Source organism: Nelumbo lutea, chromosome 1 (genome assembly GCF_056320005.1).
Source record: "Nelumbo lutea isolate HS-2025 chromosome 1, American lotus-T2T, whole genome shotgun sequence".
Classification (NCBI taxonomy): Eukaryota; Viridiplantae; Streptophyta; class Magnoliopsida; order Proteales; family Nelumbonaceae; genus Nelumbo; species Nelumbo lutea.
The window spans coordinates 216,205,467-216,277,555 of record NC_142684.1 but is presented as its reverse complement, the minus strand read 5'-3'; the positions used below and the strand labels follow the sequence as shown (position 1 = coordinate 216,277,555).

At 37.6% G+C, this 72,089-nt stretch overlaps 3 protein-coding genes across 9 annotated transcripts in view; 2 read left to right on the top strand and 1 right to left on the bottom strand.

Moving 5' to 3' along the window:
- Positions 1-4,420, top strand: part of LOC148880970 (E3 ubiquitin-protein ligase SINAT5-like) — a 22,366-nt gene extending 17,946 nt beyond the window's left edge. Inside the window, exons 2-3 of the mRNA XM_088963127.1 lie at positions 3,082-3,468; positions 3,761-4,420. Of these exons, the coding sequence (XP_088819253.1) occupies positions 3,082-3,468; positions 3,761-4,123 (750 nt within the window). The 3' untranslated portion in view covers positions 4,124-4,420. The remainder of the gene's footprint in view (positions 1-3,081; positions 3,469-3,760) is intronic.
- A 3,727-nt stretch (positions 4,421-8,147) lies between these two features.
- Positions 8,148-15,388, top strand: LOC148880969 (uncharacterized). 2 transcript variants are annotated; one of them, XM_088963124.1, is made up of 6 exons: positions 8,148-11,244; positions 11,502-12,148; positions 13,038-13,247; positions 14,066-14,280; positions 14,516-14,615; positions 15,201-15,388. In XM_088963124.1, exons 1-5 carry the CDS (start codon positions 8,751-8,753, stop codon positions 14,556-14,558), a joined length of 3,609 nt encoding a protein of 1,202 aa, XP_088819250.1. In that variant the 5' UTR covers positions 8,148-8,750; the 3' UTR covers positions 14,559-14,615; positions 15,201-15,388. The 2 variants fall into 2 exon arrangements, with proteins under 2 accessions (XP_088819250.1, XP_088819251.1); XM_088963125.1 differs by having other exon boundaries at positions 8,497-11,244; positions 14,519-14,615.
- Positions 15,389-20,628: 5,240 nt separating this feature from the next.
- LOC148880968 (RING/U-box protein) lies at positions 20,629-60,120 on the bottom strand. Of its 6 annotated transcripts, none has more exons than XM_088963120.1 (16): positions 59,986-60,120; positions 59,293-59,399; positions 53,510-53,595; positions 52,686-52,776; positions 52,405-52,451; positions 40,160-40,229; positions 39,909-40,018; positions 37,813-37,878; positions 34,138-34,721; positions 33,907-33,984; positions 33,370-33,451; positions 23,148-24,328; positions 22,897-23,078; positions 22,679-22,756; positions 21,265-22,386; positions 20,629-21,072 (listed from the first exon to the last, which is right to left on the bottom strand). In XM_088963120.1, exons 2-16 carry the CDS (start codon positions 59,359-59,361, stop codon positions 20,860-20,862), a joined length of 4,059 nt encoding a protein of 1,352 aa, XP_088819246.1. In that variant the 5' UTR covers positions 59,362-59,399; positions 59,986-60,120; the 3' UTR covers positions 20,629-20,859. The 6 variants fall into 6 exon arrangements, with proteins under 6 accessions (XP_088819246.1, XP_088819247.1, XP_088819244.1 ...); XM_088963121.1 differs by having other exon boundaries at positions 22,679-22,753; XM_088963118.1 differs by having other exon boundaries at positions 22,897-24,328.
- Between the last annotated feature and the right edge of the window lie 11,969 nt (positions 60,121-72,089).

Below are 72,089 nucleotides of genomic sequence, written 5' to 3'. Positions count from 1 at the left end.
TTTTTTTTGAATTTCCTGACATTTTTTTTTTATTTTTTAGCCTTTTTTTGCACTTTTCCACCTTGCTTCAAAATGATGTGCGCCTTAAGCACAAATTGGCCCCTGCGCCTTTTTTGTGCCTTGCACTTTTAAGACACTGGTTACAAGTTGAGGGGGCTAGAAGAGGTTGGGGCAGACCAAAAAAGGACATGAGTTGATGTAGTAGGAAATGATTTAAGGGCTCATAGTTTGACAATGGATACGACACTTTTTTTCCCTGGCTATTCTTTTTCTTTGTTCTTTTTTTTTTGATGTATAGCTTGGGCCATTGGACCATTGAACCTTTTATTTTAGTAGAATTTTACTGTTATTGGTAAGAAATGTTAATGACAAACATTATAATATAATTTTTTTAATAATTATCTCATAGACCTTGAATTGAAATGGCCTTAACAGTTGATTTCTTTTTTCATTTTTTTTTGCTGGAGAACTATGTATCCAGTACCATTTTAATCATCAGATTTTTGAAAGTTTTGACAATGGATATGGCACTAAACAGAAGAGCTTGGTGATAGAAGATTCATGTAGCCAACTCCATGTAGTTGGGACAAGGCTTAGATGATGATGATATTTAAAAAGTATTTTTTTTTACTGATCATATGATCCGTGGGTCAGGTTTGCTGTAAAAAAGAAAATCAAGGTATAATTTGACACAATGATCATTGGGAACATGAATAGCATTGAGATGCTCTTAGGTCTGGTTCTACACATATATTTAGTTTGGAGAAGGTTTATAAGCTATTTTGCAATTCCTTTATCACAAATTATTTCTTGATATGGTTGAGTTCATTTATGGCAATATCTTTTACATAATTGACAGCTCCACTTGATGTGGGAACAATTGCTTTGAACATCGTATCATGTACAATTCTCTTTGTTTTTCCATACATCTCTCTTTCTCTTTTTGTCCTTGATAAGGGTTATGACCTTGCTGATTCCATTTGAAAAAAAAGGTATATTGATGATTGCTGCACAAGCTTTTCTTTTTAATATACCGATCAGAAAAGCTATTCTATTTGATGTTAGAAATTTTTCCAAATGATTTGGATGTTTTAGATGATGGAAGATAACCTCATCTGGTTAATGTTGCTCAACGATCTGAGCATGGGCATTCATATTGTTACTGAAAACTTTCTGTTATAAATGATAATAAGAGAGACATAGGAATTCCCATTTTAAGTTGTTCAAATGGGAGGTAAATTCTAAATGGTCATTAGTTGTTCACAAGTCTCGGTGTGATACAAAAATGAGATATTTCATGAACTATTAAAAGGTTATCCTATTGACTTTTCAACAAGCCCAAGATATGGATCTTTGACCAGAGTCTCTCTTTAGGGGGTAGTCTATGACTCAGATTTTTTTCACCTTGAAGGTTTTACATTGATTATGTGGTCTTAAGTTTGGTATTAGTGTTTTATTTTCTCATAAATAAATATTACCAGAACATTTTGTAAGGAAGTTTTTCTTTTTCTTTTTTTTTTTTTTTTATTGGAAATGATAACTTCTCTTTAGGGGGTAGTCTATGACTCAGATTTTTTTCACCTTGAAGGTTTTACATTGATTATGTGGTCTTAAGTTTGGTATTAGTGTTTTATTTTCTCATAAATAAATATTACCAGAACATTTTGTAAGGAAGTTTTTCTTTTTCTTTTTTTTTTTTTTTTTATTGGAAATGATAACTTCATTAAAACATTTCAAACTATGTCAAATTACAACTGTCAACCCCTATTATGAAGTTGACCCAATTTACATGCTCATTACAACACTGCCCAAAACATGTTCTCCTTACAGTCCCTTGTTTTGCTAAGGTAGCCCGTTAGCTAACCTTCTTGTCCACTTGAAGCACACACCAATCTCCCTCATTATATTGATGATTTCCCTTATCATATGTCTATATTTCCATGCTCCCAGGCAACCTGACTGCATCCACCCCATTAACAGCTTACAGTCCCCTTCAATCTCCATTTGATGCAACCCCAATTGTTTGGTGTATCTTACGCCTTGAAGTAAAGCCATCACCTTGGCTCTTAATGAATCTCCTCCTCTTGGCCCCGAAAACATGGCAATAATTCTGCTCTCCCCATCTCTAAATACTCCCCCTATACCCGATGGGCCTGGATTAGAGTTGCCATCAAAGTTCAACTTTGTGCTTTGGAAAGTTGGTGGGGACCACAGTTCCTGTACCACAGGCTTTAGGGATGTAGTACCTGCCACCTCACCCCATCTTCTGTAGGTGTAATCAGTTGAGAAGTCCTTAAACAGCTCACTTGTTTTCAATCAATGCATAACCTTAGTTGTTATTCCTTCTACAATTTTCTCCTTGGACCTTTTAGTATTCTTAAAGATCCTATTATTTCCTTCTTCACATACTGACCAAAGAACAGCTGTTCTTGTAGCTCTCCACATGATTCTTTCATGCTTCTTTGTCTGCTTGTAAAAGTTTGGGTCAAAAAGGCTTACCACATCCGGGGGAGGGGTCCACCTGGAACCGAAGAGAGAAGAGAAGTAAGACCAAATAAAAAACACAAAAGGACAAGATATTAATAGGTGTGTTATTGTCTCAGCAGAACCCAAGCAGAGGAAGTTTTTCTTATTGTCGAGTCAAAGTTTTGCTTTGGCTGGTGCAGTGTTTGCTATGTTTGTGCTTTCTCATGTTTCTCTTTCTTGGTTTCTTCTTTGTTGTAGGCGGTTAGATGAAGTAGTTGTTGGGCCTGGGGGTGTAATTTTAACACTTGCTTTAGTTTGTATTCAGCTTAAAAACAATTGCAGGGATACTGGTTTCCATTGATTTTGATTGCTTTAGTTCCCCTCAAATTATTTAATCTTATTAGCAGTGACCAGAGTATAATGATCAAATTATTTACTCTTATTATGTGCTTGCAGTTGGTGGCCCCTTCTGAGATTTTGATTTGGCCTCGTTTCATCAGGGCATGACAATTATTTCTTCCATTCTTTCTACATTGTCAATGAAATTCTTTAAGTTATTGATAGAAAAGGGAAGTCAAAATTATTGCCAATTCTGACAGATCAGTGTCCTTGCAGTGCCACAATGGGCATACATTATGTTCCACCTGTAAAACGAGGGTACACAATCGATGCCCTACTTGCAGACAGGAGCTAGGAGATATAAGGTGTCTAGCCTTGGAGAAGGTGGCAGAGTCACTTGAACTTCCCTGCAAATATTGTTCCTTGGGCTGCCCAGAGATCTTCCCTTACTACAGCAAGCTCAAGCATGAGGCACAGTGTAACTTCCGGCCATACAACTGCCCATATGCCGGATCAGAGTGTTCTGTTGTTGGAGATATCCCTTTTCTAGTGGCCCATCTGAGGGATGACCACAAGGTTGACATGCACACTGGATGCACATTCAACCATCGCTACGTCAAATCTAATCCCCGTGAAGTTGAAAATGCCACCTGGATGCTTACAGTGAGTATAGTTCTCTTGTTACACTTTGGTTGGGTTTTAAGGATTGCAATAAAAGAACAAGTGATAAACGTAGTTTAATATGAAATCTCAAACTTTTATCGATTTTTTATATATATAAAAAAACTTTTATCCATTTTTTAGGGTGCCATATACCTGTGCATCAACTGTGAACCATTGATGGGAACTATGATGAAATTATTCTAGTTAGATGATTAAGATTTTTCTACTAAATCAACCCTTGAAAGACACTGCTTTGATGTCCTATTGGTGGCTATGTTGCTCTTTTTGTCAGGTCTTCAACTGTTTTGGTCAGTACTTCTGTCTGCATTTTGAAGCCTTCCAGCTTGGCATGGCTCCAGTTTACATGGCATTCCTTCGTTTCATGGGTGATGAGACTGAAGCTCGTAACTATAGCTATAGCCTGGAGGTGGGGGCAAATGGACGTAAACTCATATGGGAGGGTACACCACGGAGCATCCGGGATAGCCACCGGAAAGTCAGGGATAGTCATGATGGCCTAATTATCCAGCGTAACATGGCACTTTTCTTCTCTGGTGGGGACAGGAAGGAGCTAAAATTAAGGGTTACGGGGAGGATATGGAAGGAACAACAGAACTCAGATGCTGGGGTGTGCATACCCAATTTGTGTAGCTGAAGCTAATGCGTTCCACAATGTCTTGGTTGCCTGTGTTTGAGATACTCTTTTGTCGTCTGTATCGTGCTGTACGATTGCCAACTTGTTTTCCCGTAAAAATTATTACAGAAAGATGTTGGGTAGTCTGGAAGATGTACGGTCACCGGAGATTTGAGGTTCTACAGAATGGTTAATAAGCATCTTTTCTTTTCTTACCCTTGTTATCTAGGCTTTGTTTGTGGCTTTTTGTGTAACTTGTATAGTTGTACTATGGCCATGATCTTAATCACAGGATAGAGGCAGAGGCATTTTTATAAAGAGGCTTGCATCGTGTGTGGTGAATGGTGATCATAGTGTTTCCCAAGTTACTCCAACCCCATTTGATTATCACTTATTGGTTATAAGAAAGACCCCCCACCCCCCCACACCAAAAGAACTCAACAATCAATATCTTTACCTATAGAAAAGGATTAGCTTAAATTCTGACCAGAAAGAACATGGTCGTGGCCAGAATTTAAATCATATGAAGGAATCTAGGAATAGCTCCAAATCGTTGATTAAAAGAAAAAAGAAAAAGATTGAGATGGTTTGGTCACATGAATGAAAGATCATGTAAAACATTCATCAGAAGAAATGATTTACTACAGGTTGAAGAGATTAAAAGAACCAGGGGCAGAGGGCAGACTAAATGGATTTGGGTGATGGTAAATGATGGATAGGGCATTGAACAGAGTGGAATGACGAAATAGGATTCATACAGCTGATCCATAGTTGGGACAAGATTTAGATGATGGTGAAAAAGATGAACGAACCCCCGGAAAACCTCAACAATCCGAGTAGACCCATGTGCAACGTAGTGTCTTCTTCACAGAATTTTGTGGTCAGCAGATTCTGGTCCTGGACTTGTATTAGACCCAAATTTTCGGCAATGCCAAAACCGGGAGAAGAGAGACATTAGAAGAATTGAGATGAGAAATTGGTAGAACGGTTGATGGGTAAAAACAGCGAAGAGAAAGAGCTGAAGTATGGGGAAAGCAAAGTCCTTTGATTATAATATTATATCTGATTAGTAAGTTTTCTATGCTATGATTTTATGCATATTTGGATTAATGTACTATTGTGCTGATTCTGATAGAAATAGAATATACGGTCAACAACGAAAGCTATTTGTATGTGCAGTTTGTGCTGTTCATGTGTGCACTTTTATGCTCAATGTGCATATATGTGTTGATTCCATATAATAATAGTTTCTTCAAGAGTCGCCAAGGTAAGAGGCATTAATTGTTCAACTTCCATTCATGGTTGGTTTATCACTATTAATATCTAAATATGTGGACACGGTTGTAAAAACGCCAAGGCAAAACTAGGCATGAGGAGAGCCTAGCCAACGCTTTTTTTTTTTTCTTTTTCAAACTAAATACTAGGGTAATTCCTTGGGTCTTTTTAATAATGAATAATCATTTTTAACTAATAATTACTAATAATCAAAGACAGTTTTTATATTAAAATATTGAAAACCAACATATTCATAAGAATAAGAATTATAAAAAGCTTAAGAAAATATAGGGCCAGATCCTTTTCTTTCATCCAAGGAAAAATTAAAAAGGAAAGAGGTGGAAGAAGAATAAAAGTAAAATTGTCATTTCAAAAGAAAAATGAAAAACTTAAAAATTAAAGAAGAGGTGGAGCCCTTATTTCTTTTTTCAAAAATAGAACCCAAAGGTAAATGAAAAGAGGAATAAGACATGCCCAGGTTACCATCTAAGCCTTATCCCCACCATATAGGTTGGCTACATGAATATTGTTTCACCATTTTTTTTTTAATGCCAAGTTGCTCTAATGTATCATAAAATCAAGATTCTAAATATCAATGGGTGTATCAACCTTTATCTTTATTAGCTTTTTACCTCTTTTTTCAAACTGGTTTAGGGGGGTTGGTTGTATGCCTATCTATCCCCTAGAATGGGTAAGGCCTCAAAAACAATCACTGTTATCAGAGGATCACCGATATTGTATGTATCAGTCGATATGCCCTGATATGTTGTGAAATTTTAATTCTTGGATAAAATCTTCAAGTTTTTCCTTGTTGGTTTAAGTTTTAAAGCTATCAAGAATTAAGGCAATGTAGCATCCATGACTTGTGTGCTGGTTGAACCCTAATAAAATAATAAAAATTACAAAAATGGTATATAAATTATAGATCCATTGCACACTACAAATTGAATAATAATATGATAACTTCTATAAAACATTTTTCTTAAGAGACTACTAAAACAATGATATGAAGTGGAAAAAAAGAGTCCATCTATAATGATGATCAATCAACTCGTATCATACAAGCAAAAGTAATATGATGTTGGAAAGACATGATACCAAAAAGGATTTGACCAGTCATCCCTAGGGAATTTTGATGAAAATCCTATTAATTGATTACCATTTTTATGATGGTAATTGATTGGTTATAAGTTTGTTTGGTATCTTACCTTTCTGGCATCATAGTCAAACCCTATATCTTTAATTGAATTTTACTTCAATTTATTATGTGAAATACAAATGAGCTTTGTATAATAAGTTTTACGATTTAATGCTTTGAGTTTATTATCATTTTCCTTCATGTTCGCAAACATGGAGATGTAATTTGATCTCCTTCAACCTTGTTTGCATCTCGATAAATAATTTACCTAGGTAAATGCACTTATCCAAAAAAACATTTTTTGGAAAATACTTATTCGGATAATAGTACTTACCAATGCTATTTTTATTTATAAAAAAAATGATATTATTGAAGGGACAATATTATCCCATCACTTATTAGTGATTTTCAACGTGCATAGATAAATAATTTACCTAAGGCTCCGTTTGGTTTGTGGGATGGAGATGAGAAAAAGGGAACATTCCAAACATATTCATTTTTCTTTAATTTTTTTTTGAGGGAAATAGAGGGATGGGATGACAAAAATATGGGATGTCAGATCCCAAAATTGTGGATTTGGGGTTGCACCAAAACTATGCGACCTTGGTGGAAAAATTTGAGAAACCACTCTTACCATCAACGACGAACAGAGGAGGGAACCAGTGACGACAAGTAGAGGAGGGAGAGTACCAGTGCCTTCCCTGTTACCATCGACGATTTGCTACTTCCCCTTCCCCATTTGAACCCAGAGCAGAGCAGTGACATCGACACCTCCTCTCAGCCACTCCCTTCCTCCCTCTCTCCTCTTTTCTTCTCTTTCTTCTTCTTCTTCCGTCTTTTGCTTTTCACCCAAAAAAAGCACTGTTCATCGTCTTCTCGACAACAAACACAGAAAATACTAGCGGCGGTGAATAGGATAACTTAGCCTCTAATATCTCTCCGCTCATTGTCTTTGCTTTCTGCTAGCGAACTACTATCTTCTGTGGTACTGCTCGCTTTCCAATGGTGTTAGTGGCACTGTTCATCGTCTTCGCTTTCCACCGGCGAACTACTGTTTGTCTTCCTCTTGGTGAAATAGAGTACCCCACAATGGCTATACTCCATCATTCCTACCGTCTACGACAACCATTTCATTGGTTTTGATTAGTTTCTCTGATCATCCACTGTTTATGATTCCCTCATTTTCCCCCCCTCTCTCTCTTTGATCATCGTTGTAGTCATGGAGCTCTCTTCTTCACCTTATATAAATCTGACGAAGAAGTAGCTTGTCATAGTGCTTTTCTCATTATTTTCCCATATATAAAACCAAACAATGGAAGTGTAAATTTTTACATTTTCCCATCCCATATTTTCATATCCCACCCAAATCTTTCCACAAACCAAATAGAGCCTAAAGTGTTAGAGAACACTACTTCTTAAATAAATAAATTATTTGGGAATTGTTCTTTTTCATGAGACTGGTTAACATCAATAGGTATTTATTTTTTTAATGGAACCTACCAACTAACCCGCCCCAAATTAATAATTCCTGGAGGCCTTCAAATGAATTTTTTCCTTTGATGTACATTCCTTGCACCGCACGGGACACTATTAGTAATAATAAACTCAAAACCGAACTGGAGGGCGGAGACACTGGTAGAGTAGAATTAGAATTTGCTCGTCATAGTGCGCCTTACACCGGCCTCACAGCCACTGCACCCTGCAGACATCTCCTATCAATAATAAATACAAGTATAGGAGATGTCCCAGGTGTGCGGCCAGGATAGGTTGTGAGGTCATGTGAGCCGCACTGTATGAAGAGCTTATCCGAACTCAGTAGAGTAGAACGAGTCCGTATGTATTCACACAAAAAACACTTAATTGTTCCAACAACTTCCAACATAATCTGAGTCCGCACATCGCGAACAATGAAGATGTAAGGACATGGGTTGGGACGGATAGTTCTTTTTCGTTAGCACTAAGCAGATGCAGATCCCATCCCGAGTAGAGAACTACATGTAAGTTGTAACGAGATGACATGTCGTTGTGGGGCGGAGATGTGAACTCACTTGTAACATACTCAAACGCATAAAAGCTTCTGGGATTTATGAGGGGTTTTATAATTACATCATCACCAATTGAATTTGTTCTTCCCATCCTATGTTCATTTCTCAATTCATCATCCTTCGCGTTTATCGTAGACAGAGAAGGCCTCCCGTCGTTCGCTAAGCTCCATTTCCTTCTGCGTTCTCTCCCATGGAGGTTCTCAATATGCCAATCCTCCAAAAACTCTCCGGAATTTCGGTTTCCTGGCCTAAGTCTTCATTTCCATGCCACTACGCCAAAGCCCAATTGAGCAGCAGAGGTTCCTTAAATTTGTTTCTTAAAATCTCATTTTCCAGCCGTTCTCACTTCTCTGTTGATGGCCGGAAGTTGCTCGTTTCCGCGCATTTTCGACGACATTTGAATCGGCGGAACTCGTTGAGAAAGAAACTCACTGACGAACAACAGGTACGCCGTAATCTTGATTCCTTCGGCCCAGATTCCAATTTTCAGAACCTCCGCGTAATTTCAGATGAGACTGAAAGCTCCCAATCTAATCGTAACTGTGGTAATTCAAGCGACAGTTGTACTGGGGCTATTATAGCCGAAAGCTCCCTATCAGATCTTAATTATGGTACTTCGGACGAGGGTAGCTTTGTCATGAGCCGAGAAAATATAGCTGACTTCAGCGCTGTAGAAAAAACGAAGTTCTTGTCTGATTCTGTTCTGTGGAGTAAATTGGAGAACTGGGTTGATCAATATAAGAATGATGTGGAGTTTTGGGGTATTGGTTCTGGTTCTGTTTTCACAATTTTTCAAGATTTGGAAGGGAATGTTGAAAGGGCTTCTGTTAACGAGGATGAAATTTTGAGGAGAAGCCGAGTTGTACACTGGGCTTTCAGACAACAAGGACTCAGCGATAACTTCGCGGATGTGAATTTCAAGATTTCGTATGCAAAGCGGTTGGCTAGAGAGATAGAGGCAGGAGAATATAAAATCCCAAAGAATAGCTCCATTGCTAAGTTTGTAGTTTCAGGTAAGGAGTCTGGTTTTATAAATGGGTTCCGTGCCGTTACCTTTCAACCCCATTTGTTTGCAAAGCTTTCGCGTGTCGGATTTGCAATGTTATGTGGCTCCTTAGTGTTTTTGGCCGTGAAGAGATTATTAGTGGGTGGTGATGATGGACCTGCATTGACGAGGGAGGAGAAGGAAATGCTGAGAAGAAAAATGAAATCAAGGATGGAGAAAGGGAAGATGGAGAAGGGTAGTGTTGAAGTTCTCCCAGACGCTTCGGAACCACTTGTGGAGTCTGCCGAGAGGCCTAGATTGGATAAACAAGAACTCATGAAGAGCATTTTGAAAGCAAGGACATCAGAAACTAAATTGGCATTATTAGATTCTTCCAAAACTCCTACTGCCAAATCTATAGGGTTTGATGATAAAATTCAGGAAATAAGAGAAATGGCTAGGCTTGCACGGGAACTCGAGCAACAAGATTCTTCCACACTAGATAGGAAAGAAAGAAATGAGCTTGTACATGAGGACATTTCCACTGATATGGAAAATGGCAATAGTCATGATGAGGTAGGTGTGCGCTTTCTAAATAGTTTTACAACTAGAGATTCAGGGAAACCTATAGACAGTAATGGAACATCTCTAGGTGGTCCTAAGGGAGTAGATTCTGGATTCTTGGGTGAAGCATCACACAAAGATGCTATGCAGAATATTGATCCACATACTTCTTTTATGACATTGAACATGGAATCTTTAGAAATACAGGAAGGCACTACATGGAATCCAATAGTTAGTGGGGGTACTACCAGCTTATCAGACACAAGGGAAGAGTTGCAATCCAATGATACTTGTGATAAATCAGTTTCTTTAAATAAGAATTTCATTGAATTGAAGTCCAAGGTCATACGGTCAGTGAAGGAAGCTAGAAAGTACCTCTCCCGAAAACACAGCAGAAGGAAGCCTGACCAAGAACACCAAATTAAAAGTCCTGAGGAAGGAAAAGATGCTTTTGCCCCTGCAATTGATCAAGGATTTAGAGGCAACACTGACCAGATAATGTACAAGGGGAAGGAAGTGCTTGGATCTTCTAAAATAGATGATATATCAAATACTAAACCTGTCAAAAATTCTTGTGAATCTCCTACTCAGGAGAAAACAGGAATCAATAGTGATGTCTTATTGTCAAGTCCAGTTAAGGTTGATACTCCTGAGGAGGTTGAAGAGGAGCATGAGAAGGATGATCTTAGAAGGCCCAGAACTACACAGGATGTTACTGGTATGAACAACAGTACAGAGGCAGGAAAGTATATAGCCAAAGAGAGTTGGATGGAGAAAAATTTTCAAGAGTTTGAGCCCATAGTTAAGAAGATTGGAATTGGTTTTAGAGAGAACTACATGGTTGCAAAAGATAAAGTACAGGAAGAGTTAATTTCAAACAATGTGATAGCAGAGCTGGGGTCTAATAAAGATGGCAATGAACTTGAATGGATGAAGGATGATCGTCTTAGAGAAATAGTTTTTCAAGTCCAAGAAAATGAATTGGCAGGGAAGGATCCATTTCATTTGATGGATGAAGAAGATAAGAATTCATTCTTCAAGGGCCTTGAAAAGAAAGTTGAGAATGAGAATGCAAAGCTGCAAATTTTGCATGAATGGATCCATTCAAGGATTGAAAATTTAGATTATGGAGCAGGTAGTTTCTTTTCTTCCCTGGGATTTTCTCCTGTTCCATGTTATCCCCAACATATTTGGGCATGCTTTGAGTGTGGCCTACCACTACCTTGCATTCAATGATCATATCCTTAAAGACCTTTTTTTTTTCTTTCTTTTCTAGTTTCTTTAGCCCAGCATATGATCATGCTAAATTTGAATGTACTCTTCGGAGGATAAACTTAAAATTTGAGGTTTCAAAGTTAGCTTGATAATCTAATTGTTTGTCTTTTATTGTAGATGGAATTAGCTTGCATGATCCACCAGAGAGAATTATACCCCGCTGGAAAGGTCCATCGGTAGATAAAAATCCTGAATTCCTTAGAAACTTTGTAGGACAACAGAAGGCATTTGCAGCTGGAAACACAAGAACCTTGCAACCTGTGAACGGGGATATCAAAGACAGGCTTCAGAGATCAGAGGAATCCAAAACAGAAAAAGACATTTCCACTTCTCCTGCAGTCAATAATTTAAAGAAGACATCCCAGGGTGTGGCTTCTAAGAATCCCAAGACAATTATAGAGTGCAGTGATGGGTCAGTTAGGTCAGGTAAAAAATCAGGGAAGGAGTATTGGCAACACACCAAGAAATGGTCCCGGGAATTTTTGGAAGCTTATAATGCTGAGACAGATCCAGAGATTAAATCTATTATGAAGGACATGGGGAAGGATTTGGATCGGTGGATCACTGAGAAAGAAATACAAGAAACAGCTGATCTTTTGACCAAAATACCCATGAAGAAAAGGAGATACATAGAAAAGAAACTTGACAAACTCAAAAAAGAGATGGAGATGTTTGGACCACAAGCTGTAGTCAGTAAGTACCGTGAATATGCAGAAGAGAAAGAAGAAGATTACCTCTGGTGGTTAGATCTTCCTTTCATACTGGTAAGCATTTAGTTCATCTCCTTTCTGCTGGTTGAGTTGGAGTTGATTCTTTGAGAAGTTGTTTGGTCTTCATATTTAGCATGTGGCTTTCTCTAACACTGTGTGATCAAGCTGCTTATATGTGTTCATTCTATATTTGTTCTTTCTTTTTTCCCAAGATATGCAGAAATTTACTTTTATACCTTAATTTAATAGGGAGCTTTATTATAGAAAATGAAACATTGCATTTATGATTTTTAACTGTATCTATTGCAAGGCTTTATGTATCAAACATTTTGGTCAATGACAAAAAACTTTATTTAGATGGTCAAAAGAAAGACAACAAGATACAATAAGAATAACATAAAGCAAAAAGATGTTCTTAGGGTTAGGGGATATGGAGATGGGTTCTACAGGTGTACTCAGGCTCAATTGGTTGGGGAAACTCTATTACAAACGAACTCCTTTCTATTAAAATGGCTTTGAATAACAAGATCTCTTGGCTTGAAAGAATAGAACTGAAGGGGATCCATCCATAGGTTGTGGTAGGCTGGATGGAAGGAATTAATGTAGGTCCATGGAGATACTTATACTTTAAGGGTTGCCAGGCAACTAGCGTCAACAAGGAACTATTTGTTCTGATGAATTTGAAGATCAACTAATATTATAGTTGATTCACTAGGTAGAAATTTGGTCCAAAGAGATGTACCATGTTGGGGCACAACCTATTTTCAGTAGTTGGCAAAGGTTGTATGGGGTAATTTTATGTACAGTCTAGGGCTATATACTTTTTTGTTCCTTGCTGTTTCATAGTTGTAATGCTTTAGGGTTCCAGAATTAATAAAACTTTACTGATAAAAAAAGAAAAATATTTTTACTTCAATTTCAGTTTATCTTTTTTCTCTTGCAGTGCATTGAATTATATACAAACGAAAATGATACCCAAGAAGTAGGATTTTATTCCCTGGAGATGGCTGCTGATCTTGAGCTGGACCCAAAGCAGTATCATGTAATAGCTTTTGAAGACCCTGGAGACTCCAAAAATTTTTGCTATATCATACAGGCTCACATGGATCTTCTTGGAAATGGCTATGCTTTTGTTGTTGCTCGACCTCCTAAGGTAAATTATTAATTTTTACAAGAGCGTTATGCTTGTATTCAGGTTGACAACAATTTAGGATTAAATTATTGTCTTTAGCATGTAAACAAGCACTTGATGTTTATCCATTGGCATAAAATCTGTCTAAGCAAGCTTGTAATAGTGAAGAAATACAAGACAGGTTGTGCAGAAAAGTCCTTCCCTGTTAACCATGTCAATCATATCCATGATAGTGGACATCATGCATTGGGTCCCAGAAAGGAGATATTTTTGGCCAAAAGTATACTTAACCAGATGACTGTATTGTAACATTCTGTATTCTTTTTTTTTTTTTTTTTATCAATAACATACTGTATTCTTTTCTGCACTATTGCCATCTTGGCATAGTTTGATACGATATGTAGGTATGTGAACATCCAGCTAATGAAAAATGGGGAAATTGCTGGGCTGTGTGATCTGTTTACCTGAATCCTTTTATCTACCAAAGTACTTGTGTCAACAGTTGGACTTTGGACAGATGAGATGAACGTGGGTCGTGGGTATGCATATGGGACACTTTATTTTAGTGTAAAATTGTTGATGTCAGGAAGATAGTACTCTGGAACATACTTGCACTTGAAATCCATAATCCATACCTGAACCTATGCAGCATAGTTTGTGATATATCCTATCACAACTTGAGTATCATGTGTTGTTCAAACAACCTCATGCTCTGGATATTGCTTATCTTTGGACTTGATGCTGTTATTATCTTTGTGCTCCGTTTTCTTTTTGGTTTATAGGGTGACCGGCATATGAGTTGACACTCTCACTTTTAAACCGTCATCAATCTTTTGTAGGATGCTTTTCGGGAAGCCAAAGCGAATGGTTTCAGTGTTACTGTAATCAGGAAAGGGGAGCTCCAACTCAATATTGACCAAACACTGGAAGAGGTGGAAGAGCAGATAACAGAGATAGGGAGCAAATTCTACCATGATAAGATCATGCGTGAACGCTCTGTGGATATGGGCTCTTTGATGAAAGGCGTTTTTGGGGCTAGCAAAACCACTAAGAGGTAACATTTAACATCTGTTGAAGTTCTGAAGTTTCTTTCTGAGGTGGTCTTTCTTTATTGCACAACTTTGAAGATTGTTGTTGATCTTAGATTTCTAGTTCATCCCAAGGTTAGCAAGTACGACATTTTTAAGGATATATATACAATCAAAGTGCATTCGGAAGTAGTTGCCAAATGTGGCATGTCGATATGTTTTTTCGGTTGAATATTTAACTCTGGGTCATTTTCTGTTCAGAAGAAAGGCGAAACTGATGCTGAAGAAGCCCACCAGGCATTGAAAAATATGATTTCATTGCATCTTAAGGATGGGAACATTGGTTTAATCTCCTTCCAAGGTAAATAGCTTCTTCATGATGAGAAACTTTTATACAATTATGTATTCCAAAGTAGAGATCCTTGTTTTGGAGGATTTACTATTCTACATAAAAGTTGTGTCTTAATAGAAAAAGCCTTACTTCAATATAAATTTTTATTACTGGAAAGTGGTCCATGGAAGGAAATAGTGGAACCGATTTTTAAGAGATTGTTTACGATGAGTTATACAAATCTGTTTCCTTTTAAGCCAGATGATTATGGTCTACATAAGCTTTCTTGCAATAAAAGTTGGTTTCTTAAAAAAAAAGTAAAAAATTTGGAAATTTGAGGGCTATTACTAATCTGACAAGACTCCAATAGAGTGAACAAAGTATTGAGCTTTCTCAATCGCAATTATCATAGGAAGCTGAATTCGCTCTATATGCTGCCTTCTAGTGTTGATGTCACGCTGGTGATTGCATTATCATGATGTGTTGTTGCACTATTTTGATTGGTCAAATATTTAAATGCGCATTTTTTTTTCTCTTAATTTTGGATGCCAAGGCTGATTCTATGAGATCTACATGGCTCAATTTTTGCTTTTCACGTTTTTTTTTTTCTTGCAGGAATCGTGATGTCATTGATAATATTGGCGATTGTCTACGACATTAAGGGGCCACATCTGGTTTTTCGTGTGAAATTGTACTCAACGCCAAAATTCGGGTCGTTTAAAATTGTATACAATGAGATATTTATTTCCTTTACTATGTAAAACTGTAAAAGTCTAAATGATAACACCATATTCAACGTGTGAGTTGGCACTCCGGATCTGAGATTACCCAAAAATTAAACATAATAACTATTGAAACGTTTCAATAGTTATTATGTTTGATTACTTATATTTTATTATATTTTAAAGATTTATTATTTAACTATTATATCATTGATTATTTCATTTGACCCAAGCCATTAATCCACTACTCAAAAAGAAAATTAGTTTGATTTATAGGGTGACATTAAATTTTGTATTATATTTTAATCAATGATAAAATTAAATTTTATGTATACTATTTATTTTTGTTCAATAAAATAAATGAATAATATTAGAGATATACCCAATGTTTTATTTTTTATAAATATATAACAGTAGATATGTGCTCAAAATTTTCTTTATTTTTTACTTTTTATGTTCTTTGTATTTTCTGTGTTTTACAAATTTTATTGTTTGACAAAGACATTTCATTTCTATGTTGGTTTTAAATTTAGCATTTCATTTTCATCATTAAGAAAAATATTTTTTACATTCCATATTTATTTTTGTTTTATATAATGAATATACAATATTAGAGATATGCTCAATTCTTTTTTGTATTATATACTTTATTTATTTTAATATTTATTATTTAATTATGACATTATTCATTAACCCATTTGACCCCAAATGGTTGGATTGCTTACCCATCATCGGAAGGGAAGAAAATGGTTTTGTTTTCAAATTACTTTTCAAAATGTTTATTTTTATATTATTAAAATTAATGTTGTGGATTTAATTAATTGAATTTAATGATGAAATAAATATATCTTAAAAATAAGATTTAATGAGAGAATATACTTTAGATAGGAGACTTAATGAGAGAGAATAGGAAAATAATTTTATTTCTAATTAGTTCTAAATTTTACATTCCATTTCCATTATTACTAAAACTATTTCTTATTTATCATATTTATTATTATTTAATATGTCGAATATATGATGTTAAAAGTGTTCTAATTTTTTTTTTTAATTTCTACATATTTTTATATTTTATCTATTTTTGAATTTTATTATTTAATTGTGGCAACATGGATTGGCCCATTTGATCCAAAATGGTTTAATTTCTTACTTCCACCTAGATGAAAACACTATTTTTAGATAGATTTTAAAAGTATATTTTTTTTTGTGTTATTAGAATTATTAATTTATTTTGTATGGATTTAATTAATAGAATTTAGGGAAATTGTCTAAAACTCACCATGAGTCCATGAGTTTTCAGCATTTCTCTTAAACTTACCACAACTTTTCAAAATGTCTAAAACTCACAATGTCACTAACTTGACATTCAACAGAGTAACTTGCCATTTTAATCTTCATAGAAAAATATAAAATATATATAAAATAAATTAATGGGTGTTAATATATTACCATTTTAATATTTAGACATGAAAAAAAAAAGAAAAGATCAAAAAATATTTTCAAATATAAAATACATAAAAACATAGAAATTACAAAAAAAAAATATAAAAAATATAGAAATTGCAAACAAAATAAAAAAAAATATTTTCAAATTATAGAAACTATAGGAATTGAAAAACAAAATTAGAAAATAAAAATTGTAGAAAAAGCATCAAATGCTATAGAAAACACAAAAAATTGTAAATAAATAACAAAAATACAGGAAAATTTATAGATTGTAAAAATAGGAAAATGTAAAAAAAACATTGGAAATTATAACAAAACATTAAAAATGAAAAAAACAACAAAATAAAAAACTGAAAAAGACCATTTTTCCTCTAACTCACCATTCAAGGGTAGTTTGGTCATAAAAATTGTTATTTATGCTGACATGGACACCTCTTTTAAGAAGCATTAGCAGTGCACTAATGGAAGGTGAGTTTTGAAAAATAAAAACTTACTGACATGGTGAGTTTTAGACATTTTGAAAAGTTGTGGTGAGTTTAAAAGAAATGTTGAAAACTCATGGTGAGTTTCAGATAATTTTCATAGAATTTAATAATGAGAAAAAAAAAGCCTTAAATATATGATTGAATGAAGGTGAATGCAAATTAATAGCTTAAATATTTGATTTAATGAGAGGGAATTGAATGCATTGAATATCTTAAAATGACCTATTTTCAATTCATTTAATATCAATAACCAATTATCATATTTGCCCTCATTTTTATCAATAAATTTAAATATAGAGAGGCAAATTTTATCCTCAGAAAATTTAAGAAATACTCATAAGGCTATTCATTATTAAATTGTTGGTGCTTAAATCATTTTTTACTACTATTCATATCATTTTTTTTAATGATAACAGAAGGGGTTATACATTTAAGATTGGGGTGGGTTTTGTTTTCTGAACAAGAACTGTTATGTCAGCAAAAGCAATGTAGCAGTGCTTTTTGTTTTAGTAAACAACCATTCACATGCGTGAACGCCCCCCCTTCACATTTTTAAAGAAATCTTGTTTTATTTTTACATTTACAGCTTGACAGCTTTTTTATGGTCATTAACCCATTGGCAAGTTCCTAATATTCTTCCAGCTCTTTACGTGACCAAGTATCATTAGGTTTTAGTTTCACAGCTTGATGCTTACGCGTCATACACCTAGAAGTCCTGTCCTGATACAATCCTAGCTAAATGGAACACTAGCGTGTTTATTTGTTTTGATTCCATAGCCCACTATATACACACAGCAGATATCCATGCCAAGATCAAAAGTTCGCAACGTATTGGCCCTTATTGATTAATACATATCGTATTGGTAATATATATCATATTGATAGATAAGCGGTATACGAAATTTTGATCTTTTGGGGGTTTTGGGTCATTTTAGAGGGCAGTGGGTTTATTTTTGAAACTGAATTGGTACTATCGGTTTCTGAAAAACCAGTAATTAAAACTGAACCAAAGCATATTTGTTATTTGGTTGATTAATTCGATTCATCAGTTTTTTTTTTATATTTATAATATATATTATAAAAAATTATATTTTAAGTCATAAATAATATATTTCTACATATAATGTATATTTATTATTAATTTATAATATATATAAATATATAAAAATATATATGTAAACCAGTCGGTTCTATTAACTGCCACATTTTATATTAGTTAACCAAAACCCAATTGGCCGGTTCAATTAACCAGAAATTTTGATTTGGTCTTAGTGGTTCGATTCGATTTTTCGGTTTTTACCCTAAAGGGTAGTAAGGCTTTAGACCGACCGCACCTGAACAGGTTTACGAAAAAGGGGTGGCCTCATGCCTGGGTCGAAACACCGATTACGCCCCATACAGCTTGTTGGGCCGTATCAATGTTTTGACCCTTGACCGGTGCTCTTGCTTTGTCACCTCAGTACTATACCTCTACAACTTTTTTTTTTTTAGCTTCATGGGGCTACACAGCGGGAGGTAGCTCATCCCCCTCTCTTAACCCCCCAAGCCCAACCTCGTGGCACCTCACTTTATGCCTCCACATTTCTAAACATTGATGATTGATCCGTATTTCTCATCCTCTTTTATATTTGATACTAAATATGTAATTATTTATGACTGTGCCACTACTAATTATTTATAATGATGTCATTAAATTTTTATATTTTTCATATTTATTAAAATTTGTCTTTTATCTCTCATTTTATTTACAATCGGGCTGTGTTGGGCCGTGTTTTTCTCCCCTGGGATACTTTAGGGGGGTCGACCTGAGCTCACAAGACCTGTATCATGCCATGGGCCGGGCTGGTCCACAACCTAAGTCTTAAGCTAGGTTGGGCCACAAACCGGACTAATCCATTTTTTTTTAAATTTTGAAAAAAATAACGAAAAAATTAACATAAATTAAAAAAAATAAAAATTAAAGAAATCTTAAAATTTTATTTTATATGAAATTTGATGTATACAATTGTTTATATATGCAATAACAAAATAAAATAATATAATAAAATTGAAAATAAAATTACATATTATATAATTATTGTATAAAAAGATCTTAAAATTTTATTTTATATGAATTTTGATGTGTACAATTGTTTATATATGCAATAATAAAATGAAATAATATAATAAAATTGAAAATAAACTTATATATTAATATATTATATAATTATTGTATATAGTATACGACTTGGGCCCATGTCATGCCACAGGCCAAATTGGCTTGTGGGCCAAGTCTTAGGCCAAGTTGGGCCACGAACTAGGCTAAGCCATGTTTTTTTTTTAAATTATGAAAAATTTAACATAAATTAAAAAATAGACAAAAAAATTAAAGATCTTAAATTTTTATTTTAGCCTGGGCCCATGCCGTGCCATGGGCCGAGCTGGCCCGTGGGCCAAGTCTTAGGCCTGGCTACAAACTACCTATTCTAGGGCTCGGTAGCCCAATAGTTCAAACTTCAGCCCAACCCATTAACAATGCTTAGTTATTTACTCTCTCACTTGATTGTCTATTATTTATCTCATTTATTTATTTATTAAACTAAAATAATTATTATTTAACTATTTACAATTATTCCACTATAAAACAAAAATACAAGGACAAAAGTCATCTCTCCCTCTTTCACTCTATTGCCCGATGACCATGATTATTTATTGTTTTATTTTAGTAAATTAAATATATTATTATCTATAAATTTTTAGAGATAATTCCCGATCACTACCATGTACTTTGGCTCGAGTGACAATTTGGTCTTCAAACTTTCAAAATGTGACAATCCAGTACTTGTCATTAAGTCTGTTAATCAGTCGTCAAGTGGCATTTGAAAAGTAAAAAATGCTCTTTGAATGCCATCTAGTTCTCTTTATCAACCATCCAAACGTTGACAAAAACTGATCAGTCCCAAATCCTAGCCTCTTCTATTCAAAAAAATTGGTAACTGTTTAGAATAATCTACTGTTGATTTTATTGTCAATGTTTAGATGGTTGATAAAGAGAATTAGATGGCATTCTTAGGACATTTTTGACTTTTCCAATGTAACTTAATGACTGATTAACGGTTAACGGCAGGTATTGGATTGTCACATTTTGAAAGTTTGAGTACTGAATTGTCGCATTTTAAAATTTGAAATCCAAATTATCACTCGAGCCAAAATACAAGGTACTGATCAGGAATTTTCCCAAATTTTTATTTATTTTAAATAATTTTTTTTTTCAATAAACTTTTAATTAAAAAAAATTACCTTTCTCAAAATTTTCTCACAAGCTACTTACCATCATGATTTGCCCCTGCAACGCAGGGCCCTTCCGCTAGTAATCCTATTAATCATTTGTTGGTTGAGGATGCAGTTCAATGCTCTTATGAAGCATACCCCGTATAATTATATACATTCAAATAAGCTTCAATTCAACCCAAGTTTCATACACCCTCATAGATCCTGGAATTTCATTAACAGCCAAAACAGGATTATAGGTTGGATGCTACCCTTCTTTTTCTCCTTTCGCCTCCTTTTCTGCAAAATAGAAGGAGGTCGAAGATAGGCTGCCAGAGAAGGATCTAGAAACTGCCTTTAAACTGGGGTCCATTACTCTTGTTTATCCTTAGCAGCTTTAACATATTGCTCTGCAAGTTTCTTCACTTTCTCCCCTTCCTTTATTAGGAAATTTGCATTCTTGGCCTTTACATGGTATTTCATAACTTTATCTGTTGTTTTAGCCACGGCCCATCTGTACTGGTCCACTGTGATCACCCCACTTTTGCACAGTGGCCTGATGTGTTCTTTAATATACGCTTCCACCTGCAAGACAGTATTTGGATACACCAATCATTGTACAGAGAACCAGTAAAACACAAGAAGCATAATAGAATTGAGATGGCTAAATGTACATAAAAAAAATGAAAACAAAAGAAAAAAAAAACCTGACTTGACCACTAGATCTTTCAGTTGTCAGAAGGAAGTAAAAAAAGACAGGATACTTCACTATAGTACCTTTATGGATATGGAATGGCTGAGGTCCAACTGCTTGTGATTTTTGGGGCTTGTCTCCTTCCTTGGTACAGTTTCTCTCGTTAGAGAATGCTTTGGTGAACTGTTTCCCACAGAAGAGTCATGTTCAATAGAAAATCTACCTGTGACTGATATATTCTCTGTACTGTTCTCATTCTCATGATTGGGAATAGATGCTTTATTTGATCCACAAGTTTTATTTTCTGCAGGAGCTATTTCTTCAGATGACGCTTCCTTCTGGACCAACTTATCTGGCTCTCTTGATGCATTTATGGGAAACCTTTCTACCAGGGGTTCTTTGTCAGGGCCATATAACTCCTCACATTCTGCCATAGAAGGCTCTGCATCTCCATCTTGTAAAGATTCTAATGGAAGACTTTGTCTGCCAACCTTAACAGTTGAGTTTGAGCTTTGAATGTCACTATCTTTATGGCATTCCAACATGGGAGAATCCATTGACTCCTCAGCAACCCGTAATCTTCCATTATCTTTAAAATCTAGACCATTATTTTCTCTTTCAGAGTTGAGAGTGGAGAATACAACCTTCATTTTTGAATCACCTTCTTGTGGTTGTGACTTGGGTGCCCTCAAAGAAGGTGCACTGATATAATCTTCCTCTTCCAGATCATACTCAAAATCCCCATATATATCCAATTCTGGATGAGAATCCATATTGAATATATCTACAGGCCCATCCTCCTCTTGGACCTTTAATGAGGTGTCCTCTTCATCATCCTGCTCTTTCATTGGGCAATAAGGACTGTTTGGTGGGGACTCAGACAGAAGGCCTGCCAGTTTCAGTGCTTCTTCCACTGTTGGATCAAAACAGGAATCTTTGGCAGCTGCTGGTTCTGTACTTCTTGCAATGTCTTCTGATGGAGGATTTAATTCTTTGGCTTCAGTACCAGGTTTGCAGTTATTTCTATGTTGAGACAGAACCTGAGAGCAAAGATTCACATATACAAGCTTGCTGTTTGATCTATCAGCAATCTCCTTTTCAATGTTGACAGCATCTGCAATGGCCAACTCTGTGACTGCAGTTCTACAAATAATGGGAAGATTTGCTATCCTCAAGAAATGTTCTGTCAGGCGGTAAAGTTGTGCCTGTACAACAAACATTTCATAAATTATCTACAACTCAGATGGGCCAACTGATGTCAAAAGAAAGGAACCTTAAAAATCATGAAGAAAAACTCTACATTAATCTTGTTTGGAAGTGTTATAAAAGATACTTAATCAGTTCTGAAGGGAAAAAAACTTATAGAAGTCATAAATAGTGCCTACGCAATTACATAATTAATAAAGGTCCATGCAAAAATTTATTAATTTCAGAGAATAAACAGATATTTCTGTTTAAGCATGTTAAAAACAGTCTAATGCATGAGGCGCTATATACCTGCCTAACTGATACTGGAACTTTATTATGGCGGATGGGTGCAAGTACTGGTCTCATATCTATCGGCAGTTGGGCCTGCTAAAATCAACCAAAGTTAAAACATTTCTAAGATGAACTGGCACTTTAATCAATTTCAGCAAAAGAAATTTATTGGCATAACAATAAGGGATAGTTGCCTACTTTGGTATACTATCAGCAAAAAAGGGTTATTGACATACCAATAAAGGATAATTGCCTTTGAGAACTGCAATATCTTCCTGTTTCATTTGAACTGCATCCTTGCCTCCCATAGCGGTCTTTCTTGCAAGAACCTCCAGGGCCCATTTCCTTTTATCTATCTTTACATTATCAGATTTACTAGCAGTGTCCTTTGTATCTTGGGATTTCACTTTGGAACCACCTGACAAAGAAATAGAGTTCAGCCTGCTTGTGGGTCCATTGGGATGTATTTTCAAAGAATTAGACTCACATTTTAAGCTTGGAGCACCACCCTTTTTTCCCTTATCAACTGAAGGAATGGCTGTCATTGAAGGTGTCTGGACTGTATGATTGTCAAATTTTGGATTAAAATTTTTTGTTGTTGAACTATCTTCTTTTATCTGTTCATTGTTGCTAATGCATGTAAGGGCTGAGAGAGGCTTGATATCATCCTTCCTAGGGAAGACAGATGTATCTGCTAGATACAACCTGGAAAGAATGGGATTTGAAGCCTCCCCTTCAGACCCTTTTTCCATCTCTGAGCTCTTTCTTAGGAGGTCAAGAACAAACTTTAGCGTCTCAACCTTTTCAGGCTTTGTAGTCCTCATGCACCGATGCTTCCAGAACTCAATTTCCCAATCCCTGTCCCATGCACGTCTCCGTCTTCCATTGCTTGTCCCATATATTTTCTTTGTTAGATTCTCACGGACCTTTCCTTTCTGCAACAATGACTTCTTTGACTTCACAAGAAAAGTATTTAACTGCTTAACTGGTTCAGTTTTGGGTCCTGCTATTGCAGCTCTGAATGCAGCAAGAAGTTTTGGATCAAAGATGTAATTTTTCCCAAAATCTTTCGAAGACTTGTTACGGACAGCTTCTCTAATTTCTTCTCTTAGTTTCTGGACTAGCACTGCAGACTCTTTGTCGTCGGAGGCTCTCCTCATTATCTTTTTAACTCTCAATCCAACTGCATTATCTCTTTCTTTTGAGGAGTTATCAGTAGGGTGTGGGTGCGTAGGCCTTCTGGAAGATCTATAGTCTGTCTCCTGAACTATACTCATAATGTCTGAAGGTGCAACTTCCTTATCTAAATGACCTTGCAACTTATTATTTTCACAAACTGCTAGCAAACTGGAACACTTTTGACTGTCATTCTGTACAGAATCACTAGCTTGAATCTCTTGATGTTCACCTTCACGCTCAGATCTGGCTTTCTTTGTGGAAGGGGAAACTTCCTTATCTAAATTATCATGCAACTTATTATTTTCACAAACTGCTATCGGACTAGAACATTTTTTAGTTTCATCCTGTACAGAATCACTAGCTTGACACTGAGGAATTTCTTGATGTTCTCCCTCAGATCTGGCTTTCTTTGTGGAAACCTTAGTCTTGATTTTATCACTGGTTTCTCTGTCCTCACATTCAGTATGGTCACCTATCTGAGCATCATCTCTGAAAAGACCAAGACCAGGAAAAGGGAATATTAAGGGCAGGATAGTAATTCAATATGCATTAAGAAGACAAGGAATACACGTGTTCCAAGCCAAAGTAGCATTGCTCCAAAGGAGCCCAATGCCAATCTATAAACAATGTAAAGGCATTAAGCTTGCCCAAGTTATTGGTTTCACACAACTAAGCCAACCACATACAGCACATTACACATAATCCTAATCAGTTCTTCCCTTTCTTTGTTGGTTGAACACATATACCAATAATACAGTGATATAATTTTTTTCCACAAAAAAAAAAAGCAAAAGAAAACACACATCGGAGTAGCTCTAAAAGAATGCCTTAAATCTCAAAAAACTAGAGTGCCAACCAAGAACTAACTTAGCTAATTTATCACAATAATGCCCCAAAGAAAAAAACAAAAGAATGAAGAAGAATGAAAAGAAACTCCTAGTTTTTTTTTTTTTTTTATAGGAAACAGTAACTTCCATTAGAGAATTGAATTACAGGCTTACCACCCACAAAATGGATGGAAAAAGAAAATCAAAAACTTACAAACAGGCACAAAACAAAGCCTCCCTAGTAACTCCTTGCTTAGCTAAAGTGTCAGCCATTCCATTTGCTGACCTTCTTACCCATTTAAAATGCACCCCAATCTCCCTTGCTAAGCTAATAATCTCTCTTAGAGGCTGTCTAAGAGACCACACTCCCAGGTTTCCAGCTTGCATCCACCCTATTACCAGCTTGGAGTCTCCTTCCACTTCTAATTTCTGCATTCCCCATTGTTTCACCAGTTTCAAACCTTGAAAGTAAGGCCATTACTTCTGCCCTTAATGAATCTCCCACTCCAACTGGGCCCGAGTAAAGGGCCAAGACTTTTCCTTCCACGTTTCTGTACACATCCCCAACTCCCAATTGACCTGGATTATCCAAGGAGTTTCCATCAAAGTTTAGCTTCACCCTGAACTGAGGCGGTGGTACCCAACACTCTTGTACCACAGGGGAGGAAGGCGAGGATATAGCTATAGCACCCCAATTTCTAATTAAGTCAGCTGAGGAGAAGTCCTTGAAGAGATGGTGTACATTCGGCCAATGCATAACCTTGATGGTGACAACCTTCACAAGTGCTTCCTTGGATTTTTCTTGCCCTAGGAAGATCCTATTGTTTCTCTCTTCCCAAATTGACCATAGGATGGCTGCTCTTGTTATTCTCCACATTGCTCTGCCCCTTTTCCTTGGTTGTCAGAAGAAGCTAGAGTCAAAAAGGTTCAGCACACCCGAGGGGGGGTTTCATCTGTAACCAAACAAAGAAGAGAACCAATCCCACAAATAATAAGCAAAAGGACAAGAAATCAAAAGATGAGTAGCTGTCTCACCATTTCTTAAGAAAAGATAACAGACATGTGGGGAAAGATCTGGTCTTTTTCTTTGAAGTACATCCATAGTATTGATCTTTTGAAGAGCCACTACCCAGCAAAAAGCCCTAACCTTTGGCGGCACAGGAGAATACCAGATTTCTTTAGCAGGAAATGAGACAGACATAAAAGAAGACTGAACTAAGGCGTTGAAAAAAGATGAACAAGAGAAAGTCCCTATAGAGGACTCTTTCCAAATTCTACTATCTGGGCAGGAAAGATCTAGGAAAACTGAATTCAACACAGTGAATAACTCATCTGCAGAAGCCAATTCTGAGTCCCTCAACCTTCTTCTCAAACCCAAATCCCAAGCCCCCTCAGACACACGAAGTGAGGAGATGGTTTTGAATTTATTTAGAGAAAGAGAATACATTACCGGGGATCTATCCTTAAGGGGGGTGTTCCCAAGCCAAAGGTCCTCCCAAAACAGAATTTTATTACCTAAGCACACATCAAATCTGATGAAAAGCTAAAAGGAAGACAAGATTCCATAATTGCTTTCCAAGGGGAAAAATGAGAAGCCCTAGGGTCGACGCCAACATCCCAACCATTAGTTGCCATCCCATGAATACTTTCCACCACCAAGTGCCACAAACTGTCCTGCTCCACAAGAAATCTCCACAACCACTTTCCTAACAAAGCTACATTTCTTAATCTGATATTGCCAATGCCTAGACCCCTCGCTTCCTTTTTCCTAGAAACTACTTCCCACTTCACTAAATGGTCATTTTTTGAGTCACCTGGTTCCCACAGAAAATCTCTCATGAGCTTTTCTAACTTACTGGCAACCTTGGAAGGAAGCTTAAAGGTAGACAGAAAATACACCGGAATGTTGGTTAGAGTGGACCTTATTAAAGTAAGTCTACCCCCTAGTGAGATATAATTTCTCTTCCACCCTACTAGCTTCTTAGTGAATCTTTCTAAGACTGGGTACCAAAAGTTTTCTGTTACGGGATTTCCCCCCAGGGGCAGACCTAAATATACCAAAGGCCAACCACTTACCTCACAACCCAAAGCCCTAGCCACCAACTTCACTTCATTCCGTAAATTCACCCCCACTACACAACTCTTGTTCCAATTGATTTTCAGTTTGGAGACTCAAAATGCATCACCACCAATCTCAAATTATCCATCACCTCAATTTCCCCTTCACAAAAGAGAATGATATCATCCGCAAACTGTAGGTGAGTGACAATCACTTGTTGCCTCCCAACTCTCCATCCTTTAGTAGATTTCTTGAATCAGCCCTAGAAATCAAGACACTTAGGACATCCACTACTAAGGTGAAGAGGAAAGGTGACAAAGGGTCTCCTTGTCTAAAGCCCCTCTTCGCAAGAAAGAAGTCCCTAGCTACTCCATTCACTAGGATTGCGAAGTGACAATAGGTAAATACAACCCTTCATCCACTTACACTATCTCTCCCCAAAGCCTATATTCTTCAACACTTCTAGCAAGAAACCCCAATCCACCAGATCATAAGCCTTTTCTAAGTCAAGTTTACAGAACAAACCTTTTTCTCCTTTCCTTTTTTCATAATCCACACATTCATTAGCTATTAAAATCTGATCAATAATTTGTCTTGTTAGATAGTGTATGCCCTTAGCTCCAATCAGCATGATGTACATTATGACATTTATTGTAAATGAATAAAGTACAATATTTGATTCATGTTATTGTGGTATGTTTCTGTGTAATACCCTTAAACTGGACAAATATGAGATTCGTGTTAGTTTAGAATCTTCATAGTCGTTGGATAGATCTGGGGAGACTTATCCTGCCAAGGCTGACACTGATGTACCGCCAAGTTGGTTGGGGTGGCTTGTCTCAACTGCCAGGGTGAGACCTGAGGTACATGCAGTGTGGGTTTTCTTAAAACCCTGAACCAGACCAAATTCCAGTATTGCCCTAGACCTTGGAGACGGATGGGCAAAACTGGAATGTTACGCCTAAGCCCTAGACTTGATTATGATACTACACTAGGTGTCGGATTGGGCTGTCTTTGATGTGCCAAACAATGAGATCCTTAGCAGGGGTCAAAACCTAGGTATGTTGGGACAACCCGAGAATTCATCTGAGTGGGTGAACATAGTGACAAGATCAGCCCATTTGTCGGACAAGGTGAACGATCAGGAAAATGCACTCTCTCTAATGGAAACCTAAGCTGCCGGCAGTGGATTTCAAATGTGTTTGAAATTTGGTTTTGCAAAATATATTTATATAGAGATATACTTATATATTATGGTTTCACAAATTGTTTGCAAAAGGTTTTAATTCCTAGGATCCATGTGAGTAGAGAGTGCAGTACTGTACCTTGCAGCCGAGGGAGAGGTCCTCTCTTGTCGGGGCAGTGTTTGATCATTAAGGGCTGAGAAGTTAAGTGTAAGACCATTGAGGGTTACACCTGATGGGCTAATCTTGCATCTGCCCACAGTCCTTGGGCCTTCATAAGATGGCTGGACCCAAGGACCATTTAGTGTAAATGTTGGGCCCATTAAGAGCCCATAGTGATGGACTCAAGGGGTTCTCAGTAGTGAATTCGGCCAGGCCTTGTAACAGAGGCTAGGTTGAACTCATGTGGCTGATGTGTAGATCAATGTTAGGGTCCCATGCCATACAAAGAGAGCCAAGCTAGCCAGCATTAAAAGGAAGTGAGCCTGAAAGCTTAATGGGGATTAGCAGATAAGGATAAGAGGATAACTCTTATCCACTTAAAGAGTCTAGATCCAAATAAAGATTTAGATTAGGGAACTCCTAATTTGATTAGGAATATGCTGATCTTTATCTATAGATAAGATAAGGGATTATCCTTATCACTTAAAGAGTCCAGATTCAAATAAAGATTTGGATCAAGAGACTCCTAATAAGATTAGGAGGTTGTCTCTTTAAGGCTATAAATAGAGAGCAGGGCGGATCTGAAAAAGACATAGACATTACAGAAGACAACTCAATTTGACTGATTTTGCCTTTAGTGCTTTTTCTCCATGCTCTTGCCACCCTACCTTGTTCGATCTCCAATTCTTGGATCTGATCAAGATTTGATCTTGATGTCGTTTCTTGCTAGAAGAAACAATTTTGAAGTTGTGCTCACTACCCCATTCAATTTTTGCTAAAGAATCACAAGTTCTTGGTGAAGAACTACCTGTTGATCCTACCTCATCCTAAGTTGTGCCATCTGCTGTGGAGGGAGGATTTGGTACACTCTTTGGGCGTAAACACCTACGCTGGGAGGAGCTTTTTGCGTGGATTCCGTATCAAGTATATCCCTCCCTAATCTTGGTTTCAGATTTGGTCCGGTTTGGTTACAAGAACGAACCTTGAAAATGGAGTTTTCTAAATTGCTAATAGTATTCCCGGATGGGGGTAAAGAAATTTTTTGAAATTTCGCCCAAACTTCCTACAGGGTTCGGCCATCCATATGATGGATCTCCCATCCCTTCATGTCTCCCTTTCTCAAAGGCCCCTTGATTTGGTGAGATTAAGGAATGAAGGACTTTCTTGAGTCTTAGTGCAAGAACTTTAGAAATGATCATATACAGACTCCCAATTAGACTGATCGGTTTAAAGTCCTTGGGCTGAACTGCAGGCACCTTCTTAGGAATCAAAGCTATGAAAGTATCATTTGCACTAGTATTTATTTTTCCTCTTTCAAAGAACTCCAAGAAGACCTCCACTAGGTCATCACCTAAGATGTTCCAACAGTCTTGATAAAAAGTCATAGTGAATCCATCCGGGCCCGGGGCTTTTGATCTTGCCATAGAGAAAGCAACCTCCTTTATTTCTTGAACCTCAAACGGTCTTTCCAGGGGTTCCAACAATTCCCTTTCTCCAACATGCCACTCAAAGTCGGTTAGAGTCTCTCTTACTCTACTAGGGCTGTCATAAATGGATTTAAAATGCTTCACAAAAGCTTTTGCAATCTCTTCCTCTCTTATCAACATTGCCCCATTCCAAACTTTTCACTATGTTCTTCTTCTTTCTTCCACTTGCCAAGCTAAGGAAAAATCTTGTATTACCATCTCCTTCTTTCAACCACTTGCATCTTGATTTTTGTCTCAAACTTATCTCTTCTTTTTTGAGAATTTCCTCCAAATCCTGTTTCAACTTCCATCTCTCTTTCCTTTCTTCACGACTCGATCCTCTCTCTACCTCAGCAACATCAAGTTCTTGAATCCTTTTACTAATAGCCTCCTTTCTGTCTTCAATTCTACCAAACTCTTCTTTGTTCCAAGCTTTGGTCTTGGCTTTTAGCTTTTGTAGCTTCTTATAAAATCTATATCCCTTCCATCTAAACTCCACCTGATCCTCTTCCCACCATTCTTTCACTTTCTTTTGAAAGTCTAGATGTAACAACCACATGTTTTCAAATCTAAAGGGGCAGGTCCTCCTCCTAGTCTTTCTTGAGATAGTCTAATTGGACAATGATCCGACGTAGGTCTAGGTAGTGCCCTCATCACCAAAGCACCCCATACTTCCTCCTAATTTAAAGAGAATAAAAATCTGTCTAGTTTACAACAAAGGGGTTCTTCTTGAAAATTAGACCAGGTAAAATCAGTTTGCACCAACGGTAGCTCCCCCAATTCAAAAGAATCCACAAAACAGTTGAACTTCCTCATACTTGAGGTGATCCTATGGTTGGGGTTATTTGTTTCAGTTACAAACCTGATGACATTAAAATCCCCTCCCAAGCACCACGGACCCTCCCACAATCCCCTTATAGCTGTTAATTCCTCCCAAAACTCCTCCCTTTCTCTATACAAATTTGGCCCATAAACATTTGTTAAAGCCCATTCCAATCCATCAATTCTTCTTCTAAATTTCACTATAACCGTATAGTTACCAATTAATTCTTCTCTACAGTCCAAATCCTCGTTTTCCAAATTGTTAGAATACCCCCGAGGCCCCCCAAGATTGTGCAAGATTGGAAAGGGGAAGAAAGTTTCTAAAGAACATCACTCATCTGTTTCACCAGATATGGCAGGGACTTGACACGGAAATAATATGCATTGAAAAAATAAAGTACCTTGATATTTATCAAAAATAAAAAGTACCTGGCACGGACACACTAATCATTAACTAAACTTATATCCATCAAAAAACCAAGTGAAACAAAGCAAGTCAAACCCATCTTCAAGAATCCAGGTAAAATATGCATTCACATACTCAATTAATGTGCTCCTTTTTTTGCCAGGAGAAGGGCTGGAGCATGCTAAGGTCATTAATATCACAATATTATATTACTAAATAAAACATAAATCCTGAATATGTAAAACCAGGAAAAAAAGGCCATTACCCAATGTTGGCACCAGCTATCTGAGATCTTGGAGAGGTGGACCGGATAGTCCTACCCTTTGGCAATTTTTTATGCAAAGTGGTTGCTCTCAGACTCAAACCCATGTCTCACACTTGTCACCCCAAAATTTTATCATTATACCAAGCAATGGCCACTTGAATACGTAAAACCAGTATCATAATAAAAATCACACCAGAACCTCATCTAGAAAATCTACAGTAGTACAGTAAACAAAATAACTGCTGTCAGTAAAGAGCTCTGTGGTAGTTCACACTACAAATTTTATTGCTTTTATAATGAAGTATAATATCCCTTTCATGGTTCATAAACACATTACCAATACCTGAATCCCCAGGGTTTACTCTACAGCCACCAAAGTTCATCTTAATTATGCCCAGTGGTAGGGGTGATAATTTGTAGCTCCACCTGGAAGTTTTAGGTGTTGTGTCAAGGCCTAGAAATTTCTAGGTGGGGCCTGGGCCCAATACTTTAGGCCTAGCCTGGCCTACAAACATGGTTTAAAATATCCATATATTTCCTAATATTTACATGACATTTCCATTTCCATGGGTACTGACACGAAATATTACTGGAATTGACATATTCATGAGTGTATCAACACTATGTGGAGTTAAGAGATGGTACAACATAAGTTGCCAACAATATTGTAGATATGTGGAGTAGCATTATTATAGCCTGCCTAATGAACATGATTACTACTTTGAGCCAGCTCAAAATTCTTTTCAAATATGAAGATTAAGTCTTAGTTTTGTTTGTGTAATAGATTATTTGGTCGGTGTGTTAGAATCATTTGCTTGAACTCACTCTATCATGCAGTTCACAGGACAACTTTGCAACATATTATTCTGTCTATTAACCTCAGTTTCTTAGCTTCTTTTATGTTTTGCGACAAGACAGTTATTTAAATGTGCACCTATGTTTCTTTTATCATTTCATAAAATATCATTCTATATTTTGCAGATTTCACAATGTTTTTCCATTGACATCAACATATATATATATACACATGCAATATGGCACATAACACATTATATTTTATATTCTATATTTAAAATATTAGCACTGTTTTCAAAACCGGACCGAATCGGACGGTCGGACTGGAAAAACCGGGAACCGGTCACCTGATCGGTTCTGTTTTCCTCCAAAACCACTTTTTCTTCTAAAACTGTTGATTTTGGTCAGCAAACCACTGAACCGGCCGGCTAACAGTTCGAACCGTTCGAACGGTTTTGACCGTTTTTCAATTTTTACATTTTTTTATTTTTTTGTCAACGGGCCGGCCGTTCGGGTCGAATGGTCGGACTGTTCGAACCAGTAACCAGACCCCTGATCGGTTCGGTCACCGGTTCGTTTTTAAAAACCATGAATATTAGGCTCAAAAGCCTGGCTCTGTTTGGCCCATGATCACCCCTACCAATGGGGAGGAGAACCATGCTATAATGGGTCTGTAGCATGTAGATGATGTTGATGCCACAGTAGACCAGACTCTAAGGATATCATTTGTAGTAAAGAAGAATTCTTCTCTCGTCTTAAATTCAATCAATGACTCTAACATTCATCAAGCTAATTATTGATCCTAGACTGATGTTTACCTTGGAATGTTCTCACATTTCATTCCTCCCAAATGGTCCATATTATGGGCCACTCTTGTACATCTCCACAAGGTTTTCCCTCTTTTCTTTCTTGGCGAGAAAAGGCATAGTCAAAACAAAGTGGCTTCATCCAACAGGAGGAACCACCTAGCATCAAATAAAGTAAAAAAAAAAAAAAAAAAAAAAAGCTCCCAAATACTGTTTACCAACTGACAGCAGATAGGTTGCATGTTTATTTTATTTTATTTTTTTACTTTTCTATTTCAAAGTTGTTGTTTTTCAATGTAGGTTTAATGGTTAACCATGTAGAAGGAAATAGGCAACCCACATGTCTACCGAGAGTGACAAAACAAAATGTTAATGTATCTTCTATCCTAATTTTTCATAAGAGGTCATGTTAATGTCAGTATTCCCCTACATTTGAACAAGAAAAACAAAACAGAGATTCCACTATTGAATTAAGAAGACTGTAGGAAGTAGGAACACCTTTTTGGTAATCAAGGCTTTCTTTGGACATGAAAGTCCAGTCTAAGAGAAAACGTGTGTTTATAATTGCAACTGCTGCCTAAATCCAAACAAAACGTAGCTTTAAAAGAATCTTCCCAGGTGTGTGCATGTTTAAAGTTGTAATCCAAGAAAACAATAGCTGGATGCTAGTAAGTAGTAGTAAACAACCAAGAAGTTGTTTAACAAGAAAAAAGTAAAGCTCTTTTAATGACTAGTGACCTGGAACTTGTAAATTTTCTCTTCAAGCTAGTTACTCCATCAACACCCACATTATCATTAGGATCCACATCCACCCTGTCAACTGAAAAATTGCAGCAAAGAGGTGAATGAGCTAATGTAAGAAAAGTAGTATTACAAGTTGAACAAAATGTTTTAAAATGTGGATGGTATCAGTAAGACAAGCCAATTGGGTCAACTTGCAGGTTTACCAAGTCAATCAAGACAAGTTATTGAGCTCAAGTAAACATCATATATCAAGTCCTGGCTAAGGTTTAAATTGTCCCTATGACTAATCTGGACAGTTTTCAACCAGCAAATTCAAAGTTTTGTATGCATATCTGGATCTGAGATAAAAAAACTGTTTAGAAACTCTGGTTAGTGAATTGACATCCAGTGGCTGATCTAGTTGTGGTTTTAAAAGATAGGTTTCATGTATCCAGCCTATCCCTCCCAATGCCCTGGGTAGCTGAGACAGGCATTGGGTAATAGTCCTTTCAGCATAGAAAGAAAAGTAGAAGCCACACAATACTCCTATACCTGACAAAGAGGATTCTTCTAAAGAATTGTGCTGCTGTACATCCCCAGCAACTATATTTGCATCATCCACCTTGTCAACTAGAATCATTCAAAATTTCAATAGAGAAGTAGAATATGTCAAACATATAAAGAATTCAGATGCACACCGTAAACCACTGGATTAAAATTAGGATAGAAGATACAATCTTATAATGGATTTTTTTTTTGATAAATCTTATGATGGATGATTACCTGACAAAGAAGATCCAAAAGATAAGCCAAGATGAAGATCAATATCAGATTCAGTTCCAGATGGTTCAATCTTAAAAAAGGATTTAGCATAGAGGAGATGCGAAGAAGTTTCACACTCACTGTGACCGTTTGGTTCACAAATCTCATTATCAACATTTTTTGTATCAAACTGACTAAGAACAGAAGAGTTGTCAGATAAAGTGAAGGATGGGTTCTGTGTTAATGATAACACTAACGATGTTTCCTCTGCCCCAACATTTGTTTGAATACTAGTACTCTCCTTTAATTGTGCTTCCAGGTTGGGACTACTTGCATTGGAATTAATTAACAATGTTTCTATCTTTGGGTCCTTGTTGATTTCTAGGAGTGACAGAAAGTCCTCACTTGATCCTCCATCCAACTGCATTTCTCCAACCATTGAGACCACAACAGCTGTCTCTCCAGTATCAGCAACCGAGACTGATACCTTTCCAGAAAACATAGCATCAACAGGATGTTCTTGAACTATATCTGGATCACATTGGTTGTTTGGTCTTTGTACTGAAATCACATCTGATTTTTTTGGCACTTCATCAATTACACACCTATGTAAACCAAAAAATAATAATAACAGATGGTTAACAAAATGACACCAGGGGTATTCTTTAAGAAAATGGGAAATCCTGCCAACACTACACAGCTCACATGCATGCAAGGATAAGGGGGAAATTTGAGAGAAACCCATACCATAGATCCTACATACAAGGTCCTTAAAGTAAAATAAATACATAACCAAGCAATCAGTCTAGCTGTATCAGATGAATGGGACCCAAGTAAAGACTTATTTTTCCTTAGTTGCCACCATTCTTCCCTAATTACCTTACAGTATACTTTGGATGACTAGTAACTATATGATTTTTTTTTTCATATTAATTACTTGAACTTTAGATATATCATAGTTAAGATATAAATTGAAAATTAACAAAAGTAACAATATGACTAAAAATAAACTTAAATACTTGTACTAAATGTGCACATGCAAATATTTTAAATTACAATAATTACTAAATTTTGTGTTCCATTTCTGTCTTAAATAAAATAATTTTTATTTTAACAATTATTTTTATTTAATATGATGATTATGTAACATTAGAAATGCTCCGAAATGTCTTTGAAAAAATTCTATACTTTTGTATTTTTGTGTTCGATATTTTTTTAAAATATTTATTATTCAATTATGACATCATGAATTTCTTTGAAAAGTTGGATCATTGACCCATCATTTAAATAAGAAAATATCTTTGCTTTCGGATCAGTTTTAAATTATATATTTCATCTACATTATATAAATAATATTTACTTATCACACTTAATTTTGTTTGACATAATTAATATATAATTTTTTATATTCTTTTCATTACTTGTACCTTTTTATTACATTTTAAATATTTATTATTTAACTATCATATCATCAATTAATCCATTTGACATAAACCACTAACCCACGACCCAAAGAAAAAGTTTGGTTTCTAGGTTGACATTAAATTTTGTATTACATTTCCATTATTGACAAAATTATATCTTATGTATAATATTTATTTTTGTTCAATATAATAAATGTATAATATTATAGATGTACCCAACATTTTATTTTTTATAAGTATATAAAATTATATCTTTATGTACAACATTTATTCTTGTGATGCATTGTATTTTCTATTTTTAAATATTTTATTATTTGACTATGACATCATTTCATTTCTAGGATGATTTTAATTTTAGCATTCCATTTTCATCATTTATAAAAAATACTTCTTACATTTCATACTTATTTTTGTTCAGTATAATGAATATACAACATTAGTGACATGCCCAATTCTTTTTAATTTTTTTGTATTATATATTTTATATATTTTATTTTTTATTATTTAATTATGGCATTATTTATTAATGCATTTGACCCCAAATGGTTGAATTGCTTACCCACCACCAAGAGGGAAGAAAATGATTTTGTTTTCAAATTATTTTTCAAAATATTTATTTTTATACTATTAAAATTAATGTTGTGGATTTAATTAGTAGAATTTAAAAATGAGAAAAATATATCTTAAATATAGGATTTAATAAGAGAATATACCTTAGATATGAGATTTAATGAGAGATAATAGGAAAATAGTTTTACTTCCAATTGGTTTTAAATAAATTTTACATTCCATTTACATCATTAATAAAAAATATTTCTTATTTATCATCAATGCTTTCAACCTATTGTTGACCTAGCTGCCTTGATCCTGGGTTTAGTTCTATTGAAACTCCCCAGTTAAAAACCGTCTAACCCGGGCGGTTCAACCATTGCCCTATTCGACCCAGTAACCGGATTGCAAGTTGTGCACTTAATTATATGCAAACTTTTGGAAGCCATAACTTTGCACATTGATGTCTGATTGGGGTTATCTTTTTTCTTTTTTATTTTGAGTAACTTTTCAAGATCTATACGTCCCAAGGGTCTTAGGCGCCTTGCCTTGCTATTTTCACGAGAAAACCCATTTTCTTGCCCCAAATTGCAATTTTAATATTTTTTATAAATAAATAAAATAAAATCTAAATTAAAAAACTAAATAAATGTAGCATAATGCATATATTATATGTAATATATGTACAATATAATTATACTATTTATTGATAAAATATATACTTTTTACCCACCCACACATAGTGTTGGCGCAGAACGGTTTGACCTTGATAGTCGAACCGGTGACCTGTGACCTGAAGGCAAAAGCAAGTCGATCTCCGGGTCAATTTTTAAAACACTGTTTATCATACCTATTATTGTTTAATATGTCAAATATATAATGTTAAAAACGTTCCATTTTTTTTAAATTCTATATTTTTTTATATTTTACATATTTCTGAATTTTATTATTTAATTGTGGCAACATGGATTGGCCCATTTGACCCAAATTGTTTAATTTCTTACCACCACCTAAATGAAAACACTATTTTTTTCCAGGTAGATATTAAACGTATAAGCTTTTATGTTAGTGAAATTATTAATTTATTATGTATAGATTTAATTATAGAATTTAATGATGAGAAAAAAACAAAAAAGCCTTAAATATATGATTCAATGAAGGTGAATGCAAAATAATACCTTAAATATTGGATTTAATGAGAGAGAATTGAATGCATTGAAAATCTTAAAATTACCTCTTTTCAACTCATTTAATATCAATAACCAACTACCCTATTTGCCTTCATTTTTTATCAATAAAATTAAATATAGAGAGGTAAGTTTTGTCTTCAAAAAATTCCAGAAATATTCTTGAGGCTATTTGTACTTTTTAAAGTAGTATAGATTAGTAATTATTTTACTAGATTATCCTATTGTTATTTTTTTCTTTTTTTCTTTTCCTTTCCTTTTTTATTATTAATATTATGGACGCTTCTTTACATTGAGATAAAGATTTATAACATGACCATTGATCTCATCCAGATTCCAAGGAAGGGGAATGTTGCTGAACCCCTTAATCTAAGGGTAGACCAGAATTAGGAATTAATGTTAAATCCATTATCCCTTTATTTTACTTTAATAACATTCCAGAATCTAAATATGAAAGGGATAAATTCACAAGTACAAAGTACACTAAGAGAAGTTGTCTGACAAGAAAAAATATATTGGTTCTGATTCTGAATTACCTTGGGCATAACCATGAACTCTCAGATACACCTTCTGGAACAAAACCCACACAAAAAGCATGGTACCTGTCTCATCACAATTTGGGGCTTGTTATCATTAGAAAACTAATATGATGGATCGAAACAATTTAATGGATGCATTCAATAGATACAACTGCACGTAGAAATTACAGATACGAATATGATTTCATTATGTAGTTTCCTGTAACTCTTTCTGCATCTGAAGGGTCCATACATAATTAAGCATCTACATACCAATGAAGCATAAATAACAATACATGGGTAATAAATCAAATTTTAGATAATAATCATCGATTGATAATTATACAGAAAATTTGATAACTATGCTAACAATTGAAAATTACTAATCCTGAAGTTAATTACTTAGTATTCCTCTGCCAATCTTCTATCAATAGGATGTATTCCTTCTTCTTTCTTCACTTATACAAGGTGTATATGTTCTGAACTCATAAAAGGAATCCAACATAAACAAGCCACTTGGTCAAAAGTTATGAGTATCTTCCACCTTCACTATTTATGATCCATCAAAGATTCTTTACATGCTAAAATAAATTCCCATTACATGGAATGAAGGAAAGTTCTGCAGAGAAAAAATGATGGGAGATAAAACAGATAGTACATGAGAGGGCCATAAACTGAAAGTCTGAAACCATTCATAAACAAAGACTTAAGAGAGAATTCCAAAACCTTTTGGATTAAAAAATACTAGAAATCATATAAAGTTCATTTAATTTGATGATTATCACAGATAAGCCATTATTTCACCCCTCAACCAACATGAATCAACAATTTGAGGATCACCCCTCAACCATGAATCTGGTTCTGCCATCATCATCATCTAAGCCATGTCCCAACGCCCAACTATATGGGGTCAGCTACATGAATCTGGTTCTGCCATTCCATACCATCAAGTGTCGTATCTATTATTAAATTATGGGCCCTTAAATCATTTCTCATTACTTCAAACCATATTCCTTTTGGTCTGCATATCTCTTCTAGCTCCTTCAACTTGTAACAGAGCACTTCCTCTTAATAGTACAGTAGATGGTTTGACTTAATTAGTCAAATTCTTCTTTGCTAATCCTCTGCAACTTGGTATGACTTGACCCTCTCCAACTTGGTTCTGACCAATGTTTAGGAAACCAGATCGGACTGGCCAGTTGGACTGATTTAACCGTGACTCGGGGCCCTGGTCGGTTTGGTCACACCCCAAGAACCAGAATTGCTAAAAACCTGGTGAAAACAGATGACCGGCCAGTTTAACCAGAAAATTGGTGAACCGGTTCTGATTTCATGAAACCACCCTGGCTATTAAATAATTGAAATTTCAAAACATATGTGCCTCTCCCTTAGTTCTGTGCACGGTCCTGTTCTCTGAGCATTGCTTCTAACAATTGTGGATAATTATATTCTCACAAAGAATCTCTGACTTCATCATTATGAGAAATGGTAGTGGCACAATTTTTTTTTTCCTTTTACCAAAAACAAGAGCATCATTACCTCACATTTAGAACATTGTACTAGAAAACAGTGTACCGCCAACACTGCTCAACCATCATATCCATAGCACAAAAATTATTTTCAGCTCAGTAGATAAATGAGTTAAATGAGCTTGGCATAGGTCTAATGATTTCACCCCTTCATCTCTAGATTCTGTGAAACTCCAAAATACAGTATTTAAATAGCACATATTTCATAAATTGGCATAAAATCTCTGACACCTTCAATGAGCTGCATCAGAATGGTCAAAGCAAGCAATGATACTAAATTCCTATAGGGCAAATGAATGGTCAAGTAAAACAAACTTAAATACGATGACAACATTGTACATTCTCAATTCTTTGGATTCTTTGAAACTTCATGCAATTGATTAGAATAGCTAAAAGCAATTATGTTGTACTAGAGAAGCTAATGTAGGTAAAGTAACAAGATTGCATGATATAAAAATCTAATCTGAATGCACCGCTATCCATTCTAAACTAATGGTATTGATTTTTGTTATTTTGATCAGGCAACTAATGGTATTAGTATGTCCATACAGAGTAGGCCTTTGCTAGTAGAAGAAATGCATTTACCATATATCACATGAATCACAAGCAATTGATGTATCAAGATTTGAATCCTCCTTAATTGTTGCCAGACCACTTCGTATTTTGCAACTATCTCCGTCCAAACAGGTAACTGCCTAAAAAAATGAGAAACCATACAAGAATGAGATGAAAAGAAAACCTTTAACTCATTCATCAAAAAAAAAAAAAAAAAAGAAAACCTTTAACTATAAATAGCAACAAAATCATCAGGAGACCGACACAGAGAGGACAATTACATTTTCATCAATGTAATATGATGGAAAAGAAAGAGTATTATTCTTTCCTTGAATGCACCAGTCATCCTCTCTGCATAGACAAAGAAATACCATAGAAGCCATTAGTGATGACACCCAGTAGTACTCAACAGTCTTTCTATGCAAAGTAATAGCCAAAAGACCTAGTAATTAACTCATGCACGTGCCTCCATTTTTCAAAATCTGAAATTCTAGAATCTACATGTCAAATCTTATAATCACCAGATGGCACATTCAGAAGGAAGCTTAATTAGGAAGAAACCACAATTAGGAATGCCCTTCTAGGGAAATAATTATGAAGATTGGGTGGGAGCAACAAGCCTTATGGGGGAGAGTAAGGGTAGGAAAATTCAGAAAGGCAAACTTTGGATGGAGTCCAAAAGCAATATCTCTCTTTTTAATCAATAACAAACAGATTGTATTCATTGACAAAATCTTTCTACCACCCAGAATTAGGAGTGCAAATTAGGAGGTACAATGATGTCCTTCACAACATCAATCAAGCAATAGAGAAGTTTTAAACATTCAAACCCAGCCCAGGTATGCAAGAACCGCATTCTTCATCTTCTTGCTCAGAGCTGAGTCAGGAGGAAGTCTCGAAGAGGGAGTTGGTAGTAAAGGAAGTGAGTGAGGGTAGAGTAGAGAAGGTGAAAGAAGGGTCGAACAACAAAACCAAGGAAGGGGAGGAAGGAAGCAACAATGAGGTAGGAAGTGGCTTATCAGAAGTTGAGGGCGAGAAGGGGATTGATTTAAATTTCCAAGACACATTGATTAGGAACGATGCTGATTATGGGGTACCAAAGTGGTTGTTGGAAGACTGGGAATGGACTTGGGTCGCAGGGGCAAGGAGAAGAGTATGGCTCGAAGTGGTGAGGCTTCAGAGATCCCAAAGAAGACCAGAGTTTCAAACAAGCTCAATGTGGTTCATGTTACGAAGGTATTCTCAAGGTTGAAAGATGGTTTGGTGGGAGCTGGACTGACTGATCAAAGGTATTCTCCCTCGTTATAGATGACTGACCAAAGGTATGGACAGTGGTTAGTTGAGGTGTCTCCTGATCATCAACCTTAATTGCACCACCACTATTTTTTATATTTTTTACTATAACTTTCATACATTTTGTTCTGTGTTAGTCCAACTTATCCTTGAATCTTCCGAATCTAAAGCAGCTCTCACTGCCCTAGCTTTACATTCAGCAATTTTATTCTTTATCAATTAAAACTATATCATCAACAAACAACATACACCAAGGGACTCCCTCCTGTAAATCTTTGGTTACTTTACCCATAATTAATGCAAAAATACATGGACCAATTGCTGACCCTTGTTATAAACCCATCATTATTGGAAATTCTATCATCTTCCCTTTCTAAGTTTTTACCCTGGCTACTATCCCTTCATATACATGTTACACAGTGTATGCCCTTAACTCTAATCAGATTGATGTACATAAACATTTATTGTAAATGAATAAAAGTACATAATTGATTCATGTTATATATGGTGTGTTTCTGTGTAATTACCCTTAAACTGGACACTTATGAGACTCGTGTTAGTTTAGAATGTTCTCAGCCATTGGATAGACTTGGGGAAGTTTATCCTGCCAAGGCTAACACTAATGTGCTACCAAGTAGGTTGGGGTAGCTTGTCTCAGCTGCCAGGGTTAGACCCGAAGCACATGTAGTGTGTGTTTGTTTGAAACAATGAACCCGGACCATTTTCCAGTTATGCCATGGACCTTGGAGATTGGTGGGCAAAACTGGAAAGTTACACCTAACCCCTAGACTCGATTATGATACTACACTAGGTGTCGAATTGGGTTGTCTTTAATATGTCGATCAGTGAGATCCTTAAAGGGGGTCAAAACCTGGGTATGCTGGGGCAGTCTGAGAATTCACTCGAGTGGGTGAACATAGTGACAAGATCAGCCCCTTTGTCAGACAAAGTGAATGATCAGGACTGCACTCTCTCTGATGGAAACCAAAACTACTGGCAGTTGATTTCAAACTTGTTTGAGATTTGTTTTGCAAAAAATATATTTATATGAATATATATATATATATATTATTATTATGTTTTAAGAAAACTGTTTGCAAAATGTTTTAATTCGCGGGATCCATCTGAGCAGAGAGTGCAACACTGTACCTTGCAGCCAAGGGACGGGTCCTCTCTTGTCGAGCAGTGTTTGATCATTAAGGGCTGGGAGGTTAAGTGTAAGACCATTTAGGGTTTTTATACCTGATAGGCTATATCTCACTTAAGTCCATTGTCCTTCGGCCTTCATAGGATGGCTGGACCTAAGGACCATTTAGTGTAAATGTTGGGCCCATTAAGAGCCCATAGTGATGGGCTCAGGGATTCACTATGTCAACAGTGAATTCGGCTAGGCTTTGTTACAGAAGCTAGGCTGAACCCACATGGACTTTTGTGAGGTCATTGTTAGGGTCCCACACCATACAAAGAGAGCCAAATTAGCTAGCAATTAATAAGGGACGTGAACCACCTACTTAATGGGCCTAAAGCCCAATGATTAATTGGATTAATTAGGGTGTCACATGACAACTTAAGCAATCATGTGACATGAGCGAATTTGGGTATGGATATGGGTTTGGATCAGCAGATGGGATAAGAAGATGAGCCTTATCCACTTAAACAGTCTAGATCCAAATAAAGATTTAGATTAGGAAACTTCTAATTGGATTAGGAGAGCTGCTCTTTAAGATTTATAAACAGGAGAGGGTGAACTGCTCCAGTATACACACATCACTGCTCTCAGTTCTCCCTCTCTCCTTCTGCTCTTGCCGCCATACATACCCAATTCGTTCTCCACCTTTTGGATTGATAGAGATCAATTCCTATCTCTGATTCTGCAAGAAAATCATATCGGATTTCGTGCTCATACTCCCTTGCTCGATCCAAGCTGTTGGATTGCAGTTCTTGTTGAAGGACTGCATTGCTGAACCTGCTTCATCCTAAGCTCCGCCATCTTCAGTGGAAGCAGGTTTTGGTACCCTCTTTGGGCGTGAACACCTACTTTGGGAACTACACGTGTGGATTCCATATCAGGTATTCTTCTCCATTTCTTTTGGTTTCAGATCTGGTCCGGTTTGGTTCAAAAACGATCCTTGAAAATGCAAATTTTCTAAAACTGGGAATACGATTCCTGGAAGGGAGAAAATAAATTTTTGGAATTTTACCCAGCCATCTAGCATGGTTCGGCCATCCATATGATGGATTTCCCCTTTCTTCAATGGTATCAGAGCCAAGTTCAATCTTGAACCAAATTTAGATCAAATTAGAAGCAGATCGAAATCGGTAGAATGGTTCTTAGTTTTAAGCGATTTGATCTAAAATTAATTTTATAATATCCTGCAATATATTTAGAATTGTTCTATTATTGTTTCTTGAATTTTTGGGTTGTTGGTGTGATGAAAATCGAATTCTTTATTGGCGCCAAGATTTGCGCACCCTGCAATTTATTTATTCAATTTTGGTCTGTAAATATTTTTTTTTATTTTTAGACAAAATGTATTAGGATTTATTCTGATATAATTAATAGAAAATTAGGTTTTTCTTTTTTTTTTTACATTGGAAGATTTGCTGGAGCACGCAGAGAAGAAGAAATTTTGCAGAAAAGAAATCTACAATCTAATTAACAATTTCTTGTAGGTTTGCAGTTTGTCCGGATCAAATTCAGACCATCACACTTGCAGCCCTATGTTATTTGTTTCTTGCTGTGATTGAATGTCAATTTCGACTGTTAATAATTTCAGATCAAAATCTTGGAAATTGTAACATGTTTTGGACACCAAACCCTAGGCCGAATTGACCTAGTTTGGTCCAAACTAGTTGGACCAAACCCATGGTTCGATGGGGTCTAATCTCAGCCCCATGGGTCATGTTTTAAGTGGCTTAAATTCGGTTATGGGCCAAGGTTTTGATAGTCCATCACATGATACAATTCGGCCCTCCCTTGTAAGACCTAATTTTGCAAAGTTAAAGCAACATCATGCCATTTTCAACATAACTGCTATATGGGCCAAACTACTTTTTGCAGTTTAGCCCATATACCTAGATGTTATTTGATAATACATGGGCTTAATGGGTTGATTGTGTGTTAACTTAAACTAATTAGGATCTTTACAATTTATTAATTGATTGGATCAATTTGTGGATGTTAATGTATGTGATGTGCTGAATATGATTCGTACATGGGCCATAAGTGCTTGGCCCATGTTTAATCGTATGTGGCTCTCTGCAAACATCATGGCTGAATGCACATCATTGCCATGATGCCCACAGATCATTGGATGATCTCCCCTCTCAATGGGCCCCCTGGTCAGTTCCCCCAAGAGGAACCCTACGAAACCCTAGTTCGTTTTGGGCCCATTTGAATCTGACTTTATGAAAGTCAGTGGGAGACACTTGGTATGACCTAAATCAAACCTAGGAACTGTTTTAATTTGTTCCCTCCACATTAATTTAAGTGCAAGTGATAGGGAATATCATATGATGAATTCTCTAAAGGCCTTCCGTCATTAGCATGAAGGCGGGCTGAATTGGTGGGTGGAGATGCACCATAAAATTGGGCTATCCACTTGCTGGTCCAGTCGGTTGGATTGCTTCATGAGATGATAAGGGCGTCATAGACCGATGTAGGAAAGGCCTATCCTAAAATGAAAGAATCTTTTCACGGTACCTTGGGGTCCATGATATAACGAGTTAGCACTTACTAGATAGAAAGGTTTAACCTAAAATGGCAATGAACCTTGTCTAATAGAGGCCAAAGGGAAAGCTCTTTTTTTTTTATAAATAACAGTAATTTTATTAAAAGAGATATGAAAATTACAACCAGAATGGAGGGGTAAAATGTCTTAACCCTCCCTATCCAAACTGAAAACACATATTACAAGATAGCCCAAAGAAATTTGTTCTTCCCACCCCCTGTTTAGCCAAAGTGTCAGCCATGGTGTTAGTACTCCTCTTGGCCCATTGAACCCTTATAATCATGTTCTAAGTTAGCTGATTAATTTTCTTCCTTTTGTTTAAGAACTTCCACAGGCTAGACTCTTCCTTCTGCAACCAACAAAGGGAAAGCTCATTGGGTGAGTGGATGTGATCCTTCACAGAAAGTGGTGGGGTTTTTTAGCTGAAACAGTTGGCTCCATGCACCTATGTGATTTCCCATATTTCCAGAGACGTGTCATGTCTCCGTCATTGAGATAGGAGGGAAATCTCAGAGATGAACAAATGGAGATAGAACATAGATAAAAGACCTTTCTATGTAAAACATGAATCAATTTTAGGTCGTGGACTAATCAGTGTTGCCTTTTATCAGAAATGGCAAACGGACAATTCGCCAAGTTGTTGGATGACAATAAACTTAAGGGATCTAATTATGTTGACTGGTTTCGTAACCTTAATCTAGTTCTGACGTCCGAGAAATTAGACAAGGTTGCCAAGAATCCTGTTCCGAAACGTCCAGGTGACAGGGCTTCTGAGGCGCGTAAGAAAGAGTATTAGGAATGGGAGAAATCTCTTGCCCGGTGCTTCATCATAGCATCTTTGGACAATCAGATCCAATGACAGTTTGATAAGATCAAAGTGTCCAAGGATATCTTGGATAGTCTAAAGACTATGTACGAAGAGAAGAATCGTTCTGCTCGTCAAAAGGTCCTCAAGCTGTTGATGACCACCCAGATAACCGAGAGCCAACAAGTCCGTGACCACTGCATGAAAATGATGGGGTTTATTAACGAACTGGAGGCTCTTGGTTCTCAACTGGATGAAGACACTAAAACTGATGCCATCTTAAACTCTCTACCTCCCTCCTTCAATCAGTTTATCATGACCTATAGCTAAAAATTAGCCTTCAAGAACTCAACAATATGTTGTAGAGGGCCGAAGAACTGATTAAGAAGGACAAGCCGATAGCCATGCTTGTTGAAGGTGGTAAGTCGGGCAAAAGAAAGAGGAATTGCAAGAAGAGGCCTCAAAAGAAAGCAGGCAAAAGAAAGACAAAGCATCATGTGTGTCAATTTTGCAAACAAACCGGACACTGGAAGAGGAACTGTCCTCAGTATATGGAATCCAAGAAAAAAGAAGGTAATTTTGAATCTCTTGTCATAGAGACCAATATGTTGGTCACTTCTGCATCCTAGCGTATTGACTTCGGGGCTTCTACTCATGCATGTAACACATTGCAGGGGTTCAAAGAAAGCAAAAGGCTAAGTGACAATGAGGTGACTCTTTATTTGGGGACTTTTGCAACAATTGCAGCTACAGCCATAGGAACTGTAGATCTAGTTTTCAGAGAATGAATTATTAAACTTAAAGATTGTCTTTATGTACCCACTTTGAGAAGAAATTTAATTTCTGTTTCAAAATTGTGCAAGGATGGTTATTCTATTTTATTTAGTGATACGATTACTATTAAATTGAATAACAAATTCCTTACACACGGAGAACTTGAGAACGGTCTCTATGTCCTCCATCCTTTTCTGGAAACAAACATAAACGAAACTACGTCAGAAATTATCCCAAGAAAAGATCGTGTGATACGGTTAATCCCACGTACCTATGGCATTAACGACTTGGCCACATTAATATAGATCGTATCACAAGGTTGGTAAAAGATGGTCTTTTGGATTTTCTAACTGTTGAAGATCTTCCAACTTGTGAACCTTGCCTTCAAGGTAAGATGACGAAATGGCCATTTGCAGGAAAGCCTAAAAGATCTACAGGCACATTTGACCTGATACATACTGATGTATGTGGTTCCATGAATGTTGGGACACGCAACCAGCATGTTTATTTTATAACCTTTACCGATGATTACTCTCGGTATGGTTACGTGTACTTAATGAGACATAAATCCGAATCCTTTGAAAAGTTCAAAAAATTCAAACAAGAAGTTGAGAAACAGTTGGGGAGGCAAATTAAAGCCCTTCGATCAGATCAAGGAGGCGAATATTTCTCCAACAAATTCAGGGACTACTTAAAGGACAATGGGATTGTATCACAGTTCCTGCTACACCACAAGTAAACAGTGTATCGAAGAGGAGAAACTGGACTCTATTAGATATGGTCCGGTCACTCTTCATTCACTCAGAATTACCTATATCCTTTTGGGGATGCACATTGGAGACTGCAATATACATGCTAAACCGGGTTCCAACCAAATCCGTTCCTAAGACTCCCTATGAGCTATAGACCAGTAAGAAACCAAGTGTAAGACACTTAAAGATTTGTGGTTGTCCGGCACATGTTAAAAGAACAAATGCTGACATATCGGAATCCAAGACCAGTCGTTGCCTATTTGTAGGCTACCCCAAAAGCTCTATAGAATACCTATTCTATGACCAAAGAAAACAAAAAGTGTTTTGTAGTCGAAATGCCTACTTCTTGGAAGAAGATTACATCCTAAACAATCATCGTCAGGAAATTGTTCTTGATGATGAGAGCCCAGGAATAGTGGGAGATGTCCCACAAGTTCCAGATATACCCAACCGAGAAGATCTACCCGGGTTTCTAAACCTCCAGTTCATTACAACTATGATCAAGAAAATTACTTGATGGAAGCCACGATCAGTGAGAAAGATTCACTGACTTATACGAAAGCTATGTTGGACATAGATTCCTTGAAGTTGGTAGATGCCATGAGAAACGAGATGGACTCAATGAAAACCAATAGAGTCTGGACCCTTGTAGACCTACCCCCTGGGGTGAAAGCAATTGGTTGCAAATGGATCTACAAGAGGAAGAAGGGCCCCAACGGGAAGGTTGAGACCTATAAAGCTCATCTTGTAGCAAAGGGGTATACTCGGAAAGAGGGAACCAATTATGAGAAAACCTTTTCACCAGTGGCCATGCTTAAATCCATACGGATCCTGTTAGCTGTAGTAGCACACTATGACTATTGAGATTTGGCAAATGGATGTCAAAACCGCGTTCCTTAATGGAAATCTTACTGAAAATATCTATATCCAGAAACTACAAGGTTTCATTGTTGTAGGTCAGGAACACATGGTGTGTAAACTTAACCAATCCATCTATGGACTTAAGCAAGCTTCAAGAAGTTGGAACATCCGATTTGACTCTACCGTCAAACAGTTTGACTTTGAGTAGAATCCAGATGAGCCCTATGTTTACAGGAAATCAGTGGAAGATAAGGTTACATTCTTGGTTCTGCATGTAGACGACATTCTACTCATTGGGAATGATGTTCGAATGTTGACTACGGTGAAGGTATGACTTTCGCAGCAATTCTTCATGAAAGATCTCGGAGAAGCCTCCTACATCTTAGGACTTCGACTCTATAGAGATAGATCAAAAATGATAAAAGGATTATCCCATTCTACTTACATTGACAAGATTGTCAACAAATACAACATGGAGAACTCCAATAAGGGATTTGTCCCTTTCAGACACGGACTCACTTTCTCCAAGGGTATGTCTCCCAAGACTCCCAAGGAGATTGAGGGCATGAGAGAGGTTCCCTGTGCCTCTGTCGTAGGGAGCATCGTCTATGCCATGTGCACTCAGCCAGACATTGCTCATGCTGTGAGTGTAGTAAGTAGATATCAATCAAACCCATGACAGAAGCATTGAATTGTTGTAAAGAACATACTCAAATACCTTCGGAGGACAAAAGAGTTTGTCTGGTATTCGATGGTAGTTCACTACAGATCCTTAGGTATACTAATGCTGACTTCCAATCAGACCCAGATGATAGAAAATCCACATCTGGTTACATCTTCACGATGGGGTCCTGTTCAGTTAGCTAGAGAAGTAGCAAACAAGGGTCCACAGTAGGCCGATTACATTGCCACAAGTGGAGCTACCAAAGAAGCGGTATGGATGAAGAAATTCATTAACGAATTAGGAGTAGTTCCATCCAGCACATCACCCATTCCACTGTTGTGTGACAACACTGGAGCCATTGCTCAAACTAAGGAACCCAGAGCCCACTCGAAGTCAAAGCACATCGAGATGAAGTATCATGTATTACAGGAGATTGTTGGTAGAGGGGGCGTCCAAATTTAGAATGTAGCATCAGCGGAAAATGTAGTAGACCCGTTGACAAAGCCACAGACACAGAAAGTGTTAGAGAAACACGTGGACAGTATGAGACTCCGGTTTGTACCCGATTGGACCTAAGTGCAAGTGGGAGTTGTTAGACAGTATATGCCCTTAGCTCCAATCAAATTGATGTACATAAACAATTATTGTAAATGAATAAAAGTACATAATTGATTCATGTTATATATGGTGTGTTTCTGTGTAATTACCCTTAAACTGGACACTTATGAGACTCGTGTTAGTTTAGAATGTTCTCAGCCATTGGATAGACTTGGGGAAGTTTATCCTGCCAAGGCTAACACTAATGTGCTACCAAGTAGGTTGGGGTAGCTTGTCTCAGCTGCTAGGGTTAGACCCAAAGCACATGTAGTGTGTGTTTGTTTGAAACAATGAACCCGGACCATTTTCCAGTTATGCCATGGACCTTGGAGATTGGTGGGCAAAACTGGAAAGTTACACCTAACCCCTAGACTCGATTATAGTACTACACTAAGTGTCAAATTGGGTTGTCTTTAATATGCCAATCAGTGAGATCCTTAGAGGGGGTCAAAACTTGGGTATGTTGGGGCAGTCTGAGAATTCACATGAGTGGGTGAACATAGTGACAAGATCAGCCCCTTTGTCGGACAAAGTGAATGATCAGGACTGCACTCTCTCTGATGGAAACCAAAACTACTGGCAGTTGATTTCAAACTTGTTTGAGATTTGTTTTGCAAAAAAATATATTTATATGATATATATATATTATGTTTTAAGAAAATTGTTTGTAAAAGGTTTTAATTCCCGGGATCCATCTGAGCAGAGAGTGCAACACTGTACCTTACAGCCAAGGGACGGGTCCTCTCTTGTCGAGCAGTGTTTGATCATTAAGGGCTGAGAGATTAAGTGTAAGACCATTTAGGGTTTTTATACCTGATAGGCTATATCTCACTTAAGTCTATTGTCCTTCGGCCTTCATAGGATGACTGGACCTAAGGACCATTTAGTGTAAATGTTGGGCCCATTAAGAGCCCATAGTGATGGGCTCAGGGGTTCACTGTGTCAACAGTGAATTCGGCTAGGCTTTGTTACAGAAGCTAGGCTAAACCCACATGGACTTTTGTGAGGTCATTGTTAGGGTCCCACACCATACAAAGAGAGCCAAATTAGCTAGCAATTAATAAGGGACGTGAGCCACCTGCTTAATGGGCCTAAAGCCCAAAGATTAATTGGATTAATCAGGGTGTCACATGGCAGCTTAAGCAATCATGTGACATGGGTGAATTTGGGTATGGATATGGGTTTGGATCAGCAGATGGGATAAGAAGTAAGCCTTATCCACTTAAGCAGTCTAGATCCAAATAAAGATTTAGATTAGGAAACTTTTAATTGGATTAGGAGAGCTGCTCTTTAAGATTTATAAATAGGAGAGGGTGAACTGCTCCAGTATATATACCCAATTCGTTCTCCACCTTTTGGACTGATAGAGATCAATTCCTACCTCTGATTCTGCAAGAAAATCATATCGGATTTCGTGCTCATACTCCCTTGCTCGATCCAAGTTGTTGGATTGCTGAAGGACTGCATTGTTGAACCTGCTTCATCCTAAGCTGCGCCATCTTCAGTGGAAGCGGGTTTTGGTACCATCTTTGGGTGTAAACACCTACTCTGGGAACTACACGTGTGGATTCCATATCAGGTATTCTTCTCCCCCTTTCTTTTGGTTTCAGATCTGGTCCGGTTTGGTTCAAAAATGATCCTTGAAAAATGCAATTTTTCTAAAATTGGGAATACGATTCTCATAAGGGAGAAAAGAAATTTTTGAAATTTTGCCCAACCATCTAGCATGGTTCGACCATCCATATGATGGATTTCCCCTTCCTTCAATACATGTATCCCTAATGGTATCAATCACCATTGCTGCCCTTTATCTTTCCTTCTGGCAATATAATTAAATTTTTGGAAGATCTCTGGTGGAGTAATATTCTCCTTTGGGTATTGATTGGGAACTTTGACTTTAGAAGGGTTTGTGTGATTCGGATTTCTTCATTGTTGCTTGTTGAATCTTATCGATAACCTGAACGATGTATTCCTTGACTCCTCCAAGTTAGATAGCAGGATTTGAGTTTTGGTTTCTTTGGGTACCTTTTCTTGTTTATGCTTTAGTTTTGGCCTTATCCCCTCTTCCTCCTCTCTGGTATTCCCAGTAAGAGAGATTTGATGTAAACCTCTGCAACTTCAGGTAAGGACCTTTTTCTGGGATGTGTATATCTGAAAATCAATTCTTGCAAGTAGCTACAGAGGAAACAACCTAATTAGTGTTTACCTCCCCATGTTTGTCCCCTTTGTTTTGCTAACAAGTAACAGTTGTGAAATATTTTGTTAAAACAACTGATAAAACAGGAAAAAGTGGAACAGGAAGGAGAGAAGAAGAAATTAGAGAATTGGGTTTACAAGAAAATCCTCTCTTGATTCTCACACCCCATCATAAGGTTGTCCATGGGGTATGCCAGGACCTGGGAATGAATTGTAAGCTGTTGTTTCTATAGATTTCGGTATATGTATTGTCAGCTGAAAGATATTTTTGCAATGCCGCTGCTGTCTACTTTTGAACAGCATGGGTTCTGAATTCTGATTTCATATTGAATGCAAAAAAAAAAAAAAAGTTGTTTATTATTCAAAAAAAAAAAAAAGTAGCGGTGGGTTGGTTCAGAAACAACATTTTGGGAGCTGGGGTATATAGATAAAACTGGTCACTGAATTAAACCATCTATTGGCAACAAGGGAGCTAGGTTGGCACCTTTTGCAGGGCCTAAGGTTGGACAGATCCCTAAACCCTAAATAAATAAATAATGGTGGATGGTGATTAATGGTTGTTGGTTCGGGAACAATATTTTGGGAGTTGGAAATATAGAAATCTCATGAGGGAAGTCAGAAAACTGGCCACTCAATTAAATGCAATCTTCCATTTGGCACAAGATCAGCCAACAGAATTAATTTGAACAAAGAAATAAGTATATGATACAAGGAGCAGTTAGCAAGGACTGGCCTATCTGAACTGGGCATATTTATCATTGTACATCATTCTTTTTAACAAATTAATAAAATTCTTGATTGTCACCAATCAAAAAACAAAAAAAAAAACAAAAGTATACAAAAGTAACAATACCTGGGAAATGGGTCCTCAAGCTTGTTAGTTCCAATCGTATCATATACCTAGAGTAATCAAATAATGACAGTAAATACATTTTAGCTATGAACTTGAACAGAATTTTTAATTATTGCCTAAAGAGATATTCTACATTTAAGTGCACAAACATCTTTACAAGGACACATGAATTTAGTTATGGAGAAGATCTTAACATAGTTACTATAGTAACTGTATTAAAAATAAGAAATCTTCAAGCATTGCGTTCATAAAGCATCTCTTCATGATGAAGCATCACTTACTGGAATGCATGTGATTAACTGAAACTCATTTTGACAAAGTGGGCAGAGGTTTGTAATGGTAGCCCAGTTGTCAATGCATTCAAAACAAAACCTGCAAATTAACATAAAGAACTTGTGTTAAATGAAGTTTGACTTGCCCTCTGCATAGAAGAACCATAACTAGGCAGATATGTTCATACAATGGCATCCAATTCAATAACCATTGCTTGCTTCTAAAATAATCCCTCTTCCAAGACATGAAAACTAAGGAAGATAGCAATTGCCAACTCTGGTTAATCTAGAATATCTGCCATGGAATTAAGCTCCCATGAAATCCATCTAACTTGAACCAGTGTTTTAAAAAGGCTCACCTAGGTGCACATGCAAGGCACACTTCAATCAAGGCTCACCTAGGCGCACGCCTTTTTTGAATATCCTTTTTGCTGTTTTTATGAATTTATACCTTTGTAATGGTTATCAACTTCTAAATAACTTTTTTCTTGCTATTTTTGTGCACTAGTAATGATATACTAACCTTTAAAATAAACAAAAACCAAAAACTTTTAAATAACTAAAGCCTCAACTCTTGCAAATAGGATTTCAAATAGCAAAATTTTCATTCAAGAAGCAAATATCAGCCACCATTCTCCTATTTTCTCGACTGCAATAGCAAGACAGTCACAAGACTGGTAATGATACAGAAATAGCATGAAGCCCCAAATCTTATTTTTTTAATCCACCACTACATAAAATCTAAAATTTTAGAAAAATGTTTGACAGATGATTCAGAAAATAAATTTGATAACACTTCAAGAAAATATGCTTTAATATATACATGGACATACCAGTGCTGGCAGCAGTCTAGGACCCCCCTGTCAATGATAACATCCATACATATCCCACATTTTTCATTCTGAAAAGCAGCAGCATCCTGTACAGATATTGTAGAAAATCATGAGCAATAAAACTGCTTCTCTATCTGTTTCTGGTTTAATCAATAAGGGAAACAAAACAGCAAGAGGCTGAAATCTTGATCAAATGTATGTACTCATCCTACCTTTATTATGATTTATTGACCACAAATCATGTTAACAGGATTTGAGAAGATGGATTTTATTTGTAAATTAATTTTTAAACTTTAACTACAATAACTAGATGCCCCTAAGGTGTTATTTATATTAGGCTAGCTAGTGCAAAATGCTTTTTCTAGGTCACCACATTTTAATATACACATCACATATGCAAGTCATTTTCAGGCAAGCAAATGCCGTGTCCATAAGTTTGACAGTGACACCTCTCCACTTGTACAATGTTTTAAAAGCGCAAGGCACAAAAAAAAGCACAAGAGGCATTTTGTGACCGAGGTGCGAACCTTTTTGGAGCAAGCCACAAAATGCAAAAAAGAATAAAATAAAAGATGCCAAAAAATAAAAAAAAAAAGTCAAAAAATAAAAAACATAAAAAAAATATTAAATATAATATTATTAAAAATATAAACTATAAAATATATTAATTAAAAAGTATAGGCTGTAAAATATTATATTAAAAAAAATATAAACTGTAAAACATATTAATATTAATTAAAAATATTAAACATAAAAGCATTTTAAAACATTTATTTTAAAATTTAAGATACATAAAACAACATGTAAAACATATTTAAAATGAAAACTTAAAAATAAAATCAAGCATGTAAAACTCTCAATCTCGTTATTCCTTTCCCAATTGCATTACTTCAAATATCTAATGTGGTGTTAAACATTATGCATTCCTTAATTCTATGACTGCCTTTGTACCAAGCCCCTTGGGGCAAGTTCAAACAAGTCCATATCATGGTCTTAAATTCTTAAGACCTATAAAAAAAATTATAACTTTAATTGTCTTTTAAAGATATCTTTTATTAAAATGAATGAATGAGCAACATTAGCAAATATGGGGGGTTTTGGAACCGCTAGGAATAAAAAAACAGAAAAAAGGCACAAATTTTCAAAAGGCACATGCCAGGGCTGAAGCACAAGGCACACCAAGTGTGTGCCTTTTGAAAGTGTTGTACTTGGGGGCTAGGTGAGACACATACCTTAAAATGCATCTCACCTGTGCGTCTAGGCGTGACTTTTAAATCACTGCACTTCAATCCGTGAAAACAGAAATCCAGTTATCAGGGACCATTGGAATTTTGTTATGGAATTTTATCCAATTGCAAGGTAGGCACCTATGCTTAATTTCATAATGAACTATGACCTATTTGTTGAGCGGTATATTTATGCTTTATGTTGTAGGCATGTAAACAGAGGTATATTTGGCAGTCTAGGTATACTAAAAAGGAGTATGGTGGGATGGCTTCACAATGTTTTATGTTTGATCTTTGACTGTTTGTCTGAGCAGCAGGCTTCTGACTTGGAAAAAACCTTCTCAGAAGAAGAGGTAAAGAAGGTTCTAGAAGAAATGGAAGGGGGAGAAGGCGTCGAGCCCAGATGGTTTCATAATGCTGTTTTTAAGAAGTTCTGGGAGCTCATTAAAGCTGATTTACTAAGGGTTCTGGAGGAATTCCACAATTCTGCAGCCCATGAGAGAAGCTTAAATGCAACTTTTATCTCCCTTATCCCCAAAAAGAAAGGAGCTACTGAGCTGAAAAACTTCAGGCCGATCAGCTTGGTTGAAGTGTTTACAAGATCCTAACCAAAATTCTGGCCACCCGATTAAGAAAGGTGATTTATTCATTAATTTCTAAGTACTGAGGGGCGTTTGTCCACAACAAACACATTCATGATGTAGTTCTCATAGATAATGAATTAATAGACTTAAGATTAAGAAGTGGAGAAAGTGGGCTAATCTACAAAATTGACTTAGAGAAGGCTTATGACCATGTTAACTGGTCCTTCTTGGATTATTTGTTGAAAAGAATGCACTTTGGCTCTAAGTGGAGAAGTTTGCTTTTCAACCACAAGATTCTCAGTGCTTGTAAATGGGACAGCTAGAGGAAAGCAGTTCTAGAGGTCTGAGGCAAGGGGACCCTTCTCCTCTTCTCTTTCTAACAGTCATGGAAGGTTTAAGAAAGTTGGTAGATAGAGCTGTGGAGAGGGAATCTGGTGGAAGACTTCCAGGTGAAGCCCAATGGGACTCCTACTCCAATTCTGCAATATGCTGATGACACACTCTTCTTCTGTTGAGGCTTCAAAGGAGCCAGTTCTGAATCCGAAATACATTCTTTTCTGGTTTGAGATTATATCAGGACTGAAAGTAAATCTAGCAAAAGGTGAGATGATAGCAGTGGGAGAAATCTCTAACATCCAGGGTCTGGTAGGTGTGTTGGGTTGCAAGGTTGGTCAGCTGCTAGCAAATTATTGGGGGTTGCCATTGGGAAACATGCAATTCTAAAACCATTTGGAACCCAATAATAGAAAGAATGGATCAGAAATTGGCCACTTGGAAAGCAAGGTATCTCTCCAAAGGTGGAAAGGCAACACTCATCAAGAGTGCCCAAGCAAGTTTGGCAATGTACTTCATGACCCTTTTTCCTATCCCCTCAGAAGTGGTAGAGGTTTTAGAAAAAAAGATTAGAGATTTTTTGTGGGTGGGCTAGAAGGATTCAGACAAATATCATCTTGTAAACTGGGGCCAGATTTGTAAACCCCTATCTCAAGGGGGGTTGGGGTTAAGGAGCTTAAAATCTTTCAACCTAGCTTTGCTAGGAAGTTGGCTGTGGAGGTTTGCTGCTGAACCTGACAACCTCTGGAGGAAAGTAATAGCAGAAAAATATGAGTTGGATGAAAGTGGTTAGGGTAGTGGTCCACCTATGCCAACCTATGGATGCAGTCTATGGAAAGGAATATGCAGAGCTTCAAACCTTCTCAGAAGGGGAGTTGGATTCAAAGTAGAGAATGGGAGAAGGATCAGGTTCTGGTTGGATCCCTGGACTGGGGAGAATTCCCTTAAGGAACTGTTTCCCACCTGTTCAGTTTGGCAGAAGATAAAGAAGCCTTGGTAGCGGATACTTTTGTGATAAGGGATAATGCTATTTGCTGGGCTCCAGCCTTTAGAAGGGACTTCAATGACTGGGAAATTCAGCAGGTAGGAAATCTCCTAGTTTTGCTTCAGTCTCAGGTTTTGAATCTGCAATCCAAGGATTCTCTAGTGTGGAAGTGGAACAGAAGTGGGGAGTTTTCAGGTAAATCCTTCTACAGAACCATAAGGAGAGGTTTTGAGAAGTGACACCCTCAAAAGTAAAGTTTTTTTGTATGGGTGGCAGCTTTAGAGAAGTGTCTCACCAAAGAGATGTTGGTGAGGAAGTGTTTTAATTGCACTGACCTGAGGTGCAGCTTCTGCGGTGTGGATACAGAACCAGTCAACCATCTGTTTTTACATTGCAACTTTGACTCAAAGATCTGGAGCCACTACTTAGTAGTCTGAGGTTAAGCTGGTGTACGCCAGCCTCAGTTGAAGCCTGCCTGGAGGCTTGGAAGATCCAAGGGATGACTAAGAAAGGAAAGATTTGCTGGTCTTCTATTCCCTTAGCAATTATGTGGGCGGTTTGGACAGAAGGAACAGCAGGGTCTTTGATCTTAAAACCTCTACTGAAGTTTAAGTCATCAATACAGCCTTAGGTTGTGATAGAAGTTGGTTGTCTATACTTAATGACTTTAAAGAGGTTACTTCTGATTGTAATTTTTTCAGGATGACCGTTTTTTTTTTGAGGTCCTTCTGTTTTGGTGTGTACAGATTCTCTTTGTACAAAGGACCTTTTACATCAATGCAATTATACTTTTCTTTTGCTCAACGAAAAAGAGTATGGCAGTCTTTTCTGTTTATTTAAGTTGTGGTCCAGAATGTAACCTACTGCCAACACCTATACAAAGTGATTGGAGGTCACTCTTTCCCTTGTTCTCTTTAGTTGTTTAAGTTGAGTCTCATGATCTCTTGTTCTCTTCACTCTTTCTCTTCCTTTGTCTATTTACCGTCCTATCTCAGACCAGATTCAAGAACTACACCATTCACATCATCGTAGACAAAAAATTGCAAAGGATATTAGAAATTTAAATACGTTCTATGCAATTTTTTATGTTTTCCATTAATGACAACTACTCCCTCTATGGCCACCATGCAATATTGCATGTGGTATGGACAATTTAAGTATGTATTATGGGTTTCTGTTCTTGCTGCTATGGTATGGGCAATTTGGATCGAGCATAATGCATGGGTATTTAACAACAGTTTGAGCTCAGTTGAACAGAATATGGGAACTTTTATCAACATGGATGACAATCAATCCTATTTTCAGGGATGCCTCTCATCCATCTCTTTTTAATTTCCAAACTGCTTTTGCAAACGGAAGATATTTTGTAGTCATAGCATACAAAATCTTTTTGCAGTGTACAGCATCTCATTGTACTTATTTACAGACAAACGTGTTCTTTGAATTAGATAATTACTAGAAACTATACTTTCAATTTTTTCAAAAAAAAGAAATGCAGTATTGCATGTATGCTCTACTAGTAACCTAGAATACATATGATGCAAAAAAGGATACCCAGTATTCCTTCCCTCACCCTTATTTATTTATTTTCTTTGCTGCTTCCTCACATCCTTAATTGATGGAATTAATTTTAGCTGAAAACACCTTGACATGTGTTTAAAACAGGCCTTTTCTATGGGCATATTAAAAATTGGAAATTAGAAAACACAATCCTTGAGCAGCTGTTACCTTTAAGGCAGAAGTCCAATACAAGATTGCCTATGTCTGATGTGGACTGTGAAAATCAACATATGGTTGATTGATCCAGAAGTCTCCTATTTGATGAACAGTTTGGATGGGAAACAAGATTCCTCCATGTTGCAGGAATAGGTGGGATTATCTAGGAAATTTCACCAATTCACCCAATTGGGAAACTTTTCCTAGCATCATCACCATTGTCATTATACCAACTATATGGGGTCGTTAACTTGAATCCTAGGTGTGTCAATTGGACCGGATTTGGTCCGATCTGATCCGGTCCAATACGAATCCAATATAGATAAACCAGGTCCAATCCAATCAGATGAATACTTTGGACCACTTCGGAGCAGTCCAATTCAATGTCTGGCCGTCCAACTTGTTTAAATTGGTTAAAACAGAAACCTTGTTCATTGACACTTGTATTCTTAACTTTTATCAATGGACTGGATATTGGTCCAATCCGAAACCGGTCCATTGACACCCCTAATGAATCCTATTTTTCCATTCTGTTCTATTTAATTCCATATCCATTTTTAAATTATGAGCACTTAAATTATTTCTCACTACTTCAGCCCATGTCCTTTACTCCTTTTTTGTCTACATCTATCCTTACTAGCCCCTTAAACTTGCAACAGATCACTTCTTCTTACAAGTGCTGTCAATGGTCTTCTATGCAGATGACCAAACCATCTTAGTATAAAAACAAGCTGGCTTACACTCAGACACCTTATGAAATTGTTGTGACTTGTTTCAGTAGATAGAGCAACAAACTGAACACCAAATGTGAATAATATACTAACAGAGACACTGAAATAATATACTAACAATGAGTTTCAGATAATTTGCGTATTCAAAAATAATGTATTATTAAGTGAATCTCTGAATTCAGAAAAATAATTGGGAATTAAAGCTTACAGTATCATCTCCAACTTCAAAGAAAGCTTCTTCTGCAATGCCGCTTGTATTTCCTTCCAATTCCATCATGCTGTCCTCTTAAGAATACTATGCATTCAACTTAAAATCTGCAAATACACCATAATAAGAAAAAAATACCATATTTTGCATGAAATCGCCAATTAAGAACTTCGGTAACCACTTCAAAAAGGTATAGTCTTTTAGGGGGGAGTTTATAACAGCATGAAGATGCCTAAGAAAGACAATTAGCATATAATGAGTCGAACACTGACTTACTAACTGAATTTTCAATTAAAGTTACAGATATACCTCCCTTCGAATTTGGATAAACACAAATTAACAACGAAAATATAGTAAAATGGAAGGAGGGAGGGAGAGAGATTCTAGGTTTGCGGAAAAGTAGCCGATCGAACATGGAAATTCACCCTAAATTCGATTGGTTAATCAGTTCATCCTGAAATTTGATCCTCGGTGTTAAATCAGAAAAAAAAAGGGATCCTCGATGTCTAGTGTTTGCTTAAGGAACCTCGAATTCCAAGATTTTAGCAGGTACTTTAATTCCATCGTTAATTTCTGACAATATCAGGTTCTCTAAAAGTTATAGATGAATCCGTGCAAGAGTTCAAGAGAGTACCAACCAAAATTTATATACGTCAGAATGAGAAAAAAGAAATAATGAAAAATAAGTTGTACCTGAAACTGAGAAAGACCGCCATTTCTTCTCTCAGCACGGGAAAGACCCGAGAAGAAAAGGGCTGTTTCTCGTTTCTGAGTTTCGGTGCCAAATGCTACTACTGCATCATTAGCGTGTTCTGCGCTTATCTCGTGCTTCAATCCCTTAAGTAGCTAATAATGTAACCTTTTGCCGGTTGCTTGCATCTAAACCATCCAACCCTGGCTCAGCGGGCCCAGACAAGTTAGAGTTTCTGGATCGGCCCGATCAGGCCTTGTCCCGTTGGTCCAATTTTGTGCAGACGGATCAAATCGAATTGGATATTGGATTATTCAAAATTCATTCGTTTATAATCGGATCTTAACCTATATCTATATCTACACATGTATATGTAGATCTCTCAGTAGTTAATTCATATCTATGCAAAGTGTAAAACTTAATTCACATAGTTGCATTCATATGGGGTTAATTGTTTTTACCCTTTAATCTTGTATAAGTGCATCTGCTATATATATGTGTGTATATATATAAAAATTAAATTAAATCATATATAGAGTCAAAGTGGTATAAATAAATTAAATTATAAGTAATTGAAATATTATATGTTATTAATAAAATAGATTAAAAATGTCTTTAGTATTATGTTTTATACACAAATAAATTGAATGGTGCTTATATGAAACATGAACTCATAACAATTTAGTAAAAACACATAATTCAAACCCTATCAAGAAATATAATATAAACTTTAAGGGGGCGTTCTTTTTTTGGATTTTGAGAGGGAGAAGTTGGTCAATGGGATTTTGGTTCCCACTGACTAAGAATCCCATATTCATTTTTCAGATTTATGTGAGGACTAGGGAAAGTTTATTTTCCTAGGTATCACTTACCATCCTAAGTGAGTAAATAATTTTCCCACATAGAGGGAAAGTTGCTAACACTTGAATGGGAAAAAATACCCCTTTTAATAATGGATTTTTATGGATAAAATGGTCATTACCTTATTTGCCTAGGAAATAAAAGAACGTAAGTAAATGCACTTACCCAATAAGTATTTCCCAAGAAAAACTTACCCAAGTAATTGCATTTACCTAGGTAAATAACTTACTGAAAAGTGAACGGGGCCTAAGTATATTGGCATAACTATGTAAAAGCACTTGATATGCACATGTGCAAGTTTTATTTATTTATTTATTCATTTTGAATTTTGTGCAAGTAAGTATTATATGATATGCCGTATTTGACTTTAGCTTTGTATGACAACATGTCCAAATGCAAGTATCCACTTTATAGACAACCGGAAATCATATGATATTGAGTCAAGTGGCATGAAGTTGAAAAAATAAAGTGATATGGGAGTAGATTCATATTTGATCTAGTTATAAATGGGTTAATTCCGGGTCACCCTTAACCAAGATTGAGTTCGACCCAAACTATATTTTTCAATTCAAGCTTGGTTCAATTAAATATTAGATGAGCTCAAGTTTGGCTTAAAAGCTCGAAAAATGAATCTTTTTATATCTTATAACTATATAAATATATATAATATATAGTAAATGTTTATATTATATATAGAACATAAAAATATTTTTTCATAATATATATTATAAAAAATATTTTATATCCTAACATATATATGTATGTGTTTATGTATGTATTGACACAAATTTCATGCTAAATTTGGAGCACAAGAAAATGTAGACAAATTCAAATAACTTTTTTTTTAAGAAATGCAAGTGGAGTACACACTCTTTTTTTTTTTGTTTGAAGAAGAACACCCTCTAATTCTCTTGTCTTGGACAAAATCCGAAACCTCAACTATAACTTGCAACTATGAGAAGCAAGCAACAATCAGCCTTGTGTTTTTCTCACGATCATTCAATGATTAGAACATAAACAGTAGTTGAAAGCAATATCCTCGCTTGTAGAAGATTTCTTTTTTGGATGTGGCAACTTGGTGGAAGCTTCCTTTGTCTCTTTTATTGTAGTAAATTGACAAAACCTTTGGATAGCAGGAACTTGAAGATTGAAACCACCCCGGTTGATGTGGTACGAAGTTATAGCAATTTCAGTGCTTTGGCGATTGAAAATTTACCCACTAAATTGTTAATTCAATGATCAATTTATGATCCCCATTTAGAGGCAAATTAGGAGAATGGGTTAGATTTGCCCCCCAATTATTTAAAGCCAAGTGCCACTTGGCAAGGCTTGGGCCCTTGCAGCTTTCAACTCATTTGACTAACCATGATTTCTAAATTTGGTTGACCAATCAATCCCCTTGATATGCTAATTTCCTTTTAAATAGGATTCTTTATATCCTAATCCAAGATTTGGCCAATCTGTCCATCAAGTGACAGATTTAAAATTGGGATTTTCCTTTTTTTTTATGAGATCATCGCACCAAACATTTGAAGCTTAAGCCCAATTGTTTCCTTGACTAACAGGCCAATACATCAGGTGCCACCTTAACTCTTTCTTAATGGACCCGACAACTTCTTCTACAATGCGTCCTTGGGCTAACGGGCCAAAACATTGGATCCCACCTTAATTCTTTCTTAGTGGGCCTAGCAACTTCTTCTAGTTGATATGTCTATTTTCTTCTTCTTCTTTTTTATCAACAAATGCCCCCAAGTAGTGGGGCTGTCGCACCTTACTTTAAGCACAACTCTCGACTTCTGCCTAGTGGACTGACACCAATCCTTCCCCATAACAGTCGATCAGGTATTGCTTCTCACTATTCTCTTCTCTTGCTAGACAAAAGTGATGCCATTAACTCATTCAACGACTATCAAGTCCAAGGTCATATTTCAGCAAAACTACTCCTTCCCTTCTTCTTTTTTTAATTTCATTTATTTATCAAGACTCTGTGTGATTTTGTCATTGGCTGTTACAAAATTTGCTTTAATATTAACTTCTAGTTTGAATTGACGGGAGTGACGGTGCTTACCTGTACATAGTTACTGGTTTAATTTTTTAGAGGATCCATGCATAAAATTGTCGCTGTTATACCCTTAAAGTCTTTGGTTACACACTTAACCTCTTGGTGGGTAGATTTAACAACCCATGTGTCTCCTCGTATTCACAACGAGGGTAGGTACTTGCTTGCATCGGGACCGTGACACCTAAACCCGTGGCTAATTGCACATCGGAAGAGAATGAAAAATCACTAGCTTGACAATTTTTTTTTTTTTTTCTTTTTTTGACCTGTCTAAGAAAATCACTCATAATATTTGCTTCAGTCACGGAGAAGAGATGCCTTTCCGAACCTATATCATGGGTTGGAGAACATCCGAACCCGAAAATTCAAGCGATCCCGCCTTTGTTTTTCATAAGGGAAATTTGCTTTGATCGTTATTGAACAGTGATGGGCCCATTTTCTAAAACTCAACGGGAGCATTCAGGTACTCCCATCATTAATGTGTAGAGCGAGTTCCAAACAATTCAAGAGGATGCTATGTTTTTCAAGAAGAGGGATTCCCTAAGTACTCTCCAAGCACGAGTGTGCCTATTTTGCACTGCAACATCACTCATCATAAGTCTGTGCACTCATTAGTTCCAATCCCAACTATTGCACAAAAGATTATTGACAACCTAATTTGTTGGGGTTCTAACTTCAGTCTCTTCGTGAGTCTCGTTTGGATGAATGGTTTTTGGGATTGAGGCCATGTCATACTCCAGGAATATCCTATGGAGTTAGAGACGGTTGGGATTTATTCCTCTATTTTGACATCTACTTAGGATTTTGACAGACCCACTGAGACATATGGTGCCTTATGTGAATCTTGGTGTAGGGAAACAAACACTTTTTATTACAGAGGTAGGTGAGATTGGGATATCTTTATGGGACCTAAAACAAATTGTTGGATTCCCCATCTATGGTGAATTCTACGAGGAAGTTAATCCATGTTTCAAGGAGTTAACAAGGGTTGATAAAAAAGGCAATAGGTACCTTCCAAAGAGTTGCGAGTATCTATATAAAGCCTATGCTCAGTTGATAAAGGAGTTAGTGCTTAAGTGTCAAGGCAATGCTACCAAGGCAAATCAAGAGTCAATGAAACATAACAATGAGAAGGTGAGCCAAGATGAATGATCTAAGTACTCTCCAAGCACGAGTGTGCCTATTTTGCACTGCAACATCACTCATCATAAGTCTGTGCACTCATTAGTTCCAATCCCAACTATTGCACAAAAGATTATTGACAACCTAATTTGTTGGGGTTCTAACTTCAGTCTCTTCGTGAGTCTCGTTTGGATGAATGGTTTTTGGGATTGAGGCCATGTCATACTCCAGGAATATCCTATGGAGTTAGAGACGGTTGGGATTTATTCCTCTGTTTTGACATCTACTTAGGATTTTGACAGACCCACTGAGATATATGGTGCCTTATGTGAATCTTGGTGTAGGGAAACAAACACTTTTTATCACAGAGGTAGGTGAGATTGGGATATCTTTATGGGACCTAAAACAAATTGTTGGATTCCCCATCTATGGTGAATTCTACGAGGAAGTTAATCCATGTTTCAAGGAGTTAACAAGGGTTGATAAAAAAGGCAATAGGTACCTTCCAAAGAGTTGCGAGTATCTATCTAAAGCCTATGCTCAGTTGATAAAGGAGTTAGTGCTTAAGTGACAAGGCAATGCTACCAAGGCAAGTCAAGAGTCAATGAAACATAACAATGAGAAGGTGAGCCAAGATGAATGATCTAAGTACTCTCCAAGCACGAGTGTGCCTATTTTGCACTGCAACATCACTCATCATAAGTCTGTGCACTCATTAGTTCCAATCCCAACTATTGCACAAAAGATTATTGACAACCTAATTTGTTGGGGTTCTAACTTCAGTCTCTTCGTGAGTCTCGTTTGGATGAATGGTTTTTGGGATTGAGGCCATGTCATACTCCAGGAATATCCTATGGAGTTAGAGACGGTTGGGATTTATTCCTCTATTTTGACATCTACTTAGGATTTTGACAGACCCACTGAGACATATGGTGCCTTATGTGAATCTTGGTGTAGGGAAACAAACACTTTTTATTACAGAGGTAGGTGAGATTGGGATATCTTTATGGGACCTAAAACAAATTGTTGGATTCCCCATCTATGGTGAATTCTACGAGGAAGTTAATCCATGTTTCAAGGAGTTAACAAGGGTTGATAAAAAAGGCAATAGGTACCTTCCAAAGAGTTGCGAGTATCTATATAAAGCCTATGCTCAGTTGATAAAGGAGTTAGTGCTTAAGTGTCAAGGCAATGCTACCAAGGCAAGTCAAGAGTCAATGAAACATAACAATGAGAAGGTGAGCCAACTTAAATCGTCTTTTAGGTTCATAGTGTAACCAAGATTGGTCCAGCCTTCCCTTACCCTTGAATGAACTAGAGTATTGTAGCCATCTGTGTAGAATGAAGAATGGGAAGACACCTTTTGAATGCTTAGCTTTTGAGTGTGATCCTATTATTGAAAGAGAAACATTCTTGGTTGCTTATTTATCACTATAGATATGTCATTTCTCCTTCCCTCATGCAGCAAGCATTCGATCCGACCCACAATGTTTAAAATGGCTTCGGAGATGGCTCAAGGTGTTCATTACAGTCTTGCCCCGTCTGTACTAACCTCCATTTATCAAGGCCCCTCATCAACTTATCTTTCTTGTTAATGGTTAGGTCAGTGTGTATATTTCTTTCCGGCACATTTCTTATATGTATGGGTTGGCCGGTATTTTAAGAAAGTTTATCACAAGTTTGACTCCTAGCAACCTATTCCTATGATTACCCTCCATGGTAGTGGCAATGCATTTATGCATTCAGAGCACCTTGATAAAGAAGCTTGTCATAAGGTTATGACTTGTCAAGAATTTCACTAGCAATTGGACGTCAACGTCCCTTCATTTGTAGATGGTAGCGAAATGCATGCCATAAATCTTCCTTTTAAGGAGTTAAAGTTTTTTATCAGCACATGTCTAGGCTTCCTATCATGGTGAAGTTCCATGGTGGAATCTGAATTGTATAGTCCACATCGATTTTCTCGCCAATTGGATTTTATCAAACAACATATGGATCTCCAAACCATCAGCAAGTCAAGCTTGATGCAATTGAAGTTGATCATTGTTGGAGGTCTCTCTTGAGAAAGGACATTGGGCCTAAGTTCATTGTGCCACTATGTCTTAGGAACCCTCAACGTTCAACTACAACAAGCTATTCAAGTTGGTGGTATAGTGAGGCTTTGCCGGTTCTACGACAACTCAAGATCGAAGTTCTTGCTAGTAGTGAGACAAACTTTTACCATTGTTGGCCTCACTAGGGCCCAAGAAGACAAGTTGTTTCTCCCTTAAACCCTCACTCAATAGGATTCTCTCACAAAACCGAGAAAGAAGAGCTTCCTACCTCCCACTGCTTCCAAATATCACTGTACGCCTTTCTCGCTCACACCCTTACTCAATCGGTTTCTCTCTTAGAACCAATGACCCTATCTCCCATTACTTTTGAATATCACTGTAGTTTTTTCTCCCTCAGATTCTCATCCATTCGGTTTCTCTGTTAGAACCAATGACCTTATCTCCGACTACTTTTGAATATCACTGTAGGTTTTTCTCCCTCAGATTCTCATCCTTTCGGTTTCTCTGTTAGAACCAATGACCTTATCTCCGACTACTTTTGAATATCACTGTAGGTTTTTCTCCCTCAGATTCTCATCCTTTCGGTTTCTTTGTTAGAACCGATAACCCTATCTCCCACTACTTTTGAATATCACTGTAGGTTTTTCTCCCTCAGATTCTCATCCATTCGGTTTCTCTCTTAGAACCGACAAAGAAGACCCTATCTCTCGCTACTTCTGAATATTTTTGTAAGCTTTTCTCCCTCAGACCCTCATCCATTAGGTTTCTCTCTCAGAACTGAGAAAGAATACCCTATCTCCCATGTCCTACTACTCTATTTCATTTGAGAAAGAAGTCTCCCACCAATTCTATCATGATTGGGGAGTTCTGTTATTTGGAAATGTATATAAATGGGGTTTCTAATTCCTTTGGAGTACGTACAACTCCAATAGAGCAACCGGAGGAGTCATTTGTCAAAGAGAAAAGCAACTAGAGGAGTGATTATTCGATAAGGAGAGCAATCGAAGGGGAGAAAGTCAACGAAAGCAACTAGGGAATTTTTAAAGGTAATGTTTACTATTGAAGTGCTTATTTTTTATTATTGTTGTTGGTTCATATAATTACAGTATTTACATTTATCAAGCAAATTGAAACTATCAGGTTCTTGAAGTCCTTATTTTTCATTATTGTTGACGGAGGGTGATTTGTCCCAACCTCATAATAGGGGGACACATGGACATGACTCGACATAAGTGACAACTCGACATGACAGTCTAGCCGCAAATCGGCGTGATGAGCTCGCAAGAGCCTAGCCTGACAGCTTGGCATGGGCAACAACTTGCTACAAGGTGGTATTTAGGTTACCCCGAGGTCCCTCCAAGTGAGGAGCCCCGAGCTCCTCCCAAGTAAGGAGCCCCCAAGCTCCCCCTTAGTGAGGAGCCCCGAGCTCCTCCCAAGTAAGGAGCCCCCAAGCTCCCCCTTAGTGAGGAGCCCCGAGCTCCTCCCAAGTAAGGAGCCCCCGAGCTCTCCCTTAGTGAGGAGCTCCAAGCTCCTCCCAAGTAAGGAGCCCCCGAGCTCTCCCTTAGTGAGGAGCTCCAAGCTCCTCCCAAGTAAGGAGCCCCCGAGCTCCCCCTCGGTGAGGAGTCCCCGAGCTCCTCCCAAGTAAGGAGCCTCCAAGCACCCCGATCTAAGATACCTGGGTAAGGAACATCCCAAAGTGAAGGCAATTCGGGTAAGCTCGCCAATAGGCTCCTGCCCAAACCTAAGTAACCGCCTCAAAGACTTACTTCGGGTAGAAGCACCTTGATATGTCAGCAGTAGCTCAGTACCAGGTAAGTCGGTGTATCACCTGATAGCCGTACTCGCCAGGTTTGGAGACTGTACCCACGTCTTTGACTAGGCGGCGATGTGCCTGCCAGGCTCTGACAAGCGTCCCTTGTCTAGCAGGGCCGTACCCTGCAATGATTACCTACGCCCACTACCTCAGGTCTAACGGATGCAGCTTGCAGCTTGCAGCAAAGAATCAGTGGCAGTTACGCCAGAATTGACAGGGCATCAGTATAAAAAGGCCCCGATCCCCAAGGGACAAAGGTAATTGCATTCGCGCTATCTGCACTCTAGCTCTCTTCATCTTCTCTGCAATTTTCTCTTTTAGTGTTCCCGCCGGGAGAGCTCCCCGGGAATCCTTCATTCTCTTCTTCTTCTCAGGTACCGTCTGTCGCCAGCTTGGAGCGTGGCCTCCTGCTAGCTAGGAGTGACCAGATTGCGCACCATCATTTGGCGTCGTCTATGGGAACCGCTTCAAAAGACCTTCCTACACCAAACATTGCAACTTTCAGAAAGACTTCAATGGCTTCTTCCAGCAACGTTGGATGAAGTGCCGACCAAAATACCTCTAGCGAACAATTTCAGCTTCCTACCGTCTGCATTGGCCAGTTCACTCTCCCCATCTCCACGGACGGAATCCCTACCCTGAGTACGCCTCAGATCATGGCACCGGTAAGTGCTCCACTCCCCTTACCAGTAGAGATGACCTTTGAAGAACCGTCAGTTCTCCCGGTGGCCAGACAGAACCAACTGAAAAATTTGGTACACTGCATGCGAGCTATGCAAGCTCAAATGCAGCAGGTCCATCAGTTTTAGTTGTACCAATAGCAAATGCTCCACCACATCTACCAACAGCAGTACCAACAGCAATTCAGCATCAACAACAAGTTTCGCCTCAACACCCCGTTGCACAGAAGGCTCATCCCCGCCGTCGCAGCGAGTGTCTCCCCCGTCGACGAGAGACCTCCCAAACTGAGAACCCTCTCAGGAGTCAGGTCTCTTCCCATGACAGGAGGGAAAAACAAGTCACTCCCCCCCACCTCGCAGCCTGCAGTCAGGTTGGGGGCCTCTCAGCCAGTCAGACCCGCGTCGCCTCAGCCTTCACAGTTCGAGCTTCCGCTTGCTGAGAACTAGTTCGAGGTCCTGGCCGCAGACTGTAGGCAAGGCCCTTCAGTTCACAGCCATCAACAGCAATCCGAGCCCCTTCTTGGGCCCATCGAGCTCGGAAACACAGAAGCAAGCAGCACTAATGCCGAGCCAACAAAGCAGCGGAGACGCCACCAAGCTCGCTGAACTGCCACTTACAACCTGCCCGAGCTAAAGGGTAAGGAAGAGGTGAGCTTGGACGAAGTAAAAGCCACTCCGCTCCTCTCAGTTCCGTTCCCCTGTCTCCAGAATTTCTAGCCATCCCTATGCCAAAGGACTTCAAGCTTCCTCCCTTGGACAAGTATGACGGATCGTTTGATCTGAATGACCACGTCGATGCCTTCCAATTGCAGATGCACTTGGCTAGGGCCAATGAGTCCTACATGTGCGTGGCCTTCTCCACCACTTTCAAAGGGGTAGCCCACACATGGTACAGGAACCTGACGCCTAGGTCAATAAAAAGATGGGCGCAATTTGTGCAAGTCTTTACCTCCCATTTCGTCACCAGCAAGCGGTGCCCGAGAACCTAGGAGAGCCTCCTCAGCATAGTCCAGAGGGAAGGAGAGCCCATCCGGAGTTACATCAAGCGATTCAATGATGCTTGTTTGCAGATACCCGACCTGAACCATGCAGTGCAGCTCACAGCAGCCAAGAGAGGCATCACGCACAAAGATTTCAAGTGGCACGTGGTGGTCAATCGACCCAAGACTGTAACCGAGTTCCTCAAGCTCGCGGAACAGTTCATAGGGACGGAGGAGGAGATCAATCAGAAAACTAAAAGTGTTACTGAGAAAAGGAAAAGGGAAGGCGAGTTCTCGATCCAAGGGAACAACAAGAAGAAAAAAGACCCAGCTCAAGGGGCAAGGCCAGGATAGCCTTTCCGAGCTCCTCCAGTAGAAAGGACTAACTACACACCCCTGAACGCGAAGCGGGCCGAGATCCTTATGGTGATCAAAGACGCCCTGTATGTGAAGTGGCCACCCCAGCTGAAAGGGGACCCCAATGTAAGAAATAACAACTTGTATTGTAGTTTTCATAAAGATCACGGTCATAATACTAAGAATTGTAAGAACCTCTGCGACGAGATAGAAGAGCTCATTCATCGCGAATACTTAAGAAATTTTGTACAGAACAGCAATAATAAGGCAGGTCGGCAAGGGGAGCAGGTTAGAGATGCTCCCAAGCCCAGCAGCAGGCAAGCAGAGCACCTGCAGAGGCAGCCCCCTGAAGAGAGACCAGTTTGGGGGGACCATTCATGTGATCGTTGGAGGATCGATCATCGCGGGCTGCACCTCAATTGCAGCTCGAACATCAGCCTGCGAGCGAGCTCAAGCCCGCAAGTACTCCCTTGGTAGGTTTCAGCGGAGAAGAAGTTAGGCCCCTAGGGAGAATCACAGTTCCTATGGAGGTCGGCACTTGGCCTAGCATAGTGAAGCTTAACCACGACTTCTTGGTGGTCACAACTCCCTCCCCGTACAATGCAATAATAGATCGGCCCATCACCCATGCTCTTCGTGCGGTGGTCTCCACCTGTTATTTTGCGATGAAGTTCTCCATGGACTTCGGAGTTCGGGTAGCGTGAGGCGATCAGCTTGAGTCTCGCAAATGCTGTGTCGTCGCCCTCAAAGGGAAAGCCAAGGTGGCCAATGACCTCGGGCTGGAGCAACCTGCGGAGCATGCGAAGAGCGAGCTGCACCTACAGAAGAGACTGTTCCTGTGCGCACTTCGGCGGAGGACCCAACTCGGACACTAGATCGGCACTTTAGTCCAAGTGCCCCTGCGATCTCAATTGGTAAGTTTTTTACTTAGAAATTTAGATGTTTTTGCATGGTCCACGGCAGAGATGCCCAACTTAAACCCTAGCATCATAACTCACAAGCTAAATACTGATCCTGTAGTTAGGCCCGTTAGACAGAAAAAACACAACTTAGACCCGGAGTGCTGGAGAGCAGTTGACGAGGAGGTCGGGAAAATCCTCATAGCCGACTTTATCAGAGAAGTCCATTACCCGAGCTTGTCCGAAGGATTGCTTCCCGCTCCCCAATATTGACTGCCTGGTGGACACGACCTCAGGGCACGAGTTGATAAGTTTCTTGGATGCCTACTCGGGCTATAACCAGATAAAAATGGACCCTGCCGATGAAGAAAAAACAACTTTTATAACCGACCTAGGCCTGTACTGTTACAAGGACATGCCCTTCGGACTGAAAAATGTCAGGGCCACGTTCCAAAGACTTGTAAATAAGTTGTTCAAGCCGTTGATCGGCAAGAAAATAGAATGTTATGTAGACGACATGGTCGTCAAAACTCAGTTTTCAAATGATTTATTAAAAGATTTGCAATATGTTTTCAAAATTTTGCGTAAGTTTAACATGAAACTAAACCCAAACAAGTGTGCCTTCAGTGTCACCTCGGATAAATTCCTAGGGTACATCGTCAATCGACATTGCATTGAGGCCAACCCGGATAAAATTAAGGCTATCCTAGATATGAGACCACCCCAAAAATTGAAGGAGGTTCAGAGGTTGAATGGCCGCATAGCTGCTTTGAGCCACTTCATGTCCAAATTGGTAGATCGCTGCCTGCCTTTCTTTAAGGCAATTAAAAGCAAAGGCTTTGAATGGACCGAAGAGTGTCAGCTCGCGTTCGACGAGCTCAAAAGGTACCTCGCCAGCATCCCAGTCTTAACCCGACCCGAGCAGGGTGATGTTTTGGAGTTGTACCTCTCTACAAGTGACGAGGTGGTCAGCTCGGTATTGATAAGAGAAGTAGATCGGGTCCAACAACCTATCTACTATGTTAGCAAAGTGTTACAAGGGGTAGAGACGAAGTATCCAGAGATTGAAAAGTTGGCGTATGCGATAGTCGTTGTAGCTCAGAAGCTCCGTCCATACTTCCAAGCTCATACTGTCGTCCTCACCAACAAGCCTCTGAGGCAAGTCTTGCTCAAGCTCGAAGTCTCTAGTAGGTTGACGAAGTGGGCCATCGAGCTCAGCGAATACGACCTTCAGTACAAGCCGCGAATTGCTATCAAGACCTAAGCCTTAGCTGACTTTGT

Bases quoted from the DNA above. Each gene is read 5' to 3' on its own strand.
- LOC148880969 (XM_088963124.1), top strand. From the start codon at position 8,751: ATGGAGGTTCTCAATATGCCAATCCTCCAAAAACTCTCCGGAATTTCG. The intron at 13,248-14,065 runs GTAAATTATTAA...AATCTTTTGTAG, and splicing joins TTGTTGCTCGACCTCCTAAG to GATGCTTTTCGGGAAGCCAA. The intron at 14,281-14,515 runs GTAACATTTAAC...TTTTCTGTTCAG, and splicing joins GCTAGCAAAACCACTAAGAG to AAGAAAGGCGAAACTGATGC.
- LOC148880968 (XM_088963118.1), bottom strand. From the start codon at position 59,361: ATGATGGAATTGGAAGGAAATACAAGCGGCATTGCAGAAGAAGCTTTC. The intron at 22,757-22,896 runs GTATGTCAATAA...GGTTGATTTTAG, and splicing joins AAGGCAATTATCCTTTATTG to CAGGCCCAACTGCCGATAGA. The intron at 22,387-22,678 runs GTATATAGCGCC...TTTGTTGTACAG, and splicing joins TTCCAGTATCAGTTAGGCAG to GCACAACTTTACCGCCTGAC.